This window comes from Etheostoma cragini, chromosome 13 (genome assembly GCF_013103735.1).
Source record: "Etheostoma cragini isolate CJK2018 chromosome 13, CSU_Ecrag_1.0, whole genome shotgun sequence".
Taxonomy (NCBI): domain Eukaryota; kingdom Metazoa; phylum Chordata; class Actinopteri; order Perciformes; family Percidae; genus Etheostoma; species Etheostoma cragini.
This window is the reverse complement of record NC_048419.1, coordinates 13,178,534-13,247,825: the sequence shown is the minus strand read 5'-3', so window position 1 is coordinate 13,247,825 and position 69,292 is coordinate 13,178,534. Positions and strand designations below refer to the sequence as shown.

At 40.4% G+C, this 69,292-nt stretch overlaps 7 protein-coding genes across 9 annotated transcripts in view; 4 read left to right on the top strand and 3 right to left on the bottom strand.

Moving 5' to 3' along the window:
- slc43a2b (solute carrier family 43 member 2b) overlaps positions 1-6,877 on the top strand; it is a 10,441-nt gene extending 3,564 nt beyond the window's left edge. Inside the window, exons 3-15 of one of the 2 annotated variants that reach the window (XM_034889728.1) lie at positions 18-312; positions 497-552; positions 663-739; positions 2,866-2,958; positions 3,160-3,293; positions 3,855-4,051; positions 4,153-4,296; positions 4,392-4,409; positions 5,035-5,167; positions 5,362-5,494; positions 5,959-6,032; positions 6,210-6,333; positions 6,441-6,877. In XM_034889728.1, the coding sequence (XP_034745619.1) occupies positions 18-312; positions 497-552; positions 663-739; positions 2,866-2,958; positions 3,160-3,293; positions 3,855-4,051; positions 4,153-4,296; positions 4,392-4,409; positions 5,035-5,167; positions 5,362-5,494; positions 5,959-6,032; positions 6,210-6,333; positions 6,441-6,602 (1,640 nt within the window). In that variant the 3' untranslated portion in view covers positions 6,603-6,877. The remainder of the gene's footprint in view (positions 1-17; positions 313-496; positions 553-662; positions 740-2,865; positions 2,959-3,159; positions 3,294-3,854; positions 4,052-4,152; positions 4,297-4,391; positions 4,410-5,034; positions 5,168-5,361; positions 5,495-5,958; positions 6,033-6,209; positions 6,334-6,440) is intronic. The other variant, XM_034889729.1, reaches the window with a different exon arrangement.
- A 3,960-nt stretch (positions 6,878-10,837) lies between these two features.
- Positions 10,838-23,951, top strand: pitpnab (phosphatidylinositol transfer protein, alpha b). Its single transcript, XM_034890041.1, has 12 exons — positions 10,838-11,099; positions 14,071-14,101; positions 17,953-18,098; positions 18,458-18,549; positions 19,403-19,410; positions 19,722-19,796; positions 20,304-20,387; positions 20,499-20,576; positions 21,152-21,262; positions 21,636-21,758; positions 21,910-21,992; positions 22,125-23,951. The coding sequence occupies exons 1-11, from the start codon at positions 11,083-11,085 to the stop codon at positions 21,955-21,957; spliced, it is 813 nt and encodes a 270-aa protein (XP_034745932.1). The 5' UTR covers positions 10,838-11,082; the 3' UTR covers positions 21,958-21,992; positions 22,125-23,951.
- Positions 23,952-26,620: 2,669 nt separating this feature from the next.
- inpp5kb (inositol polyphosphate-5-phosphatase Kb) lies at positions 26,621-37,198 on the top strand. 2 transcript variants are annotated; one of them, XM_034890040.1, is made up of 13 exons: positions 26,621-26,862; positions 29,266-29,317; positions 31,878-31,982; positions 32,100-32,208; positions 32,633-32,749; positions 33,234-33,409; positions 33,574-33,685; positions 33,766-33,875; positions 34,889-35,102; positions 35,222-35,359; positions 35,464-35,547; positions 35,692-35,796; positions 36,255-37,198. In XM_034890040.1, exons 2-13 carry the CDS (start codon positions 29,274-29,276, stop codon positions 36,321-36,323), a joined length of 1,383 nt encoding a protein of 460 aa, XP_034745931.1. In that variant the 5' UTR covers positions 26,621-26,862; positions 29,266-29,273; the 3' UTR covers positions 36,324-37,198. The 2 variants fall into 2 exon arrangements, with proteins under 2 accessions (XP_034745931.1, XP_034745929.1); XM_034890038.1 differs by lacking the exons at positions 26,621-26,862; positions 29,266-29,317 and adding an exon at positions 30,562-31,403.
- A 704-nt stretch (positions 37,199-37,902) lies between these two features.
- nle1 (notchless homolog 1 (Drosophila)) lies at positions 37,903-42,893 on the top strand. The gene is made up of 13 exons (XM_034890159.1): positions 37,903-38,014; positions 38,745-38,902; positions 39,083-39,303; positions 39,471-39,550; positions 39,659-39,735; positions 39,818-39,915; positions 40,591-40,783; positions 40,908-41,043; positions 41,149-41,195; positions 41,282-41,484; positions 41,619-41,778; positions 41,876-41,946; positions 42,041-42,893. The coding sequence occupies exons 2-13, from the start codon at positions 38,765-38,767 to the stop codon at positions 42,051-42,053; spliced, it is 1,437 nt and encodes a 478-aa protein (XP_034746050.1). The 5' UTR covers positions 37,903-38,014; positions 38,745-38,764; the 3' UTR covers positions 42,054-42,893.
- A 504-nt stretch (positions 42,894-43,397) lies between these two features.
- On the bottom strand, positions 43,398-50,008 carry slc25a1a (solute carrier family 25 member 1a). The gene is made up of 9 exons (XM_034890160.1): positions 49,683-50,008; positions 49,050-49,157; positions 48,840-48,939; positions 47,222-47,360; positions 47,027-47,111; positions 46,795-46,899; positions 46,568-46,683; positions 46,421-46,494; positions 43,398-45,406 (listed from the first exon to the last, which is right to left on the bottom strand). The coding sequence occupies exons 1-9, from the start codon at positions 49,918-49,920 to the stop codon at positions 45,292-45,294; spliced, it is 1,080 nt and encodes a 359-aa protein (XP_034746051.1). The 5' UTR covers positions 49,921-50,008; the 3' UTR covers positions 43,398-45,291.
- Positions 50,009-50,851: 843 nt separating this feature from the next.
- LOC117956079 (F-box only protein 39-like) lies at positions 50,852-53,314 on the bottom strand. The gene is made up of 6 exons (XM_034890927.1): positions 52,689-53,314; positions 52,398-52,569; positions 51,947-52,234; positions 51,397-51,621; positions 51,074-51,250; positions 50,852-50,985 (listed from the first exon to the last, which is right to left on the bottom strand). The coding sequence occupies exons 1-6, from the start codon at positions 53,147-53,149 to the stop codon at positions 50,860-50,862; spliced, it is 1,449 nt and encodes a 482-aa protein (XP_034746818.1). The 5' UTR covers positions 53,150-53,314; the 3' UTR covers positions 50,852-50,859.
- Positions 53,315-62,542: 9,228 nt separating this feature from the next.
- Positions 62,543-68,337, bottom strand: si:dkey-175g6.2 (stress response protein NST1). Its single transcript, XM_034890287.1, has 2 exons — positions 68,099-68,337; positions 62,543-66,080 (listed from the first exon to the last, which is right to left on the bottom strand). Exon 2 carries the CDS (start codon positions 66,049-66,051, stop codon positions 64,039-64,041), a length of 2,013 nt encoding a protein of 670 aa, XP_034746178.1. The 5' UTR covers positions 66,052-66,080; positions 68,099-68,337; the 3' UTR covers positions 62,543-64,038.
- Positions 68,338-69,292: the final 955 nt, after the last annotated feature.

Genomic DNA, 69,292 nt, shown 5'->3' with positions numbered 1-69,292 from the left:
TTCATCATGTTCTTCAGGCAACAGTTCCAGCTACAATCTGTCCCAACTCATGGCAACGCCAAAACCTGATGACTATGCAGACTACTATGAAAATGAGGGTGGCATGGTTGGTCTGGGAGACGGAGTGGAGATGAGGCCCCTGATTCCTATGGATGGGTCCCTGAGGATGAATGGCTGGCTGATTTGTAAAGAACAGGATGAGATGCTGAATCTGGCATTCACAGTGGGCTCCTTCCTGCTCTCGGCCATCACCCTGCCACTGGGGATTATCATGGATAAATATGGGCCTCGCAAGCTACGACTGCTGGGAAGGTAAGCAAAGGAGAGCAGAAATCATTCAGACTAACTATGTGATGGTATTTATTTTCAATTCTGTGAGCGAAATTCTGTTCACATTCAATTGTTTTGGAAATATGTACATGGGAAATCTTTTAAGAACCCAAACAAAAATGGCAGATAGGCTGCAATTTAAATTGTCATCCTCATTTATTTTCAGCACGTGTTTTGGATTGTCCTGTCTACTCATTGCCTATGGAGCCTACAAACCAAATGGTAAGCCTGAAGAGTGCTTATGTTTCCTTATTTTGCTTTGTATTTGAAACAATAATCAGTAGTGGTTGTTGACAGAGACAGTCTTGAGCTCACCTTTGTGTCATTTGCAGAACTCTCTGTCCTTATCTTCATTGCACTGACTTTTAATGGCTTCGGGGGCATGTGCATGACCTTCACATCTCTCACAGTAAGTGTGTGCATGGTTATGGGTATGCTTTGTAATCCTCCTGCTGCAGAGGTTTGGCACCTGTCGCATAATGTCTGTCTATATGTATATTTTCTGTCTTTACAGGTCTTTGTCTTGCTGTTTCTGCTCTGTTATAATAGTTTGCTGGCTTCTCGCCTGCTTAGTCGCTCCCTCCCCTCTCTTTTGGCATTCTGGTTGATGTTGTTCATTTGGCTTCTTACACTGTACTCAGTGTTCCTAGCAGAAGGACGGTGTGGGTTTATTAAGGTGGGGGAGAGAGAGAGTTAGTGACTCGCTAGCTCATTATCACTTTTTACTGCATCCATAATTGAGCTTTAGCAAGAACATCATAGCAACTGTTTTAGCTTGTGAGCTGCTTCTTTCCCTGTCTTTCTTGTTTAAACACATGCACTCACTGTAATGTACGTACAAAGAAAGACACTCATCACATAAATTCATATTTTCAAACTAATATACTAAAGCACAATTACTGCATGTAGGAAGACTGTCGCTGAGGCTGCAAAGTAGAGCCACAGCTCTCATTTGTAAAAAGGAAGAATAACAATCAGAAACATAATCATGAAAATATCAGACTCTCCCATTCGGGCTGGTTGAGTAATATCAGATTTTTTGCAGCCTCTTTTGGAGCCACAAAAGGATTTATACAACTTTTGTTTTACATATGCAGTAGTACTCTCCAAGATCTGTAAACAAACTTTCGATGTGTAAAACCAGTAACTTTGCCCTTTAAGATTGAGCCACAGATACATACGGACAGAGCAACAACTGAATGCTTTTTGGATTCACAGGCTCAACCCCTCATCATTTCTTTGCATTCTTACTGCTGTTCTTGAATTTCCTGTTCCCTCGCCCCGTCATCAGTTCAGCTTTACGGTGACTCACACAGGAATCCTGGTCTCTACCATGGTGATGTTGTTCACCAGAGAGGGGCTCTATCCTAGTAAATCTCCCAATAAATGACCCTATTCTATACCACCATAGGCTGGTTACTGTGATGCACATCTCCTTTGTGGTATTTGTCGTATCTATCTAAATTTCTCATTAGTTGCTCCCCCTGGCGTGAATGTAAGTGATATAGTAAACCCCTAATTTATAGCTTTGTTTGCTCTTTGGGAACAGAGGCCCCCGGAGTTGCATAAAACTAAATTTTCCACTCACACTACCTTTCACTCCACCTCCTTCGCATCCGGATATACTTTGACTTGAAAGCCTCATTATTAGATTAATCATTAGACTCTATACTGCTCCTTGACTCACTGAACATGATTGCACCTCAGACATACAGACATTCATTCTCAGCTGAGCGGTCTAACATTCAGCAGCAACCACTGGCTCCTTGCCAAATGCAGTTGTCAGGTCACCTTTCCCATTCAGGTTTGCCAAGCAGCTGCACATTTATCTCTAATGTTTAAAAATTATATTAAAACCGTTTCTGAGTACTCCTGGTGATAATGCTGGGAGATACTGGGTGCTTCGAAATGCATACTTTCTCAATTAAGTACAAAGACAAACACATCCCTTTTTCTCAGCCCCAGTCTTATGTAATTGGATGTGCTTGTTGTTGTTCAGTCTCTTGAAAACAGAGTAGCTTGTGAATGCCTTTGTATTTGGAAGTTTTGCAACCCACTGTCTCCTGTTTTCCCTCTCAGCTCTCTTTTCTCTGTCCTTAAATGGGAGTAAAGCGTGTAAAAAGGTCGGAGAAAATGTCTCCTCACCTCAGTCACCCCGTCTCTTTGTGTTGTGTGTTGGACAGCCACGTGTCTGTTATGTGATGCTGTTTTATATTGCTTTTATCAGTGTTCATCACACTTTTTTGTGTCTTATTTTTTCTGATGTCTGCCTTCAAATTGGTTCCCACTGTCCACTCTGACCCTCTGTCAGTAGGCACCATCTGCATGGTGTCCCCAATCTGTCTTCGAGCAGCTACACTGTAACCTTTGTAGTTGCATACACAATACAATATATATACAGTTTATACAATATATCATTACATACGTATGCATAATATTTTAATTTGCTTGCAAGTTTATGCAGTAGCTTGATTCTAGATTACAATAAGGACTTATAATGTGTCTCTCTTCTTCTCTCTTCCTGTTTCCCTCTAGCTCCCTAACATGTTTGGAGACCTCCGTTCCACTTTCATCGCCCTAATGATTGGCTCCTATGCCTCCTCTGCTGTCACCTTCCCTGGTGTCAAGGTAACAAACATTGAATCCCCCTACCACACACTTGCGTTGACACTAATGTAAACTTTTTTTTTTTTAACCTTTATCCCTTATAAATCTTTTTTTTTTTGACATTTCAGACTGCTTTCCAAGAACCACATTTAGCTTCTACAAGCGCATTCTGATTTCAGGTGTTTCCTCTGTTCTTTTGCATTTATGTTCTGATGTGCACAGGTGATCTATGACCTTGACGTATCTTTCATCACTATCCTGGTGGTGTGGGCTGCCTGTGCGGGACTGGTCTTCTTAAACTGCTTCTTCAACTGGCCACTGGAGCCGTTCCCAGGACCAGACGACATGGACTACAGGTGAGTACACACAGACACACGTTATGTAACACAGATACAATTTTAAAATAAAAGTCCCACATGTACTAATATATGCTCACTTATGCTGCATGTAGGTGCAGTACGGTGTTATTGCAAATGGCACAGTATGCACTGCATTGCACTACACAGTGATATCTGTTTTAGAAACAAAACTGGACTAATAAAGTAATAGGAGACTCTTTTATGTTTCAAAGTGTATGGAGTACTCAAAACCAATGTCACTGTTTGATAAATAATCCAAATCAAAAGTTAATTGTGCCAGGTTAAAGTCTATCTGCTGATGCTCACACACACTAAATCCTGTTTTTAATTAATGCCTTGCTTGATCAGCAAACACCTTTTCCATTAGACTGATTCAAGACATATAGGATATGCATTTTCCCTGTGGGTCACTATAATCTGTTTATACTTTAACACTATTCTATTTCACCATGACCCCCTCCCTTCACTCACTTAACTTCTCCTGTGTCCTCACCCGCTGTCCTCTCCTCCCATTCTTTTTTCTCCCTGTCATCCCTGTCTTCTCCTCTACTTTCGCAGTATAAAGATCAAGTTCAGCTGGCTGGGATTTGACCATAAAATCACAGGAAAGCAGTTCTACCAACAAGTGACCACAGTAGGCCGTCGTCTCAGTGTGAGCAACAACCTCAAGCAGATGGAGCTCGCCACCAATGACGGAAACAAGTTCTGCCTCTCCACAATGGACCTGGAAATGGAGTGCAAGCCAAATGACGAGTGTAAGAGTGCAGAATTCAGCCAACTCTTGGCCCCCCATTGTTATGCTTCTCACTCTAATGCGTGTTGTCTACCTCTGTTTTGTCCTGGTTTCCCCCTGCAGCCCAGTCATTCTTCAAAACCATCATCAGCCCGATCTTCATGCTCAGTCTGTTGACCATGTCTATCACTCAGCTGCGTCTCTTGTTCTACATGGGAGCCATGAACAGCGTCCTGGAGTCGCTCAGTGATGGAGACCTCAACAAAGGTCTGTGGTTCTGCATTTTCTCTAGTATCTTTCTGTCTCTCTGTGTGTAGACAAACAAGAGCACTGAACTTATGTAGTTTTTATTTAAATTTCAGTGGAGAGAATGGAAGTCGGTAAGAGCTTATAATTGTATCAGTAGAGTACTGAAGCATTAGGCTGTTAACCCTCAAGATGACTAAAAATAGAATTTGACCTCTAGTCTTGTGTGGGTTTACCATCGCAATACTGTACTAAATCCACTACCACTACTCTCTGACTTTTGTCATAGCTAGTGCTATTATTTCATATGACCTCGCCTGATGTCCATATCAATAACCCAGTCCTTCAACTGTCCTTAAGCTTTAATCTGAAACCCCCAGGTACCATTTTCTTGCACTCATTGACTAACTTTGCACTTCAGCACCAGCATTGAGCTTATGTCATATGATATGAGCAGTTTCACATGACTCAGCACTCATTTATCATTAGTCCCCTGACCATAAATCCCCTCGTAATGGCACCAAATTGACTTTTGAACAGTTGCTTTCTTCGTAGGCTATCCACTGTTGTTTCGATATGCCTCTACCGCCTAGGATTAATAATTAACTGTACAGTCAGAGTCATTAACCAGGTAGAAACCCTTCATCTGTGTTATTTTTATCCTTCAACCTTGTCTTTCTTTTTTTTTAAATGTATAATAATCATTGGCATCTCTCTTTTTTTACAACCTTTTTTTACTCATTTCACTGCCTTACTCAGTGAGTCTTTACTCCTCCATCTTCGGCATGCTGCAGCTGCTTTGCCTGATGACCACTCCTGTGATTGGTCAGATCATGGACTGGAAGCTGAAGGACTGTGATGACGGAGACGAGAAAAAGGAGCCCTGCAGCGAGTGAGTCAACTTGTTCCCTTTTAGACTGCCTTAACTCCTTCCCGTTCGTAGGTTCAGACATTACTGCAATGTTTATTTGCCAGTGTGATGAATCGAATAGAACCAAGAAATTAACCTTTATTTTGAAATAGAGTTGCAATATCAGTGCTTGTGTAATCTGATCTCTCTTTCGTCTTTCTGATTTTGACTGCTAGGGTTGAGATAAAGAAAAAGCCCAGAGACAAAAAGACCCAGAAGGTGACAAATGCCTTGCGAGCATTCGTCCTCACAAACGTCCTTTTAGTGGGATTCGGGATCACCTGTCTAGTGCCAAATCTCCCCGTGCAGGTGGGTGGTCCACTTCAGTTGTCAAAGATACACACAGGCCTGTAAAGTGCTCCAGGGACACTACAGACTTGCTAGCATTAAATTGTATAACTTTATATAAATATGTGTTTTAATCAGTTTAATCGTATCTTTTACAATGAATGCTACATGCTGTTGATGTAACGGGAAACGGGGGAAAAGCTAGCCTGGCTCGGTTTGCCTACCAGTCAGTAGACAGCTATCTTAGCTTAGCATATACTGGGAAAGGATTACAAACATATGCAAATATCAATGTTAGTGAGCCTCACATTGTCTGGTAGGTGGATTTACCTTTGAACAGAGCCAGGTTAGCTTTTTTCCCTGTGGTTTAGTCTTTATGCTAAGCTACGGCTTTGCTGCTTTAGGATCCTCATAAACCAACTGACTGAATGACCCAAATTATTATGAATATTAATTTTTTGATTGATTGATTTTTCTTTCCTCAGATTGTGTCATTTGTCTTACACACTGTGGTGAGAGGATTCATTCACTCTGCTGTTGGCGGCCTATATGCTGCTGTGTAAGTTGCAGTGTGTCTCTCTAACGTCTTTCACACACACACACACACACACACACACTCTCACACACACACACACACACTCACATCATCATTCTCACAATCATCATAACCATTGTCTTCTGTTTGTGGATTTAACGTCAAACTGAGAAACTAAATTTATTGCTTCTGTCTCTGCAGGTATCCCTCCTCCCAGTTTGGCAGTCTAACAGGCATGCAGTCTCTGGTCAGTGCTGTGTTTGCTCTGCTGCAGCAACCCCTGTTTCTGGCTATGATGGGACCCCTACAGGGAGACCCATTCTGGGTATGAATGCACACACACACACACACACACAAACACATACAAACACACATTGAAAGCTTTCACAAATTAAACCTTAAGTCATGGCTAATTTTGGTGTTGTCCCCCAGGTTAATATTGGACTCTTAGTACTCAGTATGCTGGGCTTCTTGTTGCCTCTCTACCTGATCTGCTACAGGCGGATGCTCTACAGACAGCAAAAGCAGAGGGAGGACAACGCTAAGATCTACTTCAAAATCAATTGCTCTGACATTCCTGAGGCCTATGTCTAAAGAAACATATATGAAGAGAAATGGATAGAAGAGGATGAAGAAAGTTTTTTTTACTGAGAGACAGTAATATGTGTGTAACGCATAGGCATAGGCATTTTGCATAGGCATGCAAAATGAAAACTGAAATCGTAACTATTTAGAATATACCATTTAAACTGTGAAATTGGTACACACACAAACTCCAAAATCCCACCAAGATAAACTGCTGATGCTGCCGTTGTCACAGAAGCAAGTCAGTTTGACAGTCGCTGAGGCGAGAAGTGAAACATGGAGGGGAAAAGAAAAAAACAAGAGGAAAGACTGTGAAAGGAAAGAGGCACGAGCCCTCTGCATTCCCCCAAATCCTCTGACTTCTCTTTGTATTCCCTCCTCTATGGCGTGCAAATTGCAAAGTGTAGCTTCATTCCACATAAGATTGCTATAAAAGTCCCCATTTGAGAAGAGAAATAAACAGAAGAGTGTGTTTAGCTCATGAATATCTCCCTGGGAAAATGGCAAGACTGCTAAACATCACTTTCACAAAAAACCTCACCAATATTAGTGAGTGATTCCAATTGTATCAGACTTTTTTGTTTAATGTATTGACTTCAAACCATCCTGATTGCAAATGGCATAACATGGTGCTATATATCTGCTTATCAGCTGGATTTTTTTTATAGATGGTGTAAGGTAAGTTTGGACTAAATAAGCGACAGGGAGGAGAGAAGAGCCTTATTGTTGATGTTTCTCGGGCAAGTAGAAAAAAGACTCATTATGATTAATTATGGGACTGGATTTTTCTCTCTTATATTATGAAACTACTGTAGCTTAGAGGATACTGAAGTATTGGATAATGTCAGTATTTTGATGGGCTATATTCTGTAAGAGGGAAATCAAACAGGTATGTTTTGCTAAAAGCAAATTGTTCATGTATGTTTAGAGTACTTTTTTATTTCCTGCTTTCTTTGGTTTTCTTTTTATATGTTAAGTTTACCAACGATGCCTTTTCAATATACCTTCATGCAAAAGATAAGATTTGTTCATTGGGCAGCATGTTCTATTAAGGTTTTTACAAATACTGTATCAGTGAAAATTGTCCCCTTTGCATTACATGGTATATTTTTTTATACATCATGTTCTCCATTAAAGAGTCATTTTGCTGATTTCAATCTAGCTCTGTGTCACGGCAGTGTGGGCACTGTATTTGAATGAACAGTGTTTGGCTTCCCTCGGTGTGTCAGTGCACGTAGCTGCAGAGCAGAGCAGCAGAGGTCTGCAGAGATCTGCCGGATGACACGACACATGTCCTGGAGGTCTGCTGCTCCGTTTGTCTCTGCACTGGCCCTACGGAGGGAAGCCACACACAAAGATGACAGAGCTGGTTTTAAAGTGGCAAACTATCCCTTTCAAGTGTATTCATAAAATCATGATGATTCAGATGCCTTAAAGTCGGTATTAAAAGTCTGTCTGCCTACTTTTTAGCACTTTATACCCTGTTAACCCCTTTTGAATTTCACACAGATCAGCTTATTTCAGCACTCCTCCTGGAGCCTTTCTAGAGAAATAGTCCCAATTTCATGTTAAGCTCCTCCTACCCTCATTTGTGTATTTATTTTATTTTACACTCGCTTTTCCATAATACATTTCATCATGTATTTAAAATGTGCTGTGCTGACTGACTCATGTCTGATCGTATACTTTGTTTTTTGTTGCCACACAAAGAACTCTTCTTCTACCGTTGAAGATAATGTAGAGATGACTGTTGTGCAGGTGTTCCTATGGAAGAATTTGTGTGGGTTAATAAAGATGAGTTGATCTCTTGCTCATGTTTTTTCATTGCTCCCCTGGCGACATTACAGTATATGTCTCTCTATCTGTGTAACTCTTACTCGGTCACAAAAACTGTGGCGATTTATTGCTCACATTCTGTGTGGAGACATAAAGAAAGGTCTTCACCCAGTTCTCTATCACACGGTTTGCTTGCTTTTTTCACGGCAGGAAAATTGTTGTGGATATATGACTTTTTTTTCTGTTTCTGAAACTGACCCTTTTTAAAATTCTAAATGCATGAATTCTGAAAACCAAAAACCAAATTAATTTGTTAATAAACAAAATAATTTCCAGCTGATGGAGTTTGTAGGGTGTAGTGCAACCAACCAGCAGAGGTCAGTATTGGCAGCATGTCTTTGAGGGCTATTACACTGAAGGAAGGTACATTTTTGTCTGCTGATTGAATTGAAGTATGCTTTGTGAACAAAACTACAGTCAAGTTTTACTGAATTTTTTATTCACAAAAAACAACATTTAAAACACAATGACAGAGAACATAACAGAAACTAATTTACCAAACTTTTAGTAAACCAAACCTGCAAAAACATAGCCACTGAGACGGATTTCTGCTTTCAACACACACAGTTCTGTATAAACATGTCAATATAGAGCATATTTCATATTTATCCAGAAATTATGCACCTGCAAAATACTAATTAGCTTTAACAACAGTGTTTAAGAACAGTGTGTCTCCTGACATCATGTCCCTCATGAAGCTTTTGTAGAAGTGAAATTAGAGTAATCTTTCTGAAATTTTGAACAATTTTTCCACCAGATGTTCTCGGCACACTCTCACTACGTGTTTGGTTTTTTCCACGTCTGTCAGCACTCCGCTCTGCCATCTTATACTACACACCGAGAGATGGCTATCACTTGACACCCCAGCCCCTCTTGTCACCTGAGAATGGATGGGAGAACGTCACCCACATCAGGGACAGTGGCTCCTGGAGCTCTGCTGAGGCAACTGTTTGTTGGCTGGCTGACCCCTGAGGTTTGTTCAGGTATGCAGTTCAAAGAGGCAACATGAAACCACTGCCTTGCAGAATAAGGTCACTATAAACCAAGTAGTGGGCCATTCACAGCACATTCTGTTAAATTATTTCAATTTCAAATCATGAGCTAAAAATGAGTTTTCTTTGGTTGAGCTAAATCCCATTGTACCAATCAACATAGGGAAAACTAAAACATATGCAGACACATTAGATAGATAGATAGATAGATAGATAGATAGATAGATAGATAGATAGATAGATAGATAGATAGATAGATAGATAGATAGATAGATAGACATAGAATGGGTTCTGAGAGAAGAAAGAGCAGGACTGATAAGCGGATGTTGGGTAACGGATACAGATGTGCTATAAATACAGCAGCAGTTACATAATTTTAGACTCTCACTCACGCTCTCACATCCGATCTCCTGTGCGTGGGGCTGGATTAGGGACCTGTGATGCCTTGTCATCGCATCACGCGCCAACACAATCTTATAGACCAGTGGGTGGTGGAGAAAAGCGTTGTCAGGGGACCACCAGGGAGAGAATAACAGGTCAGCCTGCAAAAGTGCCTTCACGATTTCATCTGCTGACGCTTGTTATCGTCATGATCTCATCTGACATTAGTTGTAGTGTACAAATCACGTCAGTCATCAGTGGCAGATACAGGCTGGTGGACAGGGCTGGGTTTGGGGTTTCTGCAGTCAGATAATCACATTAGATGCAGGGATATTGTTAAAAGGGCTTAGAGAGCTGACGCACTGTGCGTCTGTGCCAGCAGCGATGGTCCCCTCCATGTCCATACTCCGACGTTAATAACCACCTTCTACGTCACCGTGACTGCGATGACGCAGAGGGTGTAGCACACTCTAAAGAAAAACGGTTCAGAGAAGCTCCGAGTTAGTAGGCTTTTTATATTTATCTTTGGTTGTTGGTCCGATTTTTTGTCGGCTTTAGGCTATATTGTTTCATTATTGTGATTACTGATTAACTTTTTTATAATTTATCAAAATATTTATAGGCATATGTAGAGTCTTTTGTAACCTAATATTTTGGGTTCTGGTGCTGCTGTTTTGGCCATTCCTGTAAAATATATTTTCTTTTTCTGGTTGAATAAAGGACATATAGCCTAGAACAAGCTATAAAGCTACACCCTATTACCAAATTGAACATTTCAGCCAGCTGTCCACAGTATGAATTACGCTTAAACTGTTTTATATAAATCTTTCTCCCAAAGCTGGTGTTTTTCGTAAAAGAGTGTCAGGATGAGCTGAATAAGGCCGTTTTAGAAACACAATGATGCATTGCTACAATGTCAATCACATGCCTTATTTATTTAGCCTTGGATGGCTCAATTAATCGTTCACATTCATCAGGCTATGTCTAAGCTGTATAGACCAATCACAACAACCCAAAACCACCCACTGGTGACCCATCCTTTTCTGTGTGTACTGTAGTCAGATCTGAGTGCTCCGCGCGCAACAGCAACGCCGCGCCGCGGCCCCGACCAGGAAGTGAATTTGAAGAAAATAAGCGACTGTGGAGGTAGAATGACATAGAGGGGGAGAGGTGGGAAAGAAGCAAGCGGAGATAGAAGTGACTAAAGGAGGGAGGGATCGAACCTGTTTCTGGACCTGTATTAAGCTGCTCCCCTCCTGGATATACTGCACCGCCAAAAAATGCTCATAAAGGAATTGTAAGTAGCTGTGTGTGCATATGTGAGAGCGGAGAATGTGCGCGCGTTTATCCATCTTGTTTCTGAGCTCTGACATTGTTGCCAGTCGCCCGAGAGTGGAATTTCAATAGTGCGGCCAGGGTGATCTCAACATGCCCTATCTGCTCGACTCCGTATCCGTCATCAGTGTGCATGCACAGGAGACTCCATCCCCTTAAAGCATTCACCGAATTAACCGGTGGCTGTAGTCGCATCAACAGTCGGCGCAGGCATTGCTGTGCCCTTCACATTTTGCATCACGAGCCCTTCACATTTTGTATCACGAGCCCTTCACATTTTGCATCAAGAGAAATCGGGAGGCTGAGAGAATGTCCTTTGCTCTGGTGCTAAAATGACGGATGGAGTGGCGGTGCTGAGGGAGTATGATGGCTATAAGCCATCCCTTTAAGCCGATGTGGCCATGTTATTGATGCGCGGTGAAGGTGAAACGACTGATGGAGCATTTCGACATTTACCTCAGGAGGAAATGGAAATGGCGAGGTGCAGAGGGACCCAGGTCGACAAGGGGTGGAAGTGGGCAGGTAAAGGGGAGGTAGTTGTAAAGCTTTGGCAAAAGGGTAAATGGCGAGGTTTTGACGCACCAGTCAGACATTTCTGAGAATTTGACAGCTGGACCGAAGGGACGAAGTGGGATTGTTCGGGTCAGGGTTTGGGGATTTTAACACATTATGTTTGCACAATGCTTCCGCAGGCCTCAGTGTTCTGTAAGGAGAACTGACGGAGGCCTACTCAGAATCAGCTGGCGTTTAGGGTAAGGCCGATAGATTGCAGATGAATTGGGATGATACTGGCCTTCAAATAAAAAAAGAAAATCAGATGGTGTTCGAGTTCAGAAAGTATGGTGGTTCCTTCATTTTCATGCTTTTAACTGGTGTCAGCCTATACATCAAACTCATTTGGCCTTAACAACTGAGTGGCCCACCTGTAAAAAAATAAAAAAATAAAATAAAATAAAATCATCATTCTGGTGTTCTCCACGTTTTTAGTGTTACATTTTAGTTTAATATTTTTAGATTATTTTACAACCTATTTTCTCTCATCTCTCTATTAATATTTAGATTCTATGCATGTTATGTTGTGTGGCAAGGTCAAAGCTTTTTCAGCCTAAAAGTAACCCTCTCTAATCCTAAAAAATCTTTATTATTTAGAGTCTGTCTTTTATGGGCAAACATTAATCAACAGTCATTGTCTTGATTTCTCCCCAAATGTATTTAATCAATGAATGGCCCTGCATTAAAAAAGCTCAGGATGAGAGTGATGGCATGGCTAAAGATCTGAAGTGATTAGGGAGAGTCTGGGTCTCAGCAGTCTGCCTGGAAATTAATTAAATCGGTCACGATTAAATGCTGAACGCACTTATACACTGTCAACACAAGGGCACACAAAGAGGCTTGGGAGGCTATACACACACCAAGATGCCATCACGGGGGTCGAGGGCTAGTGAATTGATCTATGTACTGCTGTAGAACAGACAGGTTTGTTTTTTTGACTCAGTACTGCTCACCTGAAACACTGACCTACATCACTCCAGGTCCACTTTTTCTGCCATTCCATGAGCTTTAGCAGATGTGTAGCGATACAGGAGCCAGTGTACAATAAATGATGTGATTAAGAGAATGGGAAAGAAGCAGGGAAAGAGTAGAGGGTCGGTAAAACCGAAGGCTGAAAAGACGAACAATGCAGTAGAGAAGATGAGATGTTTGTTTTCTGGTGCAACAGAGAGACACCTGATCTTTCTGTTAAGACCTTTAGACCAAGGAGAATTGTACTAAGGTGACTTTAGTCCTTGTTTAGCTTTAAACATGTATTAAGTATTTAAATGTAGCTCTTTTTAACATAACTTATATTAAGCCACACAAAAGACATATTTTGCGGAGATTTGTCCTTACATCTATAAATTCAATCCTATTATTGTCATTTGACATTACAGACTGTCTCTGCCTTCGTTGCAGCATCTGGCCTCCCATCCAATAGCAGGCTGGGACTCAGACCCAGATTACATCCAGTTGCGAGTGGAATGCAGGATTATCTGAATTTCGGCATACATCACCCAGTTACAAAACAACCAACAAAGCTTCATACTGTACATGGCATTTTGTGGTACAAAATTAGATCTGTAAAGTTTACAGGGGCTTTATCACCAAAGAATAAAAACCAAAGAATTTCGGAAGTTCCTGTAAACTTGCAGTTTGCTCTCACAATCATTAACTTAACCACAAATATAGATTTGTTAAATTTAATACAGTATATATAATATGCATAGTCTATCTGTGTTTTCTCCTCCTATTTAACCTCTGATAGAAACGCTCAGCCTCAGCTCAGCATTCACAGCTCATCTTTTTTAATTTTATTATCCTATTGTTAATAAATGATGCATGTTAATAAAGAATAGAAGAGCCTTGTCATTTATTTGGCAAAAACATTGAGGAAGTCTACATTTTGCTCTGTGATAGGTAAAATCCTCTAATAAGCAATACCTTTTGAAGTGCTTTGTTTTGTTGAAGAAAGTCAGGACCATAACTCTTTAATTATAATGTTCTTAATGCTCATATACTTCCTCATTACAAATCCACATTGGACAGGCCAATCCATGATTTATGAATATTATATTGCCAAAATGAATTCAGTAGCACAATTTGTGAGGAGTTTTTTTGCCCACACTGAACAGTACATTGAATCTAAAGGAACTCTTTATACAGTATCAAAGGAATTTAAATTGTTTAGGTGTAATGGGATTGAAGTATTCAGAACAATAATCACATCGCAGGATTGTTCACAGAGAAAACAGACATTGTGAGTTTGAGCTGGTTAAAACAAGTTTCAATCTTAAGGCTAAAGAAACTTTCTTTATGTCATGTTTACTCCACTATATTTGGTTAGAATGGAATTACTGATGATTGAGTAACTTCCCTTCTTTTTCCTTTTGTTTCAGTCGAGTGATTCTTCCTATCTCTGTGGAAGAGGTAAGTTTCATCTGTGTGTGTGTGTGTGTGTGTGTTAGCTCAAAAAGGGCTCAGATTTTCTTATCTGATTCTCTGGTTCACTGTATTTACAAATGTGAAGCACACAAGTGCCTGCCATCATTAACACGTAAGACCTTTTATATTTACAAGAGTGAAATATCACATGTTCACTGTATGCATTGCAACGATGCAGCAGGGATCACTTTGTGAGAAAAGCTCTTCATCATATCAAAGAGGGTTCCAATCAGAGAGAGCTTTGACCCAACACAGTCAGCACAGTCTTTCACTGTCCTCTTCTTTTTTGTCTCTTTGTCCCTCTGTCCCCTTGCTGTCCTCATTTCCATTGCAGTTTGCTCTTTTATTCAGCCCTGCATCACAAATGAGTCACCTGAAACCATGTCCATGACTTCCTCTGCACCCAGCACTTGCTGTCACTCTCATATTTATGCATTTTTTGCACTTACATGAGAGTACTCTTCTGGTAGTGACATTTAACTTGTGCTGTTTATTAATGATGAGTACATATTGACTACTGTAGCCAATAAGCACTTAATCTGCTCATACACACAGTTAACAGCTTGAGCAGAGAAAAAAGTGTGAAAAGCAGCAGTAAGTGCTCAGAGACATGGTAACAGGTTTGCAACCAAGACCACAACTGATCCTGAGTCAATATGCACTTCAAGTAGCCAAATCTGAGAAATATCTTGCGGCTGCTCAGATCTGTGCTTATACTGATATATTTTAATTTTCATTCTGACTCAAAACCGCAAGGCAATAGATAGAGCATCACATCCCCCTGATTTCTTCGCCTTGCATTTCCTCTGGCTCATGGAGGCTTTTCCTATCTACACATGGTGCTTCTCATTAAGTGGGCGTGCTTCTAGCCTTTATCTTAATCATATCTCTACATAATAAGGAAGGTTTTCTCTAGAGCCAGAGGCCCTGAAATAGTTTTGGTGTTCAGCATGCTATGTCACAATTAGACACTGACAACCTAGTAAAAGAGAAGTGTTTAACTAAAATGTGAGCCACAAAGCCTGAATACAGTTGAGTAACGTCCCCTGTCTCTTGAGTGTGCCACCTCTGCCCTTGAATCACATCCCACCAGAGATCCATCTTTCTGTTTCCCTCTCTACATCTTAACTCTCTAAATCAGCAGTGTTCCGTTATTTACCAAACCACAAATTTGGTGTAGACTACGGATTCATATCTATGAACAAAGGTCTTTGGGGAGCACATGTTGAATTAGGCTGTTCAATGGAGAATTTACTAAATTTAGTTTCCAGTCTGTTAACTTCCTCCCAGGATTTTAACTTAAAGCGTTATCAATATTTAGTGTTTATGAAAGAAAGGAAGTTGTGAATATGAACCTACCCCACAAAGCATGGTTGAATTATATTTGTCCTACACTGTTACCCAGGAGGCTTTGCTGTTCCTGCATCCTATTTATTTAGTTGGCAGTTGCAATGCTAACATGAGGGAACAGTCTCTCTGTTGCTCTCCAGTGTCTCCTAATTCAATCCAAAGACTATCATGGTCACAATTTTAGTTTCTTTGATTCATCTAAGTGTTCGAAATGATGTGAATTTTAGCTAAACCAGATTGGCACAGGTTATCTGGGTCGCTGTCTTTATGTCTTATCAGTGCTGTTGCTGTGGATGAGTAACCTCTTAAATAGACTTGCATGCTTGAATATGGTCTGGCTACACCACTTATCTACTCTGGGATGGGGAAAAATGCTCTGGTTTGGTTGTAATTCATTAAACTGATCCCAACTGTCCTGCACGGCAACGTGCCCTTGCAAAATAGATAGCAGAAGGGGGGGGACATCCGGCGCGTTGACCACACATGAAAGACAAGTTAAGTTTCATATAGATATTAACTTTTACTATCATAAACATGAAAATGTATTACAAACTGAAAATAAAATATAGTTTCCTCTTCAAAAATTAGCTTGGAGGTACTCTACAGCGGACACCATATTTAGGGAAGCAATTTCAGCAATAACAGTTTTACAGTTCTTCAGAGTTTAACCCTCAATAAGACTATTATCATGAAGAAAAAGTTCAATTGGAATTCAATAAACTATCCCTCTGTTGTGGCCTTTAAACTCTCTGTGTTGGGATACATAGAAGTTTCACTGGGTTACGCCAGCAATGGACATTCATTGAGCTGGACTACTCTTTAAATGCACACAAAAGGTCAAAAGACCATGGTTCTATGCATGAGTCTCTGAATACTGACTTCTTCTTTTTTTTCCGCCATTATAACATCTTAAAATAGCTAAAACAATTGATACAATGGGGACCGTCTGTCACTGTTGCTCTGAACAGAGTGAGTAGTTGCCATTAAATAAATATATGTGGGTATTGATCAAAGTGTAGCCATTCAGTCCCGCTGAAAATTTTCGCCTCAATACACTGTCCCTGTCAATTTCAAAGTAATGCTATAATTATATATAAGTTATCTAGAATAACTATAACCGAGTTTAGTCAGTTCTCTGTTACTGGTCTTCCAAATGTTATCGAAATCTGCTCCTAGAGCTTTAAATCTGCTCCAGATAGTCAAATTATTTGATAAAGGAGAAAACCTAATGTTCCTTATGGAAGAGGGTTAGAGTAATATATTGCAGCTACAATGAAGTTTGATTAAAAAAAACATTTCCGCAACCCAAAACTTCCGTGTAAGGTTTGGTATTTGGGACAGAGAGAACTTTAATCCGGAATGGTGAATTTAGTCATTCAGACAAGCCACTGCAGAAAATGAAGATAAACAAATTTCATCCCAGACAGCAGCTTCAACCGTCCACGAATCATTACATTCACAAGACTGTTTTGAAAATGGTTTTCGTCAGAATTTATTGGTGCCTTTGCTACATTTGTGCTTTAACTGTGCATCTCAAAAGCAACAAAACAGATAATTAGGTACTTTTTTATTTTTATTTTCCATTTGACCTTTTCTTATTTATCTACATCTATATATGTTCACCTTTTTACAGTAACTGTGCTGTCATTCATGGTTACTGTTTTGATATTTCAGGAGGGGGGATGAGAGCATTCGATCATCATTTGACTCCATAGTGAGACGTTCTGTCAAACTTAGTTGGGATTTTGTGTACTACGACTGTTGTTGACAGGCTCATCACACTGCTTTTGTTTTTTCAACATGACTAATTAGATTTTAATTAATACAAATGGTTCAGTGTTAAATCCACTCTGGTTCCTAGAGCCAGGGTTTTCTCTGGGGACGTTGTTGCTTTGTGACATATGTACAAGTAACCTATAATTTTCTCATGGTTTGATTTAACATTAAATATAATTAAATAAGTACTGTAATCTCTTTCCTGTGAAAATGAAATTTCTGACTACATCCATTTGTCTTCTTTGTGATGTTGTACGTGTGTCTGCACTCTGGTCCAGCTTTGTGCAAAGGTTATATTATGGTGGATTAGAGGTGATTAAGAAATGAAAGGAGCCATTGTCCGGTGTTCAAACACTAGAAGATGGGGAACGAGATAAAAATAGGGATAAAAGAATGAGAAAGTAGGGTTAGGGTTAGTTTATGATAGAGGAAACAGGCAGGTTGCTATAACAAAAAGTTGACGGGTCAAGAAGACAAACAAGACTGTATGCGAGAGATTAGAGACAAGGAAAGGAGAAGGTAGAGATCAGGAAAAAGGATCAGAAGAAGTAATCCACTACTGAAGATTGAAATAGATGAGACACATGAAAAAAAGACATCTGTATGTGACTAAAAGTACACTCATCTACAGAATAATATACTGTATATTTTGTATACTGTATACTGTACACTTTCCTCTTCAGTCTAACCTGTTATTTCTCTGTTTTTAGTACCAGGTCGGCCAGCTGTACTCTGTGGCTGAGGCCAGTAAGAATGAGACGGGTGGAGGAGAAGGAGTGGAGGTGCTAAAAAATGAGCCCTACGAGAAAGAAGGAGAGAAGGGACAGTACACACACAAAATCTACCATTTGCAGAGGTAAGCGATTGTCCGACAATTTTTTAAGTTCTCTCAGAAAGCCTACTTTATTCATTCTTTCCATTCTTACTCTGCTTTAATCTGTTATCCCATCTCCTTCCTGGTTCACTCCAAAGCTGAAAACTTTAAGAAATGGTTCATTATTTTAGGGAAATATGTTCAATTGCTCACATACCATGAATAAGATAAAAAGGTTCATAATATGGAATCATAACCAGCTCCATATGAACTACGCCATGCTATTGGCTCTGTTAGCCTGTACTTAGTGGTGTGGAGTGTGAAACTAAATCTTTCTTGGTTGAAATATAGTTACTGGTAAATAAGTTACAAATAAATGTGCTCTCTCTTCACTCCTGCAGTAAAGTGCCATCATTTGTCAGAATGTTGGCTCCAGCTTCAGCTCTCAACATCCATGAGAAAGCTTGGAACGCATACCCATACTGTCGCACAGGTATCACCCACACACACACACACACACACACACACACACACACAGAAGTGAGAGATACAGCCCATCATAAAATAAAAATGGGATGTCACAGTCGCAGGAACTTATTTGGTTATGTTTGAAATCTAAACAGGCACTCCATCGATCTATGTTAAGGTCCAAAACAGCTCCCAGGAAGAAGTCCCATCTTCCAAACTTTTTACAATCTTTTTACACTAATCTATTGAGCAAGCATTCATAGGATGCAATCTCTACCATTGCATCTACCCAATCTGTCAAATCTGGAACATTTTCCAATGACTCAAAATAATTCTGGAGGCTGCAACCACACCCACCATAGTACCGGGAACTGAAAACTCCCATTTTAATATATTTGGTGTTTGTAATCTGTCCTGCAATAAACATAAACAGGAAAGCATTGTAATGTGTAAATACAATTGACTCAAATGACTTAGAGGTCACATAGATGCTGATCTGTCAAAGGGATTGTCTGTCTCTCTGTGTCCCTGTGTCTCTGTCACCCTGAAGGAGTAGTTGAATAATTAACTGCATGTCCAGTGAGAAACGCCATGCAATCGCTCAAGCCTTTCAGGCTGAGATTACACACACACACGCACACACACACAAACTAGCAGCTGCCAGACAGCCATCTTTCATACAAATACATGGGACACAGTCAAAGGCACCACCTGAACCTAAACACACGATACAGATGTATCATGTGTGTAGGTTCATATTAACATATATACATACATACATACATACATACCTCTGTACATTGTTCAGTAATGTAAATGTTTAACTGCATTCTTTCTCTCTGTTTGCCCCCTGCACTTTCTTTCATCTGGCTCTGCAGTTATCACTGTAAGTATTATTTATTTTCTATTTTTTTAGACACAAAGTAAAGGATGATGTCCATAGAGGGAGTAAATTACCTGAAAGTGACACAAAAGCAGCAGGCAGAGTCAGACACCATTACTGTGTGTGTGTGTGTTTGTGTGTGTGTGTGTGTGTGTGTGTGTGTGTGTGTGTGTGTGTGTGTGTGTGTGTGTGTGTGTGTGTGTGTGTGAGAGTGAGAGTGTGAGAGAGAGAGAGAGCAGGAGACTGACCTGTGTAATCTGTAGATTTATTTACTGTTCCCTTGTCACTCAGGATTATTTCTCTTCTCTCTGCAGAACGAGTATATGAAAGATAACTTCCTGATCAAGATTGAGACATGGCACAAACCTGACACGGGACACCTCGAAAATGTAAGTAATAAAGATTGTAATGAGCTGAGGAGGTGCATGCATGTGTTTGAGAAGCATGAGCTTTTTTTTCTTTTGTCACATGGCAAAAAAGTACTCATTTTATACCATAAAGGCTTGATTAAAACTGTACCTCACACCTTGTATAGGTGTTTTGTTTATTATCTATTCCCTCCACTGCTAGCTGTTTAATGACACCCTTTCTGACTGCTACTTTTCCTCAAATTAAAAAATGCTCTATGAATTCAAGCCCCTAGTTATAGGCTCCCATAATTACTTGTCTCCTATATATAAATGAGTATGATCACGAAAAAAACGGAGCAAGCAAAACTACAAAAAAAAGCTCCACTAATTTCCAGATAAATGTATCACCCATGTATATATGTACTAGTATCTTATGGGCTTTATAACACATTTTAACCATGATCATTGTGTTCTTGTCTGTGTTGTATGTGGGCTGCCTGCAGAGTTTGCGCCTGTATCCAGCTGTGCTCTGTGCTTCTGTTTCAGGTACACGGTCTGGATGCAGAAACCTGGAAGAAGGTGGATGTAGTTTATATTGATATTGCTGACAGAAGCCAAGTGGAGCCCAAGGTTTAACAATTTGAATAAGATCCACATTGAGACAATTACAGCGACTAGATCTTATACTTTTTTTGTCACCTCGTCCATCTTGTTCATCTGGTTTTTCTTGCCTCTCTCCAGGACTACAAGCCGGAGGAGGACCCTTGCAGGTACAAGTCAGTGAAGACAGGACGAGGCCCTCTAGGACCAGACTGGAAGGTGCAGGGTCCTGTTGTTAATTTCAATGAGACACATTTGAAACCCCTAAAATACATAACTCCAACCACATCACTGTAAATTATCGAATTATTCATCACTTATTTAGTCTGTGCTGAAATACATAGTCCATGACAAACATTTGATCATAATGTCACCTAGGCCATTGCTACTTTTGAACTCAATGAGAGTTTGTGGATATTCCAGTATTTTTTTCTATAATATTTAAAATTGACTATTTCAGGCCAATAAAAGACATAAGTAGATACATAAGTAAATAAATGTGTTTTCCTGCCAGTGTAGTTGCTAGTAGTCTGGAGAAAGTTTTGAAATGCAATTCAAGCTGTCATGTAGGGAAACTAAATTTGAGGACAACAAAATTGAACACTTATCTGGATCTCTAAAATGAAAAGAAGCCAAATACAATGTTGTCTTTTTGTCAAACATATTGGTTGGGGTTCAAGACCTTATTACTGGTTCTAAAATCTTGTGTGCGACCCTGAATGCAAAAGATACATAGCTCAGCAGTCTTTATTAACCATTTTAAAATCATTGTATGTGTATTCATGCACTTGCAGAAAGAACTTCCTAAGAAGACAGACTGCCCACACATGTGTGCCTACAAACTGGTCACGGTCAAATTCAAGTGGTGGGGCCTGCAAAATAAAGTGGAGAACTTTATTCAAAAGGTTTGTTTACAAGTCGGACCGGTGTTCATACCAGTTAACATGATCTTGCAGAACAGTCCTGTCTGTGTGTGTGTGTAGGTGGGGGGGTGGCCGGGACCGCTGTGCCATAGAGTCTCATACGTCATGCATGCATACAGTACATACAGTATCTCACATCTTGTTAGCTTGAGGTTATAGTGGAAAAGTACCACCAACTATGATGCCGTAAATATGGGCTGCACCAGCATCTAGTGGATGAACAGGGTAAAGCAGGATGGAATTTAACATCTCTGACAATCTAACAGCTTGATTTCATCATTTTGACTAAAAAATCAAGCGTCCTTTCTTAAAACCACATATTAATTTTTCTTTATCGTTCTATGTTACTTTACAGCAAGAGAAGCGTTTGTTCACTAATTTCCACCGTCAGCTGTTCTGCTGGATCGACAAATGGATCGACTTGAACATGGAAGACATCCGTCGCATGGAGGAGGAGACTCGCAAGCAGCTAGATGAGGTAAGCATAAAATATTCCTAAAACAACAATAAGTAATTCAATCCTAGTCTTAGGGCCCTGGAACAGGAGAGGGCTCTGAGGACATGCTAATGTAAATTATCATTCAGGTACAACATTTCTGTGCATAATGTGTGTGTCTTGTGTGTGTCAGATGAGAGTGAAGGACCCAGTTAAAGGGATGGTGGCTCTAGAGGACTGATGTTTTGATGACCCGTGAATACTGGTGCTCATAAGGTGAGAGGAATTTGAATGTTTTTTATTTTATACATTTATTATTGATTTTATTACTGATCAACTTTTGCTTCACATCATAGGCAGTGGAAAGGGCCTCTTGTTCATGCTCTTACCACTTTCTATCTCTTTCAGACCAGACTATCCAGACACCAGCGGATTCACATTCTTATTCTATTCCAACTGACACAACATCTGACCGGCCGGTCCAATATACCCCCCACCCCCCACCCCCGATACAATCTGGCTTTCAGGGACCTGGACCCAGTAATCTCCCAGTTTTCAGATGATCTCTTACACCACATCCCACCTCCCTTGAGTCCCATCCATCTCTTATTTGTTTTTCCATCCAGTGTCTTATTACCTGCTCGGAGGCCTCCAGGCCTCCACACTAGATCTTGTCAGTCAGTCCTCTCTTTTGCTCTCTCAGACTCTAAACTACAGAGAATAGTGTTATCTCTGCAATTTAGAAATTAATTTCGATTTAAGTTATCCCTATGGTGTATATATATACAGTATACCGTATATTGGGGAGCTGAATAATTGTATGGAAATATATATATATATATATATACAGTATATATATATATATATATAAATATAAATATATATGAACAGGGTTTTTAAAAGGATTTTGTCTGTAAGTATGTCTGTGGATGTTTATTTTTTCAAGTCCAAGCTGTAGCCTATCTACTATCTATCCAGTTTTGATCTTGTCTTTTTTGATTTATCATAATATCTCTTTTCTGCCATTTATGTCATGCTTTATGCAGTGTTTCTTTTTGCTGTTCAAACCAATCTGCGAGTCTACAAACCGCAGCTGCAAGGTTTGGGATTGTGCTGAGAGTGTTATGTTGTCTCTGCTATACTCCTGACCAACTAGATAGGATTTCTTTCCAGTGTTTCTCCTAATGTCGTGAGGCATTCATTGGCTTTTCTGCTGCTTTGTTTGTTTGTGTGTATAACTGTGTGCCTGCGTGCGTGTGTGCATGCGTGCGTGTGTGTGTGTGTGTGTGCATGTTTGTTTGTTTCTGTAGCATTATAAGGTCATCATGGTTTCCAGCCATGTTTTTCATTTTCCTCCTTCCAGATCATTTCCAGCTCTTCAGTTTAATCTGGCTGTTCAAACAGTGATTTAAATATACAATAATGCACACACAGAGATAGTATACATGGATGTATCACTTTGCAAAGGGAAATGCACAATAGATCAGCCATAAATGAGTCTTTATTTTTTACAGACTTTACAGATGACTCTGTGATTTTAACATTAGCAGCCATCATGAACACACAGCTCCTCCTGCGCCTTGTAGATAAATAAATGGTTCTTTGAAAGTAAAATGTTACGTGATCTGCATCAGTTCTTCCCCTGTCACCCATTCTCTCACCTCCAGTGGATAAATGGTCTTATCCAGCGATAGCAATAACTATCATGACACGTTGGTCTCTCCTTTTTATCATCGCAAATCTAATCTCACTCTAGTGTTTGTTCCTATCCTAAAAACAGTTTAAGTAAAGCAGAGCCCAAGCTGAAAGCCAGGGATGGTTAAGATGATGATTATTTTTTTAATAAATGCGGGTTTTATTGTGTTTGTCTTTGCATAAGGTAGATTTGTCTCCTGCTGGAGACTAAAGCCTGGTATTTGTGATAGATTTTAGATTTTAGAGTATATGCATGAGTGTACATGAGTGATGTAAAGTGGGTGTCTTTGAAGTGATCTGATGCTGGCTGGGTAAGGAAGAACGGAAGCAATGGTGCTAGAGTAGTGATAACAGCAGGCATTAACCTTCCTCTTGATAGCATTTGTTTGGCCTTCTTTGTACTCAGTTACTTTTTTACTTTCCTCTTTTCCATCTTCTGTTTACCTTCCCTACACATCTTATAACAGTGTGGAAACTTTAAAGAGAAAGAAACAGATCATGTCTAAACCATTTTAGTGATTTAGGTCTGTCATCAGAGCATGTAGATATCACTTAAACTGCAGGGGTTCGATTCATTTTAATCTATCTGTAGGTTGTTGTGTGTTAAAAACAAACAGTTTGCACTGTTGAGTTCACATTAATTTATGTTACATTTTCAGATCGCCAACAAATTGAATATAATTTATTTACGTACACAAAATCTATATCATTACAAGAGCATAGTCATACACACCTGTGTGTAATCTGATTGAACGCATACAGTAATGAATGATAAGTGATTCCTTGGCTGTGATTCCTGTATCAAGTCCAGCATTTAATAATGATTTTTTATTTTATTTATTTATTTATTTATTTCAACATTGTACTGGTCTGACTAGAATAAGAAATAATAACCAGTAATATAATCATCAAGCGAATGACTTGAAATAGCAGAGCAATTTATTACAGTAAAATAAATTGCTTTTATCTATATAAAATTGTTATGGTACTGTACATAAAAAAAACTCTGAGGTGCTTATATAATTGGGGGGTTTCTTTAGATGACAGCACTGACAGCAGTCTTCCAGGGCCTCTTGAATTAAGAATAGTCACATATAAACATTTGGTATCAACTTTTCCAGCTGACTGTCTGCAGGATATATATACTGTACATATATATATAAATATGTAAGTGTGTGTCTGTGTGTGTGTATATATGTGTATATAAATATATATATATATATATACATATATATATATATATATATATATATATATATATATATATATATATATATATATATATATATATATATATATATATATATATATATATATATATATACAGTACATTCACTTGTATTACTGTAATTAGAAGGTCCATTTTACTTTTGCTCATCAATTCAATTTGTTCACGTCTTAGCATGACAAATCTAGTTTGTTTTATGTTCATGATATTACAGAAATGGATATTTTTGATGACTTTATGTCTTGCTTTACAGGACAATATTGGAGTATTATTAACCTGTCTTAAGCCCAAGTACATTATCCATAAAATCTATATTTCTTGTGTTTGCCATAAGCGTACTAAGAGCGTAGGAAGGCCATGAAATTAAAAACTGCTCACAGCATTATTGGCAACAATTCAAGCTTAATACTTTAGACTTGTTTCTCTGTTGTTGTTTTCATTTCCCTGTATACGTATATCAGAATAAGTTTATAGACTCAGTACAAGATATTTTCTGTTGCCTCCCCTTTAAAGATAACACTGGTCCTGGGTGTCCAACCCTTTCACCTCTCTGTGTGTCCATTGAGCATCTCACTCACTGTCTGTGATGGGGCTACCAACTGAATCATGGAGATTTGTGGATGTACTGTATGTATTGACTTTGTAAATAGTAAATAAATTAATGTAAATGAACACATATATATATATAAATCAGACTGTCCTGCCAGACCTACAGCACAGACCTACTTGACACTTGATCCCCTTATTCCGTCACACAGACCATAGAAACCAAGTTGCTTCACAGAGGTATTATTGTGAGGAAATATACATTTTAAGGACACACTGTCAGCTGTAGCCAAATAAACACATTCTAACATATTGTTATACATGATATGCTGCAAAATGAAAGGATGCTCCAGCAAAGCAGCAGAGCGCTGTAGTGTGGTTTGTAGAAGAAGAAAAAAAATTTCCTCTCCTTCTGATGTTCTTCCCCCACAGGGACATCGTCTCATTAGCAGGACAGTGTATAGATATATATTTTTGTTCTGAGTGTTGTGCCTCTGTTGTCAGTCTCTGAACTACACTCGCTTCTCTCTCTGAAAAGCAACATATGGGGGCAGCTTGGGTCAGTTCATTGATCCACGTTATTAACTGATGGTGTCAGCCCTACATTTAATGGAGCCTCAATGCAAGATAGATTTTCTCCTCCTATAGTTTGGGGATCGACAGGAAAGTATTCTGCATTTAGACGTAGTGGGTGCTGGAGGGTTGGAGTTCTAGCTATACAGATTTAAAGACAGTTAGATGTGATGGTTTGAAAACTGGTTTGAAGACCTACTGTGATACATAGTAGGTCCCTTTTACAAGCCTGAAGACACCATACAAACTTGTGTGAGAACATGGTTTAACAGAGACAATCTGATAGGTATCTGTTGTTAGATTCCTCAATTTAGAATCGGAATATAAAAGCAAATTATTCCACAATTCCCCAAACTGTTTTTAAATCTCTCTTTCTCTCTCTCACTCCTGTTAACTTGTCACCTGTTTTTCTTTCTTTTATTGTGAATTTGTGCCTTTTTGTCATCTTATCTTCCAATAACACTGCTGTACATTGGAGACGTAAAGAAATTAATAAAAAGAAGCAAAGCAAATGTACATACGTTTTGATGTGAATGTTTTTTTATTGCAATGTGCAGTACAAGACCAATGATTGCCTTACTTCATTACTATTGTGGCAGGTAAAAAGAGAATTGATTTAGATTTTTAGCACAGAATCCTTAATTACCAAACCTCATGAGTACATTTTCTATAGTAAAATTAAACATATGTACACATATGGTTTGTTGAATTGGATGGAAATAGCACACAGTAAAGCAAAGCACACACATTCCAAACTGTTAAGAAAGTAAAGGATTATTTATGAACATACAAAGAGGGCTTTAGTGCAACAAATACCATGCGTCATAGTGACATTTAATAAACAGACATGTCCATTCATGAATTAGATAATACTTTCTCACCGGGTTGTTAACCATCTTAATAGCTTGATCCGATGTTACGCTTTAAGTCCAAAGCAGGTTGAGTTGGGAGCTGAATGGGCAGTAGCTGAAAACAGTCAAACAACAGGACTCACCGTAGAAAAGCAGATCCAGTCCCTCAACTTCCCTTTGGTGACTGTTGTTGTCTATGCGCAAGGGGTCTGTGGCTTTTTCCATACACCACAAGAAAGACACATAAAGAAAGGTAGGCTACTGTATTGTTTTGACGGAGGCTACTGTACTGAATGAATGATAGTAGCAGTAGATTTTTCAGCAGCAACTTAAAAACTTAAGAAACAGTCATAGAGATAATATCTTAATATTGTTAATTTTCCTGAAGCTAAAAGACACTGAGGAGTAAATTGTGTTTCATTGTTTCAGAGAACTGAGGTTCTCAGAGGTCGCATACACAGGTAGAAGTGTCCTAAATGGGGCCAAAGTATTTACGTAACTTCACAGGTTGAACATGGTTACAATGGCTAGACTCTTAAACTGTATGACACAATCTTAAAGTGCTCATATTATGCCTTTTGGCGTTTTCCTTAAACTTTCCTGTTACATATCATTTTTGTTCATGCAATAGGTTTACAAAAGCCCAAAGTCCACCCCATAGGGACTTAACATCTCCAACAGAAAACAATGTTCACAAACTGCCGCAAACAGCTCTGTTGTAGTCCAGCTTTTCCCAAACGTACGTCACTTTGTAACACACGTTACAATGCTCGCCTAGCTGCTAGGGTGGCACGCCCTCATACTCTGCAACTGACTAGCTAGCAGTGCTTACCTAGCTACTGCGCATGTGCCAATCCCAAGAAAGATGGAACAGAAGTATGATGCTTTTTTCTGTAGCTAAAACAAAGCTCAACACACAGGGTAAAAAGAGGAGCTGCATCATTGTGCAGTGCAACAAAAATATGGCGTTTCTTTTTTTAAATAAACTTTGTAAACCTATTCTGATATAACCTTCAAATACAATTATGAACCTGAAAATGAGCATTATTTAAGGGCTTTAAAGCACTAGTTTGTGGAATTGGTTTTAGGGATATTTTTGTGGGTGTGTGTGTGTGTGTGTGTGTGTGTTTGTGTGTGTGTGTGTGTGTGTGTGTGTGTGTGTGTGTGTGTGTGTGTGTGTGTGTGTGTGTGTGTGTGTGTGTGTCTGTGTGTGTGTGTGTGTGTGTGTGTGCATGTGTGTTTGTGTGTGTGTGTGTGTGTGTGTTTTTTAATATGTGGGGACAAAGACCTATTTACATGACTTAAATTATTGACCTTATAGGCACCAAAATTATTAATATATTAACTTAGCACTAGCATCAGGGCTGGTCAGGTTTGGGAAGAAGTTATGGCTAAAGCTACACTTATCAATATTTTGTATCAAATGACTAAATTTAAAGTAAAACTAACTGTCGAAGTTGTGATTACAAACCCTCAAATAATGTTATCTGACTACAGTTTCCTTCCACCTTTTAGCATTTTAGCACCTTTCTGCTCATTATTTTATGTTTACAGCCCACCACTTTTGGATTCTCTAAAAAACAACTACACAGTAGAACCTGCCCATTATCAAGCAACAGGAGTACCCTCAGGAGTTGGTGGAAACCAAAACTGAGCTACAAGGTGAGAGAATATTGGACATTTGTAAGGTGACTAGAAACACAACTCAAAATTAACGTGTCTCAATGTAGTAATGACCTGCTGCTGCAATTAGCCAACTAGTTTGCTTACATGTTGACCATAACGTGATACTATTTCAATCCAACTCTATTACTCTATTCTTTAAGTCAACACAATTTCCTCAAAAACAAAGTCCATTATAGACTAATAATTATAATTTACAACGTTTACTGATCCCCATACTTTGCTAGTAATCACTGCAGAAATACAAACACACACCTTCAGGACCTAAATCATGAACAAATGGAGAGATGTCAGAGTGAGTGGCCTGCCGGCTAGACCAACGCGGTTGGGGGGACACGGTGCCTTGCTCAAGGGCCTTTGGCAGTGCCCAGGAGGTGAAGTGGCATCTCTTCAGCTACCAATCCACACTCCATACTTTGGTCTGTACAGGGACTTGAACCAACAACCCTCCAGTTTCCAACCCAACTCCCTACAGACTGAGCTACTGCCACCTCAAGTTGCCTACTGATTCACAAATGGCTGAAACATCAGTGGAAATTGTGTATTGATCAGTCTGTGGCGCTGTCCATGGTGCTGAAGTAGCAGATGGATTTGGGCAATTATTACCCAATAGATGATCCCACTGCCAGATGTTCACCTTAACAATTTTAACAAAAACTATCTAAACAATCGGGTCATTTTTGTATATTTATCACAATCTTTGAGCAAGTTCAACAAAACATATCCCAGTTATAGTGTTACTATTTTCACACGTGACCTTCAGGGCCCTGCTTCTGTAACGTGGATGAAGCTAACCGTGATTTGACATGATTACAAAGCCATTTGAGAAATGACTTTCAGGCATTCCTGTCAGCTCTGTTTTACTCAGCAAGGGCCTGCGCTCCTGGAAAACTGGCTGTCATATAGGCAAGTCTTTCATCTTCTTTTTGTTTCCACTTTGTTAAGGCATACATGTGTTTGTGTGTTCCTACAGGGGAGGAAATGAGCACTGGAAGATTACAAAGTGGTGGGAGAGACAAGTTCAGGTAAGATCAGAATCTAAAACAAATATCTTCTTCTTTGTGCACATACTTCAGACAGAAAAGGCTGCATGTAGAGACCAATAAAGTCCAGAAAAAGAAGGTATAACCCTCCTGTTCAGTAACTGAATTGCATAACCGTCATAAGAAGCTTTGAGGCAGCAGACTATAAATCTCTGCAGGGTCTGTGATGAAACTTAAATAACCTGACATTCTTTATTTGTTCCTGAACCAGTGAACCCCCTTGCTTATCCACTTCACACTTTTGCTTGCTAAAGAATGTGCCTTAAGTCTCTGCATGTGACGCTGTTACATGAAGAGGAAGGAGAACTGGGGCATCCAAGATTACCATTTTTTATTTTTTATTGGGCAATCTCTTCTGGTTGTTTCTTTCCTATTATCCCCCACAGCTTTCCAAAAAATTAAACACTATTACCTTCATGGCATGATTTATAGTGTGTACTCTGCTATTATACCAGGGACTCAGTCAGAAATTATTTTGTATTCATAGATTGCAGAGTTTTTATTTACTCATTTCTTCAATTAAGCTTATCTGAAAAGAGATTTGATAATGTAATCCCAGAAATAATGATGAATGATAAATTCCCAGTGCTTTTGGTTAACCTACATGATAATAATCAACACAATATTCATGTGAATTGAATTCTTATATTATTACCATGATTGTATTTAAATCGTTACAGCAACACAATGATTATGTCCATAGTCTCAGATTCATTGATCCAACAAAGAAAGACTGTTTCCTGTGAATAGGAGTAAGGGGTAGAAAGATAATGCTGAAGAGAATACATGAGGAATTATTGTGATATGTATCTCACTGTTTCTAATCCTTGTCATATTTTCCAATACTGGAAACTTCCTATTGGATCTAAATGTTTCATCTGAATTTAAAAATACCACATAGCATTCATGGTTTTGAAATACTTAAACCATTTAAGGATTTCTTAAAATGCTTTGGAGTTGCTGATTGCTTCATGAATTGATCCGATTCAATTCACTATTTACAGTGCTGTAACGCTTGTTTATTAAAATTATGTAAGCTTTTGTTCTTAGAAAAAAACATCCATGTCAGAGCTTACAAAACTGTGTTTGACCCCTCACTTCTCTCTGGGCTTAGAAAGAGAACCTTTCACCTAAATGAGGAGAGAGTGGCTCGAGGCCAAAAGAAGCTAATGCTATTGTGCGCTGTTGTCCCCTCGCTAATGCATGACTGTAATTGCGTGGTGACATGCATTGTTCACTCAGCTGATAGAGAGATCGCTGGTGGTAAACCTCTCAGGGATCTGAAGGGTTACTCTAGTCTTGCAACACTACTCACAATGATGGAGGATCAGGCTCCGGTCCACCTCTTCTACTCTCTGGGACTGCACACACTCGCAGACAAACACACACGTGTTCACAAGCCTGTCTCCTGCCTGCGATTACCATCCAAATCTTAATCCTTGCCCACATTTCTGAGTCAACCCCACTGCTTTGTCACTGGTTGCTCCATTGCTGCATTACCACACTGGACTCTGCCACTGAGAAGACTGCACTGGTGCAGGAAAACTTCACCCTGGGGTTTCCAGTTTTTCATCCTGATTGGTTTGGAGGACCGAAATCAGATGCTAACCAAACAGGAATCCATTCATCTTAATTTGAGTGGCCTAAGAAGACTGAAGGCCCCTCAAATCAAATGGCTGCAACCTAATCAACCAAAGGAGAAATCAAGCTAAAGGAATTTCTTCCACTGAATTTTGTTTGTTTGCCCTTGCGGGACGGCATATTTATTTTTTCATTTGAGTAATCTTAAACAACTTGCAGGTAACAAAGCCAACACCTGCAACACCTTTTCAGTCCAGGATCCAAAGATGGACGAGTTTACATCCAGTCCACGTTTGCGCTCAGACAGCACGGGCAGTTCAACATCTCAGGGCTCCAGGTCCAAGGTGCTCCTCCGCCAGCGTTTGTCTCAGCTGCTGACCTGCATAGAGGACATGAGCTCTGACGACGAAGCCAATGAAGAAGTGTCCCGCACGCTGGACGAAGCATTTCAGCTCTGCGGGTGCCCCATTCCCACAGACACATTCAGGTTGACATGAGCATGTGCTCATTACTGCATACACAAGTTTGCACCGCTCCACACAGACAGGAAGTGTTTGAATGTATCTGGATTTCTTTGCAGTTTGACACTTCTTAGTGGCTTCTTATAAGAAGATTAAAGAAAATGCAGATGTTAAAAAAGTAGACATGTTTTTTTTTACTTTATTATTTTTCCAAATGTGGGCAAAAACTGTTGAATGCTGGATTTACATGTTGTTGAAATTAACACGTACTAATGAATGTAGACATAGAAATGAGAAAAAATAGTATAGAACTTAACTAACTAACAACTTAACTAAACTTAATATTCAAAAAATGGTTTGTTTTCCAGTATTACCAATTGTAGCATTACATTTGCACACCAACCAACTGAAGACAATAATTTAGGACAAGGGTATTTACAACAAGGCTAATGTAGTACTGTTTTCTCCTTTTTCCATCACTTTGGTCAAAACCCTGACAGGCTGCACATGGTGACCTGGAACGTGGCCACAGCGGAGCCTCCTGAAGACATAACCTCGTTGCTGCAGCTGGATGTCCAGCCCTCCACAGACCTCTATGTGATTGGGTGAGAAATAACAACACGGAATCTGGAATTTAAAATCTTACCATGAATGGATCCATAGGATCAAAGTATCTATTTTTGCCAGTGTGTTTTTTCCATTTGTTTGTGCCGGTGTGTCAGCCTGCAGGAGGTGAATGCCACCCCTCTGAGGTTCATCTCTGACATGTTAATGGAGGACTCTTGGAGCCACGCCTTCATGAACACACTGGCACCCAGAGGCTTCGTCAAGGTGAGTGAGGACAGTGGGAAGTTACACATTTGGTAACTGTGTATTTATATCCATGTGGATGTGTGCACATGCTTAAACAGTGTCCCTGAAAGCTTACATAACTATGGGGCTATGTTGCAGAAAAATCCTTAAACTAATTTATTTCTTCTGTGAAAAAAAAAAAATTACTGTATTACAGTCACTGCAATTTATATTATATGAGAACACATATTTTTTTTGTCAAAAAGAACAGTTACAGTTTACAGCATTTTGTTTCACATAATTTGAACTTAAATGCTTATATTTATGCTCATTTTATACAAATTACAGTGCTTAATATATGTCATTTGAAAATCAAGTTAAACATTTTTTTTACAGAAGAATTAACAGGAAAGGTTTTATCTTTCTATCTCTCTATCTCTAATCTTTCTCTATCTCTGTCCAGGTCACATCCATAAGGATGCAGGGTTTGCTGCTGCTGGTTTTTGCCAAACAAATTCATCTCCCCTACATCAGAAACATCCAGACCACCTACACTCGCACTGGCATCTTCGGCTACTGGGTAGGTCATCCCGATGGGGGCGCTGGTTAGGTTAGCCCTGAACCTTGTACAGAACAACACTGTTAAACTCTGCACACCAGGAATCCCATTGCCGTCAAACGCTGCAGAGTTTAAACACATTTATGAAAGGCCTATTGTGTTTGTTTGGTGGGATGTGCAATAGCTTTGACTGAATGAGCACTACAGTGTAACTGCTATACTGGGACAATCACTTGCAAGACAAATTGTATATTCCTAATTAAATAAAAAGCATCCCCTGGCTGATTAAAGACCAAACTTTTTGTATTCATGGTAAAGAGAAAAGTGGTGATAGTGGGGGGTTAAACTTCAATATATTGCGTTTGCCTGTAAATTCTACAACAAATAAATCTGTATTTTTACTGCCACATTCCATAAAGAAAAAGATGATGTTTGAATTTTTGGAAACCCATTTTATCTTTTTCTTCACATGCTGTATTCCTGCCCCTCTGTTTATCTGTGTCAGGGTAATAAAGGAGGAGTGACTGTGCGTTTTTCCTTCTATGGCCACATGGTGTGCTTCCTCAATTGCCACCTAGCAGCTCACGTGAACTACACTCTGCAGCGCGTGGATGAGATTGAGTACATCCTGGAGACACAAGAGTTGGACATCGATGACACCCCACATGTCCGGGATCACAAGTTAGTGCACAAACACACACACACACACACACACACACACACACACGCACACACACACACACACACACACACACACACACACACACACACACACACTGTAAAATAAATATGCACTCTGGGTTGAGGAATAGAGAATAACGTGAGGCTCCATCGCACTCACACAGGTTGGCATTCTGGTTTGGTGACCTGAACTTCCGCATTGCAGACCACGGCTTGCACTTCCTGCGCTCGTCCATCAACAAGGAGCGCCTTAATTTGCTGTGGGACAAAGACCAGGTGACGTGGGGGAAAAATTACACACATGCACGCATACACACAACATCACACATTTACTAATTCATTTCATGTTCCTGTAGCTCACCATGATGAAGAAGAAGGAACCTTTCCTGCAGGAATTTGAAGAAGGGCCATTAAATTTTAAACCCACCTACAAATTTGCCCGTAACTCTGAAACCTATGATACCAGGTAACTCATGCTGCAAACAATTATATTACACACAAATACTCAACAGGTTCTTCAGCTTTCATCTGTGTTTCAATTTACTTTTTGCACAGCCCCCCGAAGACTTGGCTGGGTTTTAAGTAAGATGCAATCTATGTTTTTGTATTGCATGCCCCATAGTCCCTCATTTCTTAGACACTGCACCTTCTGTCCTTTTTCCTGAAGCTTTTGCCACCATGTCTCTTAGTTGTAATGACACATAACCCCAGAGACGTGCTAAAGAGGAACTGAAAGCAGTAAACCCTGGTGTTTAGATTATAGTGGAAGCATCCCTGACACCAGCACCACGTACGTGTCTCTCTCAGAAAGAGCAATGTTGCGCTGCCGCTAACCATTTACAGAGCAAAGCCCCTGCAGTGTAGAAACACCACCCTCTTCTTCCTCCTCACCTCCATCACCTGGGGGCTGCTCTCTGTATGATTGGGGGCGGTACAGGGAGATCAACCCGCCAAGGTGGGTGTCTCCATAGATATCTTAAGGAATATGAGCGGACACAATAGAATAGGCAGCTTTAAGGTTTAATAAAATCACTAAATAACTGGAGACACTGATGTGAATGACCACACATAAATGAGGTTTAGTAAACATAATGAAATGGATGAATTTCCGGGGTGTTCTGCAAATTCTTTATAGTTGAGAAAACTCTCTGCACCCAGCATTGTATTGTTCTGTGTGTACTTGCATTATGTATGTGTTGCTTTTTATAGTGAATGCACATACATACATAATACTAATACCATGTGAAATGGTATTGTCCATAGCATGCTACACTGTAGGTACACCTCTGCATTATATGTGTGTGGTGTGTGTTTATTCACATAGTAGTATTGTTTCCGATATTTTTGTATAAGAATAAGAATTGCAACTTAAGTTGACATATATTGACACAACTGGAAATGTTACATGTCTGGTAAGAATTCAACTCAATCTAAAAATTGTGAAACTGTGTGGTCAACACCTGCCTTTGCTCTGCTCAGTGGCAAGAAAAGGAAACCGGCCTGGACGGATCGAATTCTATGGCGCATCAAACCCAAAGTCCTGCCTTCAGAAGATGATGATGAGAAGGCATCAACTTCTACTTATGATGAGCTCGATGAGTATCCACTCCTGGTCACTCAGAACAAGTACACCAGTGACATGAGCTACGGAGTCAGTGACCACAAGCCTGTCATTGCAATATTCAGTCTGGAGGTGAGAACAGGCTCACTGTAAGAACCTGGGACTGCTAATCAATACGTTTTTCCTTCTAAAACAACCACAAAATGTTTTTTTCTGCATTATCAAAGCGTCTTCTATTTCCTTTTACACAGCTGAGGAAGTGCTTTGCCACGCCACTGGTGCACATATCTCCTCTGGGTGAATGGAGCGCTGACCAAGATGCACTTCTTAACTACACCATCCAGGAGGACTTCATGTCCTCCACATGGGACTGGATCGGCTTGTACAAGGTACATGGAGAGATATAGAGGGGAAAACATATACACGCACAGCATATACTGTATCCATATTTAAAACAGGAAAGATTTGAACTCTTGGGTTTATTCTCCTGCAGGTGGGATTCAAGAGTGTGTTCGATTATGAAACCTTTGTTTGGGTTAGAGAGAAGGAGTTGCCGGAGACAAAAGAAGTCATACAGGTAAGAATTGCAAGTTCTATCATGTTTGAACAAATACTAAATTAATGTGTGCTTCATTAATATGTGTGTGTGTGTGTGTGTGTGTGTGTGTGTGTGTGTGTGTGTGTGTGTGTGTGTGTGTGTGTGTGTGTGTTTTGGTTGCAGATATCTGTGAATAAGGACAAGGTACCTCTGCTGTTTGGACATTATGTTTTGGGTTACTACAGTACAAACCTGGAAAGCATCGTTGGCCTCAGTGCTGACTTCCAGGTAAGTGTAGCCCTATCACATCTGTAGCTATACTTTATTATATGTATATCATTTTCAGTTTTTTACTCAAAACAGGATTGTGTCATGTATGCCCTTAGACACTTTAGTCTGTGCTCATTAACATCCACTGTTGTAGGCACTGCCAGAATTAAAAGAAAGGGTTTGAATGACACTGACATCCTTGATGGCAAAAAGTACAAAGCCCTGTTTTTCTGAGTAATTGTTAAAAACAAATGCAACTAAAGAATCAAAATGTCATCCTAATTGTTTCATGCATGTGAACAATTAGTAACACCTTTCAGTATATTGCACATTTCAGACTAAATCCACATAAACAGAACATTAGACATGTAGAATTTATGGCTGAGATGTAATGTTGAATTCCAGTGGATTGTACATATAGTTGTCGTGGCAGTGGCCTACTTAGTTTCGATCTCATCTTTGTTTTGATCTTGCAGATCCTGGAGTCAAAGCGTGCCGCCATGGAAGGTCTCGTTCCTGAGAACATCAATGGTCTCAACAAATGAGAAGAATTTCACCACAATGCCACGTTTTATTCCTCACCTCTGGAAATCTACTGCTGATTCAGTCATCCAAAAATTGCCACCACACTGTCACATTGTATGGAAACTTTAATTTGTTGTTTCCAACTTTGCCTTGACTTAATTTTAGTCAGATTCACTCTTGAAGGAACAGTTTCTTTACAAAAAATGTTAACAGCTGTAATAAATGGCCTTGAAGCTTATCCACAGGCCTTTTGTGCCCATCAGAGAAAAAAAAAACAAGTTATAAGTCAAGTTTTGTTTGTGAAAGTAGTGGTCATACAATGCAAGCCAATGCCATCCATGGTCAAATTGTATTTGAAAATACATTTTTATGTTTTGGTTTGGTCTACATTAGTGCCAATGCAAAAGATTGTACAATACTTTGTGCTGAAAAATCTGCCTCTCATAGGAACTGTTGTGTAGAAGCTTCTGTTGTGCAGGCTGTTTCGTCATATCTGCCGTCCTGATACTGAAGGATGCATCTGGTAATTGAGTTTTTTTTAAATGCTATGGATTATTGAACCCAATTGTTTTAAGCTGAAATGAGAAAGATGGGAGACATATTCAAGATAGAAATCCTTTAAGAACTTTTGAAATGGACTTTTACACTGAGGTGTTTGAGTTTTACATTGCTTTATGACAAATATGTGGCATTTACATGAGATCAAACAGGCTAAGTCTAATGAGTACCATGACAGACTCTAAGACTCTAACACAATTATATTATTAATAAATACATGTTTTATCTTGTTCTGAACTTCTTAACTCTAGTTTCTCACAATAGCGCAATACAGGGTGCTTTTCTATCCCAATGCAAATATTATGATTGTTGACAAAGAATAAAAAGTTAAAATGTCTGTGCACACGTGTGTGTGTGTGTGTTTTATAATGAAATTGTGTCATTGAATACAATAATAAGCATGTGCAGTATGTGTGTGTATTGGGATGTGTTTCATTGTTGTAATAACATCCAGTACAGCATATGAAATACAGGTTGTCGATTAGGAAAGTTCTGGGGGGGGTAAAAGCCTTTCAAGTTCATATACAGTATATATGAAGTTATATATATATATATATATATATGTTATGTTTTTTAATACATTTATTTAGAAACCGTTATTATTATTATTATTATTATTATTATTATTATTATTGATTGGAAGGTAAAGTGTTTATTTATTTTTATTTTTATTTTTTTATTCTAATTTTATTGAACAATATGGACATACAGTAGAAAGGAACATCTTCTGTACATATCAAAAGTCTATGTTCTAAAAGAGCCAGGGTGTTACTAAAGAAAAAACAAAACAAAACAAAAAAAACACTTCATACAAATATTTTGTAAAGCTTACAGAGGTCATATGATCTAACAGCTTTCTTGATTGTACAGGTGGAAATGGAAGCAATGTATTGTTTAAGATTAGGTAAAGTGTTTATTTTGACGTATCCCACAAAGTGAGAAGCCCCTGACATTTACAGAAATGTTATAAAGTGAAGATGACTACGGCAAACCAACAGAGTAAACAACTGTCTACTGTTCTTCTCCAGATTACACTCCCATAATACCTTGCGTGAGTCCGTTCAATGACTGTGGTTTTTGTAGAATCTCTCCTGTGAAGGCTCTTCTATGTTATACACGTGGGGAGTTTGAACACATCGCTACGTCGCTAAAGGTAAGGTTTTAGCATATGTACGTGCCAATACAATGTCATTTAAAACTAGAAAAGGTTGCGTGAACAAACGGCGCTTATATTACTCTACTGTGATTCCCGCTAAAGGGAATTAGCTGTCCAAAATGTTAGCTAACAGCAGGTTAGCGGAGTTAGCTTAACTTACAGGTTGACACCAAAGGCTATGGTCAACGTTGGCTAGCTTAAAGTAAACCACTAAAGAAATAGTTCAGTTCAGCCAGGTGATACAATTTGTTAAAAATCTTTATAATAACAACGTTAAACATGGTCATACAGTATGTAGCTTTTTGTCTTGTTTTCTAAGTTAGCGTTAGCTAATGTCAACCTTATTGGGTATTCCGCTAACGTTGCAATCTTGCCTAAATTGAGAAATGCCAACCCATCAAAATTCAGCGATATCTACTTTAATGCAAATATAACTTAGTTTTTTGGCGTTTTATAACGCAGCATCCGAGAGCCCCAAAACTTAGCTAGCTAATACAGGATCTATTCACCTGCACTATAAGGGACTGGATGTGTTCTTCTTTCAACAAAAATAACTTTTATTTTAAGGTTTTACAGCAGGTAACTCTGCTTCCGTTCAGATATATCCCTGACACTAAGAAACAACATTAACAGTTGCCTGTAGGCGTTATTTATTTACATTACTTAAAGTACATACGTGATTATACCTTTTTGTATTATGGTAAATATAACGTGTTGTTTTTTCAAGGTTAAGATCCAACTCCGAGGATGACGAGTGAGGACGTGGAGCGGCTGTTGATCCAGTTTCAGGATGAAGAAGGGGAGGTTTTGGGTTCACCTTTTGATGTGCCTTTAGACATCACCCCAGACAAACTGCAGCTGGTCTGCAATGCACTGCTACAGAAGGTAACCAGCTGCCATTAAATACTGTAACATAGATGTAGAATGTAAGTTGTGATGGCTGCATATGAAAGCATTCCCTATTATATGTTTAGCTATGCGTTTGACCAAATCTGCAATATGACTCAAATCTGAAATTTTAAATTCAGTGAATATCTTTTGTTTTTTTGCTGTCATCTATTGTAGGAGGAGCCAGTGCCACTGGCATTTTTTGTGCGCGGAGAGGCTGAGGTGGTGTCCAGTCTGAGATTGTGTGTGCAGGCTCTTGGGGTTGATACAGAGCAAGTTCTGCCAGTGGTGTACCAGCCCCAGGCTGTGTTCAGGGTTCGAGCCGTGGCCCGTTGTACCAGCACACTACAGGGACACACAGAAGCCGTCATCTCGACCGCTTTCAGCCCCACCGGCAAGTAAGTAACTCTTATGCAGAATAAACAGCCGCCTGTTTGTCACAATGTTTTGTACTTTGATTTGTCTAGGAACAGCTAGAGGGTGTGAAACTATAAATTATGTTTCATAGAATCACCCATGAGCAGATTTAGACTAGATTAACATTAAATTGTCATGCTTGTCTCAGATACCTTGCGAGCGGTTCAGGTGATACCACAGTGCGGTTTTGGGACTTGATGACAGAGACGCCCCACCACACTGCCAAAGGTATGAAACCACTTCTACATGAAAGCATGATCTGCTGTGCATCAAGATACAAATGGTTGATATTTAATGGGTATAGATACAATTGAGCTGGATTTTGCTTTATTGAAGGACACACACATTGGGTACTGAACATCGCCTGGTCACCGGATGGCAAGAAGCTGGCTTCAGGGTGCAAGAACAGTCAGGTGAACTTCCAACACAAGTATATTATTAGGATGTATCCCATTAGTGTTGTGTATTTATCTTGTTGTGGTGCTGTATATGTAGATCTGTTTGTGGGATCCGGTGACGGGGACACAGTTGGGAAAGACTTTGACTGGACACACCAAGTGGATCACTTGGCTCAGCTGGGAACCTCTCCATCTGTGAGCACTAAATTCATCACTTGTTTATTTTTTTATTACTGTCTATGCTAGTGCTGATCCAGGCCAATTCAGATGCAGCTTCTGCACTGAGACATTTCCATCCATCCATCCATCTTCATCCGCTTATCCGGTATCGGGTCGCGGGGGCAGCAGCTCCAGTAGGGGACTCCAAACTTCCCCTATCTAAACTGATACATTTTACCTGTTCAATTTTAGAATTACAACTAAAAGGCTTTTTCACAGTGAACATTTTGACATGTTACATTAGGAAAAACACAGGTGTCCAAATCATGAAATGGCTGAATTCCATTCAGCTGCTTCAGTTTTGGGGTCCATCCTTGCGCGTGCTGGCTCACTGTCACACTGTCAGGACACCTGAATAGAAAGGAGTCATTGTTAATGCTATTGGCAACACCTGTGCACACAATCAAGTCAATGCAGATCTTCCATCTTTTCCTCTTAGCGCAAAATGGTACAGTAAACTAAAACATTTTTATATAGGTAGGCAAAGTAAACTGGAACTTCTGAGTTCTGTTCTCGTAAGAAAATGTCATTAAAAATACTTTGACATTTTCCATGATTTTAATAAAAGTGTTCAATAAGTAGTTGTCGTTTTTTCAAGAATTCTGTTCTGATTTACAGTTTGCCTGATCTGCCTCTTACTCTCCCCTTCAGGAACCCAGAGTGTCGGTACTTAGCCAGTAGCTCAAAGGACGGCTCAATACGTGTCTGGGACACTCTGTTGGGGCGCTGTGAGAAGATCCTGACTGGACACACTCAGTCAGTCACCTGTGTGAAGTGGGGCGGAGATGGACTTCTTTACACATCCTCCCAGGACAGAACAATCAAAGTCTGGAGAGCCAAAGATGTAAGTGTGTGTGAGAGAGAGACATTTCTTTAAATGTTAATTGTCACAGATTAAATGAGAAGGAGGAGACCTCTGTGTGTCAAAGCAAGACTTAATGTGTATTGACTTCTATTTGTGGGTATAGGGTGTCCAGTGCAGGACTCTGCATGGTCACGCCCACTGGGTGAACACCCTGGCTCTCAGCACAGACTACGTCCTGCGCACTGGAGCTTTTGAACCTGCAACTGCCACGGTCAACCCCCAGGACCTCACTGGATCATGTAACTTTCTTTAAGGAAACAGTGCTACTATGAAGATTTGCTAGTCTTTGAAAAAGAGGCTTTCTGGATGTTTTCATGTAACAACCATTTCTTTCTTTTCCCCAGTGGAGGAGCTGAAGGAGAAAGCTTTGCAGAGATATAATAAAGTTAGAGTAAGTACAGTTTGTTTGTTGTATTAGTGTGTTATATTCGGTATGTCCCTTGTATCAGTACCTTAACTCCTGTTGTCGCGCTGCAGGGTTCAGCTCCAGAGCGCTTGGTGTCTGGATCTGATGATTTCACCTTGTTCATGTGGAACCCTGCAGAAGACAAGAAGCCTCTGGCCAGGATGACTGGCCACAGCGCTCTGGTCAACGAAGTGCTCTTCTCCCCAGACGCCAGGCTCCTCGCCTCTGCTTCATTCGACAAGTCCATTAAAATTTGGGACGGACGCACAGGAAAGTAAGAAAACCTCTTATCATGAACGAATCCATGTGTAATACTGTTGTTGTCCAGGTGACTGTGCTGTAGGCAAACAATTTGTGTGTTTGGCACTGAGTAATTATGTCTCTGCCTGCTTGTCCACTTTTCCAAAGGTACGTAACTTCCCTGCGGGGCCATGTGGCCTCCGTGTATCAAGTGGCGTGGTCAGCGGACAGCAGGCTGCTGGTCAGTGGCAGCAGTGACAGCACACTTAAAGTTTGGGACATCAAGACTGGGAAGCTGAACATGGACCTGCCTGGCCACGCTGATGAGGTGAGGGAGGGAAAAGTGCTGCTTCCTCATAGTTAAATACTGATTGTGTTTTTTGTTTTATTTTATTTAAAATGTCCGGGTTTTTTTGTGTGTAAAGGTTTATGCAGTGGACTGGAGTCCTGATGGACAAAGAGTGGCCAGTGGTGGGAAAGACAAATGTCTCAGAATGTGAGTGAAAACCAGAGAAGCAGTCTTTATCTTTGTGTCAGTTATTTAAAGTTAAATACCAATGATTTCTAACACTTCTGTGTTGTGATTCCAGATGGAGACGATAGCAACATCTCTGTTCACTTTCCTAACTTTGGCAGAGGATTTCACATCTTCTACTATTAAGACGCCTGACAGCTGGAGTAAAGGTGGCTACACTATACCTAATCCCCCATTTGGCTTCATTACACCATCAGTCAACCGTGGCATTGTGTCAAGGAGCTCTAAACCAGTCAAGATGTAAATGCCCTGTCCAGGTTTTGAAAACCATGTGGGAATATTAACGCTGTAAAGGTTTAGCAGGGTGGGAATGTAAAATGGGAGAGTTTATAATATTCAGGGCTTCCATCTATTGAGATCATTGCAAGGAGAAGCTACCCAGTTGTTTTGTACACAACAGTGGTGCTGACATGTTGTAAGGAACTTAACTCTTAAGTTTAAAACCTTATTTAAGGGCCACACCCATCTGCAGAAACCCTCAATTTTATGTATTTAAAAATAAATACATAACTTAAATACATAATGTAATGAAATGAGATGCATACATAGAGATTAAAAAGAGATTTGACTTTACTAGGTGAACATATATACTGCAGGTGACAGGTGGACCAGTGAGACAACAGGCGGGAGTGTTTTAATACCATCCTCTGTGATGTTAATGCCGACCACTCGCCCTGCATCTTCAGCCTTTTATCTCCTCTGTCCTGCGCTCAGCAAAGCCTCAGCCTGCTGATTTTTCTGACACTGCGGACAGGCAAAGTGGCACCAGCTCTTTACTTTCTGGTCCTCCATCCCACTGAGAAAAAAACCAGACTCACCATTACAGTTAGAATAACCATTTTTACTTTCTGTATTTAACCGGCTTTGTGAATATTTGATATAAATAAATGTTTACATCCCAACTTTAACCTTGTCAGATAAAACCTCATCACCTGCTTGACGTCACACGTCCCCAACGTTTTAAGACGCAGCTTTGAATTAAGGATTGGTTATAACCCCTTGAGCAAATGCCTGAGGTGGTCATCTAAAAGTGCCGGAGGGAACCATCATGTGATTTAATCTTACCCATTGTATTTAGAGCTATATAACATATCATGTAGTCCACTTCCAATTCATGTGATAAAATATTTCTATTAAGAAAATCAAAACCTATAAAAAATAAATAATGGTTAATTACTATGCAGATACATCATTTCATCTGCACACTCTTTTAGATCATTTGCCAAAGATCATTGAATAACTTTTGTGGTAGCGGTTTCATATATATTTGCAACCAGTACATACAGTACATAAAGATATTATAAGTCATAATTTAGTTTTCTCTGGCCACTTGGCCCATATTTACACATAAACCTCTGACTATGGTATCTAAATTACAAGCTATTTAAACACAACTCCAGAGTCACACCGAATGGGTTTATCAATCAGTTTACTGAATCCATGTTATGTCTAAATCATGTTTTCAGAGGTTGCCACATCTGATCATGTCAGTCATACATTTATTTTTGACGTCCTACCAACATATTCCACAAAATTCCCTCATTCTACGCAACAGGATGTTCTGAAAGTGAATGATCAAATCTGATACGCTGTACGATGAGGTACACGTGCTGTTGGCCTTTTTATGAAAAGCAGCAAAGCGTAAACACAAAGATTATGTACAGTACAAATGTGAAACAATAAAGATTAAACAATATTATGTTGCTCCTGGTTTAAAATGTTATACAGATTTGCTCCTAACGGGGAGACTACATTGGATTTTCTACTGAAGTAGTTTGGCAAAGAGGAGTAAAAGGCTTGTGTGTTGCAACTAGGTCCATCAAAACCAAGCCTTGGTTAAAAACCACTCACTTATTTTATCGAGCCTCCGATTCATCTACCTTCCCCTGGTCGCTCAACACATGTAAACACTTTATTAGACAAGAGTAAGTGCATTCAAAGATTTCTATTTTCATTGGTTAGTTTACGAAAGGCATGTGAAGCAGGTTAGCTTGAGGTTAACAAAGAATATCAAAGTGACATAATATCTGACTAGAGTGCAGTCTATTGGATGAATAACTTAATAAGCACAAGAAAACACTCAAGGGTCCAGCGCACTGAAGTCATATGGCTTACATAGTCGGGCATGTTGTCATCTCATCTTGAGTAGAAGTGAATTTACTTATGTTTCAGAACCTGCTTGGAAATAGCAGTCTGACTCAGGAAACTGAACAAAGTATCATTGGTCAAATATTTCAAAAGAGAGCCTTCACATGCAGCTGTAGTGAACGCAACCACCTACCGAACTTCTCAGTAACCTGTTTGATGTTTAAAAATGTAAAAACTCACTAGCTTGTATTAATGGCTTTCATCTCCTCTTAAGACTGCATGTGAACATAGTGCTACATATGGATTTGTTTCCTACAGTGTGTTTTTCAGGACTACTTGGATCAGGTTGTAACACTGCAAGAGAGTGACTGACTCCAGACTAGTTTGTGTAGCCTTGACAAGCCTGCGAGTCCTGTTATTAGTCAGCGAGTAACAGGACAGGTGCCACATCACGGTCCATGCAGCTACACGCAGCAGCACGCCGTGAAATGCACAATGAACAGAATTGAAAGTTCATCCTCAAGACACACCGAGGAAATACCGCAAATGTTGTAGTGAGCAAACACTAAAAGCACAGTCAGGTAAGCAATTACAACACAAAAGTGTAAAAGTACAGCAGAGACATTTTAAAGTACTGCAGTGAGTTTGTTTCTGTCCAGTAGCATCTCGGTTCTTCGCTAAGTTTAGTAAATAGAGAATCAAAAGACACGTTTATGGTTTCAGTACAAAGTGTTCACTCTACAACTCTGTACCATAACAATCATTTAAAGCTAAAAGATTAGACATACGTTATGTCACTTTCTTAACCTCAAGTTTGTTAGTTTTTTCCTCCTCCCTCTAATGTGAGCCTTTGGTAATATTAATAACAATATGCATGTTTCTTCTCTAAATCTACTTTCTGGTAGTAAGACTCAAACATTTGACTCTGGCTTTTCCTGTTATCCAAAATAAAATGATCCCTCTTGATTCCTAAGTGACCATGAAAGAGAAAGCGGGGAAATGCAAAACTGAGCGCCTCTCCCTTTCTTTTACCACCATTTTTAAGGATACGTCCTGCATTTTCTTTTTATGTAACAGAGTGGAAGATGGTAATGATGGAGTGCCATCTGCCCGGGGCACTGCAGAGCTAGTATGAACTAGAATAGAGGTGTTCAGTTGTGCGTAGGATGAAGCACTGGTCTGTGCTTCCCTCTGGACCTCTGTCTCCGTCTGGCCGGTCTACTGGGTCTTCCACACGTTGTTGAGTAGTTTGACCACCTCTTCATAGATGACAAAGACAATGGCCACGTCCAAGCAGACGCGGCCAAGCCTGGGAACTGTTCCTTTGTAGAACCTGCGGACAAGATGAGGTTAGACGGTTTGTCTACGATAGTGATACCTAAGTAGGGCTCAACGATTTGGGGAAACAATCTAATTGCGATTTTTCTGCCAGATACTACGATTATGACTCAATTTGCGATTCTTTTTTAAGTTTAGCTAAAGTCGATTCACTGTGTAACAGATGAAACATCATAATAAAACACCATCTAAACTGCTCCGTATTCTTATGCAAGGATAAGAACTTATGGCGTTTGTTCAATTAATGGAACCTGCTTGACTCTGCTGCGGAGCCCCGTCCTCATTTTTTTTAGTTTTTTTTTTCATTGCAGATTAGTACTGCCTCGTGCCTGTGGCTGGTTGTCACAGCAGGAAACTGCCGTGACCTAACGCAACACACAGAGAACGTCGAAGATGTGTTGCTTTTGATTCTCGGCATGTGTCTGTTGCCAGAAGACAAATTTGTTTCAAAAGAAGCTGGAGGCAGCAAATAAAAAATGCTGGCTAAACTATTTAAACACGGTGGGTTTGCGCCGGACACCCCCACTCCGTTGCTAGCAATGACGACGCAGTGATTAGTGACGATTCTCTGCAGATTTTTACGCCACCTTTAGATATCGCTTCAGGTCGCTTGGAACCTCGATAGAGGTGGTACTTAAAAAAAGTATGTTTTAGCAGGTTACTTCTAAGACTTTCTTTCGTAATGGAAAACCAAAAAGGCAACTTGAGTAGGTACCATGCAGTGGAAAAACTGCCAGCAATAAGTTTTATTTTTATTTTTTCATAGTAATCATGAGACATGAATCTGCAATATGCAATATTATTTTTAGCATTTAGCTTATGAAAAAAACAAATTGGAATTAAAAATGTTAAACCAAATTTTACACTAGTTTTTCAACTAAATATTTAATTAATTGCGGTCTTTGCAATTAGCTAATCACATCCTTTCACATTTGAATTTGAAACCATTGTTCAGCCCTAAACCTAACAGCACACCGCATGCCCCAGGAGCAGGATCCCTGTTACTCACGCCTGTGGTCCCTCATGCTTCAGGATCTGGAAGGCACAGTCCACTGTGTTTTTGTAGCGGTGGGCGTCCAAACCCTACAAAAAACACAGTTTTAACAATGGCAGTCCTGATGACGGTAATGAAACCACCACATGGTTTGTTTCCTACCTGCATCCTGGTCTTTACCACATCCAGAGGTGTATTTCCAAAAACACTTGCTGCTCCCGCCGTCGCTCCAAACATCGCCGTGACAATTGGGTGCATGTCTCGTCCTGGGTCGTCACCTAAGAGGCCAAATCCAAAAAGTTGAATTCATGGAGAATGGAGGAAAATTGGACGAGGATCCATCCATTGGACAGGGACATTTGATTTAGTTTTGCAGTCAGCAGTCTTACCTTTGTACCAATTGCGCAGTGCGTTCATCACATAGAATCGGATAGCCTGATTGGTTCCTTGTTTGAGCACAGTTGCTGTCAGACCTTGATACGTCCCCCTCACACCTAAATGAGTCAAAGCGATTAACTTCACATAATTACTGGTAGATACAGACTCTGTTATCAAACACAATGGAGCAAAGCCAACGTGACAGCACAACAAAAGATGTAACAAATATTCCTGCGCTCTTACCCTGTTCTCTGATAATCTCACTGACTCCGTGAAAGAAACCTCTGAAGCGAGGCCTGAGCGAACACTGGTCATGGATCAACTTCACCTGGAGGGTGAGGGAAGAACCACCTCATCAGTCCATTGTTTATTCAGATCATTGTTGATAAAAGTGCCCTACAGTCAAAGAACTGTGTAACAGCATCCAACTCCACCAACCTTGAGTGTCTCCATGGGGCAGACGACCATAATGGCCTCCGCTATACCTGCTCCTAAACCACACAGGAGGCTCCGCGTGTTGTCTAGCCGACCTGTGGCGTCTCGCATTGGGTTGCTGAGAATCTCAAACGTGCCAAACCTGTAGAAGATGGGAAGGTGAAACATTTGAGAATAACAAGGGTCAAAGTGAACAACAATAGAGGAACATTTATGTGATGGACTAGCCCTTAATTAATTTGTTCATTGACCAAGTTGAAAAATTTCTGACTCCACAAACAACTGACTCAATGGTAGTATCAGTATACAAACTCCAGTAATTTTGTAAGTAGCATAATTGATTAATTGGTTAGTTGATTGACGTTCAGGGCTCCAGTTTGCGACCAAATGGTCGCATTTTGAAACCAAAATTTGAGAGTGTGCGACTGAATATTACATCCAGTCGCATGTGCAAACAGTACATTTTTTTTACACGTTAAACATAGAAGGGGCGCGTTAATGAATCCAGAATCTGTGGCAGGCCAATGAGTGCGAGAAGGTTAGGGAATGGCCACTGTAAGTGGTTAATGTGTGGAGGGGGAGGATCCTAGAGATAATCGATCATGCGCCAACGTCTGAGAAGGAGTTAGGTATCACGACCTGCTACGTGCGCCTGAACAATGAGCGAGCAAACTATTGACTCGTTCTTCCGACCTGCGACTAGTGCACTAGTGCCAGAGTCTACAGAGTCAGATTTGTGTCAAAAAAGGCCCAAACCCACAATTTTTGGAAGACTGGCTGCGAGAATTCAGCTGGTTGAGGTACTTTAAGGAGACTCCATGAACTGCAAATGTTGCAGCCACTTACCCCAGAACTGCAGGGAACACAAAGTTTGGCAACTGTGCAGGCACTTGGTGGTTTAAACACAATCTAAGCCTCAAGCATAGAGCATGCTCTAAGTAAACAAGTGTTGTTTAATCTAAGTGTACGGTATATTATATTTATGATATGGTGTATATATTAACATTTGTACTGTCATGACAGCGATGGTGCTGTGGGTTTACCTTCTATGTTGCATCTTCCAAAGTGCACACTAAAATGTGACACTTAATTTGAAACAGCACATTTTAATTTCTGTATCTATTATCAAAGTATTCATCTGTATTACAGTGGAAAATAGTAGAAAAGTAAATGTTTTGGTTAGCATGTTTTTCACGGTGTATGCCCCTAAGTTTTTTAGTTGGGGGACACTGTGCTTCTAGTGAAAAAAGTTAGTCTGGAGCCCTGACGTTTGATTTTTTTTTCAAGCAAAAATAGCAAACATTTGATGGTTTCATTTTCTCAAATGTGAGAATTATCTGTCAAGACATATGATGAGATTAATAAAATGGATAATAAAATATGAATTAGTTGCAGCCCGACAAATTTGGCCACCTTTTAACATAAGTACAAAGACATGCTGAGTCACTGCTTCTACATCAGTAGACTGTTGAGATGAGTTTACAACCCTGCCAGTCTGTAATGCTATAAAGCAAAAAGATGCTTGAGACAAAATGCAGCTCCATCTAGTTCATCAAGCTTATAGGTATTGACATTCAATCTGTGAACTAAAAACAACTATATATTATGTGTGCATCTTCACCTCACTGCAGATTTGGGTATTGATCCATAGAGCAGGGAGCTGAGACCTCGATACAGCCCTCTGAGCCCGTGATCTTGCACAGTCAACTTCACACAGTCGCCTGCACACACACACACACACACATATAGCATCCAGGAGTGAGTAACCCAGCAGAAGTTTAGCACACAAACCTGCAGTCAGGCAGCAGTCATACATGTCCCAGTGACCTACCAATCCCTCTGTATCGCGGTGGATTGGCTCTCTCATCCAGCTGCAGCTGGGTCTTGACATACTCTGTGGGGAAGGTGATACAGATCTCTATTCCACCTGCAATGCCACCTGAGTGAGAAAGGAGAGAAACAGGATTTGTTGACTCTCAGGGCAGAATTGTTCTTGAATAGTCTGGGAGCAGGAGGACACATTAGCGTTTCTATTTTCGTATTAAAAACACGGGATGGATTAATTGCAGAGTGGTGTTAATGCTAATACATCATTCCTGTCTTAGTGTTTTAATTAAATGCTAATGTGGTGTGACTACACAGGAGGGCCTGCATTGAGCTGGAAAGAATAGCTGAGGGCTACTTAATGTAGATTTGCTTTTATTCAATATGCAGCATAAACCTTTTAATCATCTTTTGATATATTTATAGATGAATGCAAAGGAATCAAATTTGAGCATTTAAATAAACACACAACAAGCACATGCGACTACTAAAGCATGCTGGCTGAGTGCGTTTTGACCCACTTCTGCATGGTTAGCGTTAACTGGCGACAGACTGAGATTAGACTTAGCTGTAAAGCAATAGGGGACTATGAGGGGGTGAAATCTGCCTGCTGAATGATAGATTGCGTTGCAAAATCAACCTGCAAGGATGGCCTTTCCGGGATGCGTGATTTTCCTCCCCCCGACTGCAGCAGCCGCGAGGTTCCTCCTCGCCGCGTACGGCGGCTGGTGGCCCGGCCAAAAGCCCAGCCCCGCCGCGGCGGCCAGACGCTGAGATGGAGGCTGCTGATGTGGAGTTGAGCTCCGGCATCCTCTCCTCACACTGCAGCTAGCGCACGGTCCCTCGCACACTGAAAACGGCTTCACTAGGGACGACATGATGGTCGCTGGGGCTGGTTTTAGTGGCGATGGTCGCTCTCGGGCAGTATGTCAGAGAGCAACACAGGATGGTGCTTCAGCGGCCGTGTGGCGGTGAGGGAGCATCAATATTCAAATAGCGGTCGGGTGATGGGGAAGGCCATTGGCTGCACAATTTCTTTATTCAGTCACATGACTTTGCCTGACTTTTGGCGACCAATAACCGTAGAGGTTGCTGTTTTGTTGACGTGCCGAGGCAAATTTCTAGTCTGGCTTTGTCAAATGCAATGATTATCCACAATTGTTACCACCATTAACCAGGATCAATTTTGCTTAAATGAAATACTAAAAGTATACCTTTTATTTTATCTTTTCCTTCTATGATCTAATAAAGGTTTACATTTCTCTATAAAGAATGTCTAACTCACATACAAGATAGATAGGAAACTCCCAATAATAATTAATCCCAATAGGACAAGCAAATAACAAGATACTCAAGGAGGATGGTATTAAAATACTACAAAAGCCACAAATAATATAATAATTAAAACCAAAAAATAGTAAATTGATTTACCTAAAACTACGACCATATGCCAAATTTATTCATCTACCCTCTGTGTGTGTGTGTACACATGTTGGTACATTGCTGCAGCCTCTTAATCCTTGTTCCCTTAAATAGTTCTCTTGCCATGCCAGAGCACAGACACACAATGCCCCCCCCCCCCCCCCCCCCCCCCCCCCCCCCCCCATCACCCTTTACAATGAAACTAGGTCAGTGTTTCCAACCAAAACCGCCACCCCCCTGAGAAAAACAGAGAGCCAGTCAGTGGCAAACTCCAAGCTACAATAAATTATTATTCCTCATTTTGGGGAATTAATTTGAAAAACAAATGAATTTAATGCTTCATTCATTTTATTTTCTTAGTGACAACATGTCTACAAGCACCTGTGCATGGGTGATCATACAAAGGGGTAGACTTTAGCGAAAAAGTCCAGTTCAGGAGGGAGATGCAAGTATGAAGACAATAATTCTTTCAGCTGGTCTTCCTGCTCTTTAGTTTCTTCATTTATAGAGTAGACTCTCACCTTAAAGACATAATGACAAATAAGAGCGTTAGTCTCATCTCGGTATACGTCCAGATTGGAGCAGTATTTTTTAGTATCTTTCCCTCACTCTGATCTGGTTGAGTGAGCTCTTTTTTGTCAGTCTGAAGTGTAGCAGCCTCTGCACAGTGCTGATTTCCAAGAAAGCCCAGATTCTCAGCTGCTCCAGGTGCTCACACACCTTAACCAACTCCAACAGCTCCTCATCCAGGGATTCGTTGCAGTTGCTCAGGTCCAGGCACAGATTCTACAGACAGACGAAATAATGGTTATGTCCCACATTTCCACTTCCCCAAACCCCTTCATTGCCATTCTCTAACTATCCCTTCTTTCAGTTTTACACCATCTCTCTACACTTTGCGCTCTGTAATGCTGCCAGCTCAGACCACTGACCTGCAGACTGTGCCTGTACCGAGGCAGCATGCAACAGAGGAGCGGCAGGGTGCTCCAGTTTTGATCGGGGGAGTAGAAAGCTGTCATGGAGTATTCTGTCAAGGGAATCTCAGGCAGCAGTATCCCCGCGAGCTTGTTAGTGTCAATGATTTGGTCCACTGTAAGCTTGACTTTCAGGCCCGGGCAGCTTGATGCCAAAGTTGCCCATGAGCAACCACAGACCACCTTAACAGAGGGAAAAAAATAAACAAAGGAGGGGAGATTAGTTTTCCCCAGTAGTATTTCATTTTTTCTTCTTTTTTTCTCACACCCAGGACTTCTAATCTCACAGCACCTACACTATTAAATTGCCAAGAGGAACATTTCACTTGTGTGTGTCCCTATACTCAGCTCTCCAAAGTTGACATATATGATTTTTCAATAATAGCTTTTGGTGTCATCACACTTTGGCCATCTACAATTTTAGTTAGGTATAGTCCACTGGACCAGTGGCTGCTATTTCTCACTTGGCTAATAAGCAAGCAGTGTGATCTATACATTTCTTGCTTACCTGTTCATGGGGCTCATTTAAAGTACAGTGCAGTGAAAATGTTTGCAAGTAGGTGACATCTCTCCACCCTCGCTTTCTGTGCTGTAACGCAATTAGCAGCTCATCAGACAAGCAGGAGTAACTCAGGCTAAGGTCGGTGAGGCCTTGCAAGTAGCGCAGAATGCGGGGCACTTCAGAATTGTGGTGGACTTGCAGTTCTCTTGAAAAGAATCCCTTCAAGTCCAAAGAAGAGCACCGAGGGAAGGATCCCCTCTGAGACTGTGCCAGGACAGAAAGCACCTCCAGACCCTATGGTCAAAGGATCAGGAATCAGAAACGGATCACATTTTTTAAATGCCCTCAGATGATGAGGTCTGACTTATTTCTTTGATTACCCCTGGCACTTTGGGGAAACCCCTGCTATAGTCATGTATCTGCTGAAATGTTATCTTTGAACTAGTGTTGTTGTCACCTGATTCATGGAGATTCGCATCCCGCTCAGACAAACAAAGGTGAGCCTTGAGGCCCCTCTGCGGAGGAAGAGAATCAGGCACTCTACTAAAGAGTTCCTGAGCTCTAAAGTCCAGGAGGGCTGGTCCAACCCCAGTCTCATGAGGTAGAGTGACTTCAGTGGTGCATTTACTCTGGGGAGACAAAATCATGATCAGGAAGATGTCAGTTACAGTCTGATAAATTGGGATTAATTGGTGTGTTTGAAGCAAAATTCTGTTTGGATGGGCCAGAAGGAATCACACTTCATTACCTAGTAAGCTCAGAAAATAGCCCCCTGATGGTTTGCTCCAGTCGCCGGGCTACTAAGGACCTGCGTGGAGGACACACACACACCTCCAGCTGCTCCAGGTAGACTCCCAAAGAGCGGACATAGTCCACAGCAGAGCTGGATTCAGACTGCCTGTATTTGGACAGCCGACCATTGAAGTGGAAGAAGCGGAAGCGCCAGAGAGAGGGAGAACGCATGACATTGTGCCAGTGGTGACAAACCAGGTCTGCATTTCTGCGATCGCGGTCAGTGAGAAACCTGTACACGTGCCGCAAGCACACATCAGGAAGTGACCCCCAACTGCTCACCCTCTCTGAGCTACACCCATGACCTGCAACACTGAGCTCTTGTCCCATCTCTTCTTTTCTGTCCTCTTCTCCACCAAGTCCCTCATTCAGAGGGCTGTCTTTTCTGTTTTGCCATGGGAAAAACTCTTCATCCATTTTTGTTTCTAGGATTTTGGCACACAATATTCTATAGTAGAAGCTAATCACTCTTTAGATTTAGGAAAAAGTCACAAAACTCAGAAATGTGTAAACTGGTACTCAGTAAGAAATGGGAGCCAGAGAGAATGCCTGATGCTACAAGCAGGGAATAGATTACTGTGGAAGAACATACTACAGAATGTTAGGTTTCTATTGTGACATCACAATAAATCAATTCTTAGTTCAGTTCTATTCAAACTACTTGGAACCTCAAGGGAAGTTCCAGTCAAGCTGGTTTGCAAACAGACATTAAAAAAAAAAAAAACACATCCCTTTGACTTGTTAGATTGGTTGACCACTTGGTTGACCACTGACACTAGGTGCAAAGTCATATAAGAGAGTGGATATTTACAGTATTTTTCACAAAAAAAAATAGGAAGCAAAAGCAGAGGTTACAAAAACACAGCCAAACCGTATGAGAAGCCAATGCTCGCTAACAACTACAGCTAGGCGATATGGAGAAAATGAAATATCCCAATTTCTTTGACCAAATACCTTCATATTGATATTGTGTTAATATTGTAGGGTTTACAATTTGTGTACACAAGATATGCAATCTATGAGATTTTTGAAAAATAGTCATCATTGCTGTGTGTGTGTGTGTGTGTGTGTGTGTGTGTGTGTGTGTGTGTGTGTGTGTGTGTGTGTGTGTGTGTGTGTGTGTGTGTGTGTTTGTGCGAGCGCCTGCGTATGCATGTTTCATTATGTTCCTCTCTCCTTCTGTTCTCAGTTTTTTGCAAAGAGAGGCATACATCAGATATCAGACTGATTTTGTCCACACACATTTTATCTGTAACACAATATTAAAAATATCACAGAAATTAAAGATGAACTCAAAATTAAATAAGGTTTCGACTTGGCTAAACTTAGGTGTAAACAGAGAGTTGTTTACAAGATGAGGCAAATATTGCACATAACCATTATTTTTTAGTATTTCCTGAGAGCATTTATACAGAGAGTAAACAACTTTGTTTTAAGTAAAAGCAACAATGTCTCTGATGATGACTCCATTTATTTCTTTGAGTCCCTCTGCTCTTCAAACAGGAGACACTTTGCCTGTGCAGAGATAAAGAAAACAGTCAGAGGCTCTCTGGTAAACACACATAAGCTGTGGTATGTTTGGTGGATGAGCGTCTCTATTTATGTCTTTGTGTTTACAAGTGTCTTTGCCAACCTCATGCCAGCGCAGTGTGTCAGGGGGCAGCCCCAGATGGCAATGTGGGCAGGTGTGTATCTGATCAGGCACTTCCTGGTTCCTTTGTCCCCAGCCGGGACCCTCACTGCCCCACAGGGGGTGGCGTGTGGAGTGGGAGGAACAAGCTACGCCGAAGTGAGGTCGAGGGTCTGTCTGAAAGCTCACTTTCTTTCCGCTAGAGGGCGACGGTGACAAAGGATCCGAGTCTTCCTGCAACACAGTGCAAAACAGGATTGCACAACATATTTTACAGGTCAGTTTTGTGGGGTGGATTTGAGTTTTCTTACATTATTATTATTAAGCAGCTTAATCAATAGAGGGTTGTTAAGCAAATTATTTGACTTTAGTGTAACGTAGAATGAAAAGCAATAACATGGAAAAATGCTCTTTGATACATAAATGTATGAACATAACATGTCAGCCACATACAGTATAGCATGTCTAAATATGATTCATTTAATCCATACAAACTTTATTTTGTACACTTTGTACGTTTGTTTTACATTTTTTTCTCCCTTTACTCTGTATTTTAGAACTTTTTTAAGCATTGTAATGCCAGTTGATACACATCCTATAAAATTATGACAACCCTTTTCCTTTGGTACTATGAATTAATATAATTAATAAGAATGTTTTAGTTTTTTTTACCACACAAAAGGTGGTAAAAAACAATTTCCTCTGATCTCAGAGAACAATGATTTATTTCCATAAAGAAGATATGGTTTCCCTGTAAGATCAGGCTGCTTTGTGTCCTTAAAATGGCAAATTTTCTCTGCACCAATGATTGCACAAAGAAGTTAAAGAGATTGGCCAGTCAGTTTGTTTTTGTGAAATGAAAGAAATTTGTTCACACAGCTATTTGAAAAAGGAAAAAAAGCTTTTGCACTTCTTAATGGTTGTGATCAGCCCTGTCCCACAGTGAAATAATGTGTTTAGTCAGAAATGTAAAACCTGTTCAGGAGTTTCAGGACGATACTCTGAGTCAAGAGATCTCAGGCAATACCAGCAGGGTTCAGATGGGCGATCTGTGAGAACACAAACACAAAGGTACTACAGCATGGTTCTGTTCTGTGTTTGTGTGTGTGTGTCCCTTTGTGCATACGTGTGTGCGCTTACTCTGTGTTCTGTTGGAGGGATGAGATGACACTGAAGGGGGGGTCAACTCTTCCTCTGTTGGCATGGGGGACAATGGGTGGCAGTCAGCATCGTCCTGTGTGTTTGTGGCTATGAGAGTCTCCTGCGGTAAGGTCTCTGCGTCACTGATACATAGATCCTCCCCCCCGACCTTCATCATTCACACCAACCAAGGGACAAACACTTTAAGTAAAGATGTATGTTGATTCCCCCTGGTTACCAATTCATTTGAGCTAAATTTACTCTGAGGGTGAATAATAATACATGTACACTACAGTAATTATCATGATCTGGTGTTGTGTGAATTTTGTCCTGTCAAATCAGACCTGACTGGGCTTTACTTCTCCATCACGGGCTGCACTCTCGGCCTGGTCGTCGTCCTCCGGTTCCTGGAAGTTTTGGGGCTCTCCGTTCTCCTCGCTGAAGCTCTGAGTTGGTGTGTCAACCTGGGTAGAAGTCGTCCCACTGAGGCTTGAGAGAGAAGCAGCAGAATTAAGAAACATGCCCTCCTAACCGTCTGACTAGAAGGTTATCAGCCAATCATTCTTCAGCTGATTACACTAGCGCAGCTTCTACTGTTACATTTAAGGCGAGCACCTGATTAGGCAAAACATTCACACTCTCCTTACTTCTGGGTGCTCTCTGCCTGTTCCTCCCTTTCTTCCTCCATCCCTGCTCATGTGTCTCCCTCCCAGGGTGCCTGATGTGTTATTTCCTCTTAATTCCACCGTTCTTTGACTTTTCCCTCTCTTCCACTGCTCTTGTTTGTCCTCCTGTCTGTCCACCTCTCTGCCGTCTCCCTCCCTCTCTGTATGTGAAACGGAAACTTCAGGCTTTTAATATTTGATGTGTCTGAATAGCTCACAAGCAGGTTTCTGTAAAGGGTAATCAGGTGAGTACTCTAATGTATCTGCTGTGTGTGGAGTCTGCTTTGACATAAGTAAGCCTGCTAATATACACTATATATATACTATATACACATTCCACAAATTGGAAACCTATAAAATGTCTGACAACTCGATACGGCATTGCATTCATACACCTAGAATATACAGATGTTGATAAAGAGAATTATTTTCAACAACTCAGTAAAATATACACACAAAAAAGACAAAAGAAAATATGTCAAATTTAGAATGAGTCAAACAATGACCACATAATTGTTGTCTTTCCATACCTTTTCTGTTTAGTGTGTTTGTTGGCTGGATTATTGTAATTCTTTATATATGGGTCTGCACCAGAAATCTTTAAATCGGCTCCAGCTAGTCCAAAACGCAGCTGCTCGCCTTTTAACTAAAACAAAAAAACGTGAACACATAACGCCAGTCCTGGCCTCCCTCCACTGGCTACCTGTCCGTTACAGGATAGATTTTAAGATTTTATTGCTTGTTTTTAAGGCCTTAAATGGTTTAGCGCCATCTTACCTGGCTGATCTTTTATGCCACCATTCTCCAATCAGAACGCTGAGGTTGTCAAATCAGCTTCTATTGGACGTCCCTAGATCAAGGTTAAAAAATAAGGGCGATAGAGCCTTTGCAGTGGGTGCCCCCACCTTATTGAACAACCTCCCCAGGCATATTAAAGCTGCACAGACTCTACAAACGTTTAAATCACTGCTTAAGACGCACCTGTTTGCTGCAGCTTTTAACCCTCGTTAACCTGGATTATGAAGTTTTAAAGTGTTGTTGTTTGTTTCCCCCAATATGTATTTTGGCTGGAGTGTTTTTTACTCTTGTTATTTATGTATTTCACATTGACCCTGTTCAGCACTTTGGTCAACTGCTGTTGTTTTTAAATGTGCTATAGAAATAAAATTGACATTGACATTGTTGTTTATGTTCTCGTTAATGGGTTTGGAGCTGAAACAGTGTAGTAATTTGTAAGTAAGTAGTAGTAAGTAATTGCCAACTATTTTGATTATTGATTTGTTTATGTGATTTCTTAGGCTAAATGTCTAACAGAAGTAAAAGTCATGTTTGGCATTACAGTGGCCTGTTATAAGTAGCATTTTAATGTTGTAGCTAGTGGAAGTGGAGTATTTTAACTATTTTTATTTACTGCATACACCAAAAACCATCAATTTATATAATATTTTGTGTTGTACCTTAATTTGCACTCAAGTATTTCACACTCTGTTATATTGGTACTTTTGACTTAAGTAAAGCATCTGCAATCACTGTAGGGAGCATTTACACCTTATAATAAACGGACAAAATAACTACAAGATAAAAATGTCACTTATTATCTTCATCAGCTCAGTATGTGTCATTCTGTCCATTGAGTTAATATGACTGCCATCTTGTGACTGCATTGTAAGTTATTTATTCCTCCAGCAGATGGAGGTAGAGTATTTGCTTTGCCGCTCTGAAACTGTTGGGGGGACAAACAAATCAAAGCCACCTTACTACCCCAGGGCCTTTCTCTTCTCTCATTTTCTCCATCTTTTGTCCATTTAGTCCATTTCATTAAGTCTCCTCTATAGTCCAGGAGATCCTCTTGCATGAGCACCTCTTTATGTAGCTCTGCATTCCTGCGTGTTAACTTCTTTATTCATTTACTCTTTAGAATCTTAACGTAAGCCTGTAAGATATGAGTGAATGCCATTTTCAAACACAATTATCAACTAAAATGTGACTTGGATTTTTATTTCAGGGTTTTAAAGAGCTTGTGTGTGTGTGTGTGTGTGTGTGTGTGTGTGTGTGTGTGTCCTCTAGACAATCACGTACCGTATGTGTTTATTATGTGCGTGTCTTCCTGTAAGTGCACAGCAGGTAAGGTGTAATTGGAATGTTTTTTCCTGTATATGTGTGTGTGTTTTTTGTGGGAGGAAAAAGACAGGAACATAAGTGGCGATGACTCACCAGTCTTTTGTGACAGTGGTGCAGAGAGAGTGCTTTTCACCCATTTCTCTCCCTTGGGGCTTGCATACAAAACAAGAAATGGAGAGAGGATAAAGAAGAAAAGGAGAGGAAGATTGGGTGTTAGGAAGCATTAAGGAGGAGTTGGAAGGCATGGGTAATTAAAGGAAAAAAGGAGAAGATGGGGAGAGATGAAAAGAGAGAGCAAAAGCACAAGGGTTGCAGAGATCATAAACAAATCATGTGGCTTCAAAGGAGAGGCCTTTGCAGCTCTACCTACCTCTGTTGTCCTAATGGCTGGGGAAAGTGTGGTTGATGAGGCATATTATGTGGCAAAAAAAATGATGTTCAACAATGGTTGTTTAACAGACAACACATTTAACAAACATGGGGGAGGAGAGAAGAGCCATGATGACATGGGTCAGATTATGGGAATGTTGTCATATCTTAAAGGTCCCCTGAAATGGGGCTTTTTGGATGCTTTTATGTAGGCCGTAGTGGTCCGCTAATACCTGTCTGAAGTCTCTTTCCAGAAATTCAGCCTTAGTGCAGAATTACAGCCACTAAAGCCAGACTAAAATTCACTGGGTCAGAAAAAAGCATCCTGGCACGCCTTGAAGGTCTATAACTGAAGTTATTTAATCCCTTCAAACAGTGCAACAAAGATGGATCGAATTACAGGTTAGATACCAATAAGCAGCATTTCTCAGTCACCAAATAGACACTTTGACGTGACTGTTTCAAACATGAGGCAACTAACAGAGCTCTGACAAGGTTAAATTATCTTGTGTTCAAACAGGTGCATCAAAAACAGTGCAGAAAGTCACATCAACATACAGCAACACAGTTAAATTGATAATAAAAAACAACAACCAGGAAGTCTATGATGGCCAAGTGCGGCATGTACATTTTGGGTTGTTTTTTTTAGTTTTTTAAATGTCAGTTTAACCTGAATCGTCTCAAAATATCTTTCTTTGAGAAAGTAATAGCCGCATAAGAGAGACATACAAAAAGAACAAGAAAAGAGGAAAAAGCATCAAAACGGGGCATAAAAATACACCATTTACTGAACAAAAAAACATAAACAAGATACTGCTTGTTGCCATGCAACCTAATATGACCCCTTTTTGTATCAGTAATGGCGACTTGGTCTTTCATGTGTCTGTTTTTTTTTAAGCCATGGATAAACACATTCATTGCACCAACTCTTGCATAAACAGAACTTTTGCCAATGTTGGTCTTTTTGCACTCTCAGTGTGTAAATGTCTATATAACTACAGTGTAAACTAGTGCAAGTCTACTTTATATGCTTAGATATGCAAAGCAAATTCTGTTTAGTTCAACATCACACTGACATTTCAAGTTAAAGGTTGAGCCCAAGTCCCACTGCTGTAGAAATTCAGCATTTCATTCATCATTTTATCAGATTTTGAAGGTTATAGCTGTATTAATTCAATATTCACTATACAACTGGTTGACATTTTCCCTCATATTTCTGCTTCTGTAAATGTATAGGCTCTTGAGGCCATTATGGATGAATTGTTTTGCTGTCGGACCCTTTTTGCCAGGAGCTGGATGTATACTACATCTTGTGCCTGTAAGAGAAAATGCATTTTCATTATATGCACCCAACAGGCAAAACAAAAACGATTACTATAAGGGTATAATGTGATCTAAAGCTTGACACAATTATCCCATTTACTGGAAAAAATGTTCATCTCATTTGTGTAGTATGTCCTCTGCACTGCCTCTGACTTCTCAAGACCTACTTTTAGCTTTAGGATCTTGTTGTTAGAGGGTTTGATCATCTCCAAAAGTGAGCAGAGGTGTCTCCAAGCCAAAAAGTAAGCTGTTTCCTCACTATGTTGTTAGATCTGTAGAAAAAAAGCTACCATAACACAAAGATAATAACTGATGGTACCAAAACATTTGGATAAAAGCAAATTACGTTGTGATGTTACTGATCAAGGCCGTATTCAGCGCGATTCCGACCTTGTCAGTTGATCATCCAGCATTCTACTATACTCTTAAATCCATTAGTCAGCTGTGTGTCATTCATTACAAACTCAAAGTGATCAACCAAACAAAATCTTTATTTTATTTTTTGTACCAGGTGGAGACAAAAAACAGAGCTAAAAGGAGAGTGTCTGCTGGACACCAGTTTATATCGACGATGTTTCATTTATGGAATTGTCTCCGTTGGACGCCCCTCACTTTCGACCGGATGTCTGGAAGACTTTGGTTAACTGCTCCTCAGATCTCTTCAGTAAATCGAGACAGCTAGCTAGATTATCTGTCCAATCTCAGTTGTCTCTTGCACGACTAAAACAACTTTTGTTCCTTCCAGAGCCTATTTTGCAGAAGAACCGTTGCTCTGTCCAGCGCCCAAGACGATTGTGATTGGTACAGATCATGTTTTTCTCCCATCCCAGAATATTATAATATCCCAGACCTTCCCTGCAGCCTGTGAACATAGGTCCAGCAATGTGAGAGTAGTAGGACACTAACTACTGTTTGCTAACATGTTCTCCATTTCAAGTTATAGGATGATGATATTTCAATGGATTCGGGTGCTAGTAGCAGCTAGCCTCCAGCAGAGATGAGGACCAGACCACAGAGGTATTGTAAGCTCACTTCTTTCTAACTCCACACCCCTAAATTTTTTCTTTCAATTTCAAATTTAAACACTTGACACTTTAACCATTGGACGCTGACTTAAATTACATCACTTTAGGCAATTTATTAGACTTTCCACAGCTCTATCTGTAGCCACAGAAGGCTTTAAACAAATGTTTTCCACATATCCTGGTGTACTCCCAAGATCTGTGAACCAACCTTGATTTATACAATTGGTAGAGTTCACAAGAGAAAGAAAAGGCAGAAACTAAATGTTATGGATAATATATTATTCATTATTTAACTATTATGCTAATGTATGTTGTATATGTATGTATGTTCTGTATTGATATTCCCATCTAACTCTCTGCAAATGTCCACAATGTCTAACTTATCCTTTGCCTCGCCTTTATCTAACCACAGCAAATGTTAATATTACATTGCTGAATTTGTATAAATGTTATAAACAGGGTCATTAACTCAGCTGTCAGCAGCTCTCGTAGACTTGTTGACACTGGTTATTTCTTTTTCTTAGTCCCAGTAGTACAGCTTGCTGATGGCTAGTGGTTAGCTTTGCAGTTTTTAGAGCTCAAACAGCCTAATATTAAAATCACTTTACCCAAAACAAAAAAAACATTGTCATTCTTACAGTCAGTTAATATCCAGCTTGGATATCTGCAGAAGCTCCAAGCTGTAAACATACATCTGGATTCATAACATGGTGTCTAAGAATCACTCAATAAGCCAATAGACAGCCGTAAAAGGTACCATTGCAATCAACTGGTGAGCAAGCTGGCAAGATAACATGCGAATAAACCATATTGAAAGCCTGCTAATCACTGTCAGCGTTTGCACCACTGACAGCATACATAAGGTTTGTTTTGATGCCAAAGAAGTGGCAGCCACTAGAGCTTCAATGAATTATAGCAGAAGGGCATATTGCCAGTGTGAAGTGAGAGTGAGGAGGAGGTGTGGAAACAACATATGGCAAAAACCTATCTACCAAAAACCTTTCCACTGGCTGATTGGCTGGCTCGAGGCAGGAGCAAACATGACTCAATCTTTATCTTGAATGCCAGCAGCTAAATTACTATACAGCTCAAAGAGTGTGTGTGTGTGTGTGTGTGTGTGTGTCTGTGTGTGTGTGTGTGTGTGTGTGTGTGTGTGTGTGTGTGTGTGTGTGTGTGGTCCTGCGCAGTAAAGTGTACAGATGGATGACTCATCCACCAATCATGTGACTCATCAATCACTGCAGTTTACCATTTCCCTCCGTCCTTCAGAATTTCTCCATTCTTACGTTATTCCTGCCCTTTTTCATTTTCATTCTTTCTTTTATTCTCATTTCCATTCTTTGATTGCCTGGGAATATAATAAACTCCCTCTATAGGTTTTTTTCTTAATTGGTCTCCATATTGATGCAACTGTGACATATATGAGTCGACAGTATGTGTAAACTTCAATTTATTTCCTCTTTTGTGTATTTGAATTTGTTATTCAAGTATCATCATGATCATAATAATTTCCAAAAAGCCATTAAAAAAACTGAACTTTAATAAAATAATTGCTTTTATTTTTTATCATATAGCAAAACTAGTAATCATCATGCTGTTATTTACACATTGCACGGGCATATTTATTTCACACTGTACATCTTACAATGCTAAAGGTGACATCAACAACAACACTCTCCTTTTACAAGACAGATGGCTTCACTGTGGACACAGTGGCCCTCCTCCTTTGAGATTTCTTTTTTATGTTCACAGTTTATTCAGAGAAAACAACCATCTTGAATTCCCCATACTGTTTTATTTTTTCTCTTTTTTTGTTCTTTTTTTTGGTTCATTTTTTAAGATGCAAGTAGAAAGACGTGCATTTAACGCTTTAAGAACAATCCCTGACTCCCCAGCCTGAAACTTTTCAATGAATTTCTTCTGTAAATGAACAAAATGTTTGTAGCCTCTTTGTGGAAATCTGTTTTAAAAGGCTGCAGAACAGATTTGTGATTTCAAGTATTTTTTTTTTTGGAAAGAAAGAGAAAAATAGAGATTATGGGTTGTGTAAAAAAGAAATGGTAAAAGAATGTGTAAAGACATGAATTGGAGATGATTGAAAATATGCAGGACTAGGTCCTAAAAGGTCAAGAAAGTGCTGCATGGTGGCGGTGATGGATCTGCCATAAATATGTTGACACAATAACCTCTGGATCCCAAAATGATTGAAAACCCTTCGTCCACCAGGTTGGAAGTGTTTAGTGTTTAAGTTTGTGCTTTTGGAGTCCACAGGGTTTCTACATTGGGACCGGTTGTGATGATAATATTATGCAATATGATATTTCCCTTATAGAACCATGCTGCTTGTAAGGCAAAAAATCTAAATCTTGTGTTTGAAAAACTGAAATGTGTGTATTTGGCAACTTTGCAAATTGCAGCTGTTTAAAGTTGATCCAATTGAGAATAAGAAAGGCAACTACACACATCAAATCCAACAAAAATATACTGTCATTGAACATTTGACCATAGCAGTTTTTTTTATATTTGTGTAGCTAAGAATTCATTGAACTATTTAGTTTTGTATTATGACATACAGAATATAAAACAAAAGATACTAAGTGATGTTGTAAACATGGTCTTCTTACAATGGGCACATCTTGTGAACGTGTCAAACGTCTGTGTGTGTGTGTGTCTGTGTGTCCTCTAGAAGACTCTGAATAATGCAAGAGCATCAGAGATTGACCTGAATGGAGGCAGACATACACCATGGTATGTTCTGTTTCAATATGTAAACTGAGCAAGAGGCTGAACATGGTTACAGGGAGCCTAAACTGGAACCCCTTCATCCTCTCCCTGACCGAGAAAATCAACAAGGAATACAGTGGTTGAAACAAAAACTATATAAGTCTTACTTTTTTACTTCTTGGCCCTTAAATTTCCATCAGGCTCAACACTGTCTTTTTTTTCACTTCTCTTTTAGCTCTTCTCCAGCTACTGTAAATCTATCCCCCCCTCTATCAGTCTCTCTGATCTGACAAATGTCCAAAAAGTCTCTCAGTACATTCTGCGTTTCATGTAGATCCTCTCAATAAAGTTTTCCAGTTCCTCCTCACTGTCCAGCTGAGGCACCAGCCCATCTTCCTCATAATCATCTCCCGGTGTGACTTGTTGATAGTAGTACGGGGGTCGCCTGCCTCTAGTGGGCGTGGTTATTGGTTTGGGCGGAGGTAAGGGTTGGTAGGTCCGTGGATGAGGAAGGATATAGTTAGAGATATAAGGGGTAAGAGGCAGGCGTTGCGCTGGCTGCTGCCTCCAGCCCTGCCCACGATTCTTACCCCCAGCCCTGTGCCTGCGCCTTGGGGTCTGGAAGTCAAGTTCCTGGGGGCCAAATGGCTGGTCTCTGGAAGGGGAGGGCTTGCCATAATATTGTGGTTTGGGATATGGGAAATAAACAGGGTAGTATGCTCGATATGGCTTCTGGTAGTATGGATAAGAGGGAAAGGCTAAAAACTGTTTCTGGGGTTTATACCAGTAGTCAAGCTGCTTCTGAGGCTTATACCAATAGTCCTGCTTGTACGACTTGACTTTGTCCTTGTGCCATTTCTTGTTGGACTTGTTGAACCTATAAGGGGCTTTCTTGGGGTTTTTTGAGGCAGTGTAGTGGTAAATAGGCGGAGCAGCCAGAGGAGGAGGTACCAGAGGTCTGAAGCGCGGGGCGACAGGGTTGCTGTTGGTGGGCAGCTGTTGCAACTCTTTCCTTTTCTTCTTCTTCTCCTCCACATCACTGATAATCTCAATCACATCGTCAGCAGGCAGATGCAGCTTGCTGCTGATCTCAATCAGCCTGTCGATCATTTGCTGGTCCAGGTCGTCTTCATCAGCGATGACCTCCTCGGAACGCTTGTCCTCGGCGGTGTTGCTAGCGGCCCCCATGCTGCTTTTCTGCCGGGGCTTCATGTAGGACTGCTGCTTCCTCCCCATGTACTGCAGCAGCATGTCAGAGGCGATGTCTGCCAGCCTCTGCTCCTCCTCTCTAGCTCGCTCCGCCTCCTCCTGCTGCCGGAGCACCTCCTGTTTCTCTGCGCGTGCTCTCGCCTCCTCTTCCATGTGGGAGAGGCTCTCCTCTTCTTCTTCAACCTCCTCCTCCAGCTCCTCTGCCTCATCCTCAAAGTCATCCATGAAGTTGCCCCCCTTGGTGGGTCGGTTATGGGACTGGTTCTCCTCCCAGTGCAGCTTTTTTCCGGCTCGTGCTAGCTGAGTGTTGTATGCTTTGTAGCCCTTTAGAGGAGGCAGGATCTCATTATCTTGGAGACCCAAGTCAATGTTTTGGAAGTAGCCTCTTATTTTGCGCTGCAGAGAAGGATCATCTCCCTGTGAGGCGGTACTTAGTCTGGCCTTGTTTAAGAAACTTTCTAAATAATTTTCCTCCTCCTGCCCCTCATCTTCTTTCCCTTCTTCCTCATTTACACTATCAGCTTCCACATCCTCCATGGACCACCCTTGATCCTGCTCTGACCTTGTGTTTTTATCCTCCTCATCCCTTTCCTTTAAGTTGTCACTCTGAGCAGCTGTCAAATGGCTTACAATTAACTGTTCAATAGCCTTATCAGCCACTCGCCCCTCCTCCTCCACCCCCCTCTCTCCCCCTGTTCTGCTTATCTCACCACCCTCCAGGCCTTCAATGGAGGGCAGCTCTTGACTCTGATCCTCTTCCCAGTCTCTGTCTCTGCTCGCCTGGATTTCACTCTCCCCTGGGTGGTCCAGGGCCTCCAGAAGAACAGCAAGCACCTGCGCAGGGTCCATCAATTTATCTGATTGGTTATCTTGACCCAGGCCCCGGCCACGGTCTAGCGACACATTGTCAGGGCTGGAGAGACTCTGGGGTGGGGGTAAGAGAAAGGGGGCGAGGTTGTCCTTCTTAAGGTCTGTCCGGGTGCGCCCCTCCATCCCTCCCTCTCTTCCCTCACCCCACGCAGGGGCGGTGCCAGCCAGATGTGGAGTGACAATGAGCAGGACCAATAGGATGAGGTGGGCTGTGGAAGGGGCGTGATGACAGTTCATGACCATGCAGAACTGGCAGGAGGGAGGTTAGGCACCTGAAGAAGAAAGGGAGAAGAACAAAAGACCCAAGAAATGACTCACATTTGTTGTAGTTTTTTCTCTGGATTCATATGTGGAATGTCCGATGACAATGTTGGCACATCTGGATCAATTCAATATTTTGTTTTGTTTTCCTTTTTTGTGAAAAGGCCAGTCAAAAATTTACAGAAGATGACCGTTAAAAAATACTTCACTAACTTTAGTATAGTAGCACAAATAGCCTGGTAGAAAATAGCATATAGATTGACAGTCTCTAATTTAAAACCAATATATTAACAAATGAAGCCACCCTAAAAAAGAAGCAATGTGAGTTGTGAATTGAACAAACGTTTGAGAACAAAGCATGCAGCCAAACGCAGTTTAATGAGCAATGTCAAATGCAAAAGTTGAACGCTCCTCTCGCATGTCTGTTTTTTGATGGATGTTTGTGATAAAAAAAATTCAAATTCCATTTTAGAATATGTATTAACAAATCAATGTGTTTGCCATTGAAACCCCTGTGTATGTGGGAGAGAGATGAAGCTCTGATCTGACCGTATAAATCAGTCGTGAGTCTTTCGATATTTAATTGCCCATGTCTTTCAAGAGGAAGGCACCTATTTGCATACAGAAATTGCGCTTCAAACCTACACCGGAGCCATTTGTAGCCGTGCGTTAAACCAGCCATTATCTCTCCACCGCGCGGATGAATTGATGCATGCTCTCATATATTTGTCTTCTCGTGAGATTTAACCGAATTTACTGTTACAACACTCAAGAAATTTAGGTATTGAATTTTCAGTCTGAAATTCTGGCATTTAAAAGAAATGTCTCACCTCTTCGTCCAAGCAGGATCCTCCAGAACGCACGCACATGCCATTTTAAGCGCAAAAACGTCTATTTAAATAGAAAAATACAGAAATACGAATTGATCCGAGGTGTGTCTCTCTATCAGCTGTGATTTTGGTATTCCGTGTGTCAAAGCGATGTGACCAGGATACCGGTTTACAGACGGCACGCACGGGGCAGTCATGCGTAAAGCTGGCTACGGTTGAGTTATTTAACCCTACGGTCCCTGAGCGGTCCATCCAAATGAGTTGGTTGATAAATTAGCGGACAAAGTCGTTTTTGCACAAAGAACGGGGTGCAGGCAGTAAGTAACGCGGCTTTGTCATTGTGTGGTGTGGATTTTTTTCCTCAGTGGCAGTGGTGGAATGCAGACAAGCACACATTTAAGCAACACAGAACAGAGTGCAGCCCAAATTTAAACTATTCCCATTTTATAAACTGGATCAGCAAGGTGGAAAACGAAACCAAACCACTTAAGGTAACTGGCCTGCAGAAGACGTGATTTAGACTCTAATTTAATCTAGAATTAATCAACAGAAAATTTGAAGTGACATTTAAATCACAAATAATTGTTTTTGTTGTAATCACGTTTAAAAAATCTCGAGTGTATTTTTATTCGGATTTCTTTCGCATTCTTGAGCAGCAGCTGCACACAGAAATATTTCTTAGACATCATTTCTTATGTAGTATAGAGGCTTAATTCTTTAATTATACCCCGAAAATAACTACAAAATAACGTATGCTATTGTTTTTTGCTGTTACAATTATCAAGTACTTTTATAAATATCAATACATTTATTTATAAAAAAAACTTGATTTTTTTAATAAATGTGTGAATTTCTCAATTTAGTGATAACAGAAGGAAAAAAATAACTGGAAAAATAATTGTAAAAAATATTTTAAGATAACTGAAGTTTCAAAATGTATTCAGTTTGACAAAAAAAAAAAGGTTTCAATAATTGAATTGAAACAGTCGCAATGCTTATCTCATAATTAGACAACCAACAGTCGCCAGTTCCGGTCTTCCTCCACACTCCTCAAGCCTAAAACAACCCGAACTCCTCCTTTGTTTTTACAAATAATAATCGGAATTCAATATTGATTAAATAAATAACTGTATAAAATGTCTTAACCGATCTGATAATCGCTTGTGAATGCTGCACAAATGAGATTGTGCTCCACTTACCTGGAGTCCCACTGTGGGGAAGTGGTGAAACTCAAAACGCGGGTAAAGCCAAGATTATTTCATGAATGGTGGATCACCTGAGAGAATTTCTGTCTTTCCCCCCTCTCTCTTTAGCCTGTGACCAACATCAAGAAGAAAAAAAGCTGGCGGATCTTTATTTAGTTGTGTAGTGTGGTAGTGTGTCAGCAGCCCTGCTGCTAATGTACAATTGAGTGAATGTTTTCACTGTCAGCGCAACTTTATTGTATATAACCCTCAGTGAACCACGTGATTACCCCCCCCCCCCCCCCCCCCCCCCCCCCCCCCCAGCTGCAGGCAGTGCTGACGTCACTTCCATTGATAAGAATGTTGGTGTGGAGATGGCACTGTGAGTCTGGGCTGGCCCTAGCTGATGAATGAACGGAAATGGCATGAATGAAATAGTACTTTTCCTCAATGAAAAGAGAAAATTGTAGAGATAGAGCTGAAACGCAGCCATTTTCTTCCTCGCATATTAAAGGTTAGTGTGGTGCTTCTTCCTCCCTTGTTCCTTCCTTCCTGCGATCTGGCTTGTTTCACATTCAGGAACAAGGAGTGTGTGTCTGTGTGTGTGTGTGTGTGGTGGGTTGGGGGGGGGGGGCAATTGCAGGCCATCAATTAGGGTCATTTAATGACGTGCTCCACAGAATCAATGACTTGCATCTGCAGCTTCAGACAGAAAAGTGGTGTGCACTCCAGGGGCCAATTTCTCCTGCAGCCTGGTTGTTAGGCTTTTGTCCGAGGTGGCCCTGATCTTCTGTGGCTACATGGCCCACAGGCCACGGGAGCAGCCATGCATTGCTGCTCAATTTCCAGGGATTGCACAATTTTCCACCCGCTCTCTCGCATAATTTCTGGCTGCTCTCCATCTGTCAGCAGCATATTGTGTTCTTAACATATCGCCTTTCTTTTTTTCACACCACAGACACAAGTGAGTAACCTTTTGTGTTCAAATGAGTAACACTTTACAGTTAGGGGGCAAAACACATTGATGCACAATGATTTAATGCATGAATGAAAGCCGGATGTATGGTGAGGTCACCGTTAAGAAAATTAGTCCCTATGAATTAATGTGATTAGTTACATACATTTATATGCCCCCAAAATAGCTCAAATCCAGTTATGTGTATAGAGGAGGAATTTTGGCCCCTTGCATTTCGGCCCCTTGCATTAGAT

What these genes read in the sequence shown, in the direction of transcription:
- pitpnab (XM_034890041.1), top strand. An exon ending in ACACGGGACACCTCGAAAAT is followed by an intron (nt 19,797 to 20,303) that starts GTAAGTAATAAA and finishes CTTCTGTTTCAG; the next exon opens with GTACACGGTCTGGATGCAGA. An exon ending in TGGAGAACTTTATTCAAAAG is followed by an intron (nt 21,263 to 21,635) that starts GTTTGTTTACAA and finishes GTTACTTTACAG; the next exon opens with CAAGAGAAGCGTTTGTTCAC.
- inpp5kb (XM_034890038.1), top strand. Translation starts at nt 31,183, where the DNA reads ATGGACGAGTTTACATCCAGTCCACGTTTGCGCTCAGACAGCACGGGC. An exon ending in CTGGCATCTTCGGCTACTGG is followed by an intron (nt 32,750 to 33,233) that starts GTAGGTCATCCC and finishes TATCTGTGTCAG; the next exon opens with GGTAATAAAGGAGGAGTGAC. An exon ending in TCTGAAACCTATGATACCAG is followed by an intron (nt 33,876 to 34,888) that starts GTAACTCATGCT and finishes TGCTCTGCTCAG; the next exon opens with TGGCAAGAAAAGGAAACCGG.
- nle1 (XM_034890159.1), top strand. Translation starts at nt 38,765, where the DNA reads ATGACGAGTGAGGACGTGGAGCGGCTGTTGATCCAGTTTCAGGATGAA. An exon ending in AGCTGGGAACCTCTCCATCT is followed by an intron (nt 39,916 to 40,590) that starts GTGAGCACTAAA and finishes TCTCCCCTTCAG; the next exon opens with GAACCCAGAGTGTCGGTACT. An exon ending in AAGTCTGGAGAGCCAAAGAT is followed by an intron (nt 40,784 to 40,907) that starts GTAAGTGTGTGT and finishes TTGTGGGTATAG; the next exon opens with GGTGTCCAGTGCAGGACTCT.
- slc25a1a (XM_034890160.1), bottom strand. Translation starts at nt 49,920, where the DNA reads ATGTCGTCCCTAGTGAAGCCGTTTTCAGTGTGCGAGGGACCGTGCGCT. An exon ending in CGGAAAGGCCATCCTTGCAG is followed by an intron (nt 49,158 to 49,682) that starts GTTGATTTTGCA and finishes TTTCTCACTCAG; the next exon opens with GTGGCATTGCAGGTGGAATA. An exon ending in ACTGCGCAATTGGTACAAAG is followed by an intron (nt 46,684 to 46,794) that starts GTAAGACTGCTG and finishes TTGGCCTCTTAG; the next exon opens with GTGACGACCCAGGACGAGAC.
- LOC117956079 (XM_034890927.1), bottom strand. Translation starts at nt 53,149, where the DNA reads ATGGATGAAGAGTTTTTCCCATGGCAAAACAGAAAAGACAGCCCTCTG. An exon ending in CTATTTTCTGAGCTTACTAG is followed by an intron (nt 52,570 to 52,688) that starts GTAATGAAGTGT and finishes TTGTCTCCCCAG; the next exon opens with AGTAAATGCACCACTGAAGT. An exon ending in GGTACAGGCACAGTCTGCAG is followed by an intron (nt 51,251 to 51,396) that starts GTCAGTGGTCTG and finishes GTCTGTCTGTAG; the next exon opens with AATCTGTGCCTGGACCTGAG.
- si:dkey-175g6.2 (XM_034890287.1), bottom strand. Translation starts at nt 66,051, where the DNA reads ATGGTCATGAACTGTCATCACGCCCCTTCCACAGCCCACCTCATCCTA.